Consider the following 72,089-nt stretch of genomic DNA (forward strand, 5'->3'; position numbering starts at 1 on the left):
CGAAAGGGTTGCCTCAACAGCGGCGGCGATCTCAAAGGAGGCGTCAAACCTAGTAGCGCGGAACCCACATCTACACGGAAATATAGACGACGTTTAAGGCTACATTACCGCCGGGTCGGTTCGATATATTACCTCCGTCGGTGCCGATGATCGGCCACATTGTCTCACTCTCTTGAATACAGCGGAAGAGAAGACACACGTACCAGAGTAAGGACAGAGTCCAAGAGAATTTATTAGAACACTCTTCTAAATGAACTACAATGTCCCGATGCAAAATTCCCCCCGCGTCGGCAAGGTAAGAAACCGTCCTTACCTGCCAGACGCAGGGTACCGGAAAGCCAAGACCGGGGAAGCATCGGAGAAGTCACCGACACACGTCCTGTCCCTTTAGCGGTCACCGTACGAGTCCCTTTCCCGAAAGTGAGAAAACAAGAGGCGAAACCTCGTCGCCTGTCAGCAGTGATCCGCATCCGAGCGGGGAACGAAAATCGCCCCCCTCCCCCCCCCCCCCCCCCCCCCCCGCCCCGCCCCCCGAGTCCGCCTCACGAACAGGTCGGAGCTCATGGCGAAGGAGGCCGAGTGTTCCGACCTGCGGCCGTTATCGCAGCCATCGGGGAAGGGAGACCACAGGAATCCCCGCAATTGATTTTCAAAGTGATGCATATTTAGTTATGTGTGAGAAATTATTGTAATTTGTGTGAGCAATTCTTGTAATTTTTGGTGTGAGCAATTCCTGTAATTCTTTCCCGCTAACCAGGATAACAATATGGCATGCACAGGTGAACTATATACAGGGCAACATACTGACAAAGTTTGAAGACCTTAGCTTTTGTATTTACGAAGAAACAAATCTTTAATCCAGAGCGTTATTGCGCAATATGCCGTATTTCTGATTTTGTTCCTCAAAATAACGGAGTCGGTACATATGACGAACTATTTCAAGCGATTGTGGAGAGCTGCGAGGAGTATTAATACCATCTGGACCTTACTGCTATCATAAGCGACTACGAGATCGCCGCCATGAAAGCCACGAAAGAGGTCGCCGGGGAACACGTTACTACCAGAGGCTGCTTCTTCCACCTATGCCAAAGCACTCACAAAAAGCCGAGCTAAATTCAGCAGCGATACTTCTCTGATATTGCAATCAAGATTCGCCTTGTCACTTGAAGACAGCTGTGTGGAATGGTATTGAGCTTCCGAGAAAAGATGCAGCATTTAACGAAAGCAACAAGAGGAGAGCTTGAGGGTACGGTTCTTGATTGCTAATGAATGTGCTCTCGTGGCGTTCAAGGAGTGCATGCTAAAGATATTACGATTGCTTTCGTTTCAATAGAGCCGTTCTTTATTGCGCGTTGTTCCTAATACTTCTCTGGTTCGCGAGCTGAGTCTCTTGGACTAGTACAAGACCGACGGCCAGTTCAGGAACCTGTGCGGGATGCTGGATGGCCTGGCATTCCTCCCAAAACAGCTTTTGCCCAAATGACTCAGCTACATCAGGGGAAAAACTACCAGCGGCATCGGGGACCTGCTTGACTACTTTGATTCGACGTACATCAACGGCCCCTTACGTATTAGTTCTGCCGCGACAAACGCCACGAGGGCTCCCCTAGCCATGACCATGCGCCGACGACGACGGGAGTTTCACCCAGAGCTGTGGAACGTGAACGAGGATACATTTAAGACGACGACCGGACCCACAATATCTGCGAAGGAGGAAAAAACGGTTTCCAGAAGCTTGTTGGGCACGCTCACCCAAGCGTCGTGAGGCTGATTGAATTCCTTGGACAACCCTGGCACTTCTTTGGCGAATTAGGGCAAAATGCACAGAATCTTGTCAAAGGAGGTCTACTTTAGAAAAATATTCTAAGGGCGCTGGCGAGCTGGTGAACACTAACCATGTTGGATTCAACTGAGACTGGGGTAGAGAGGAAACATCAAAGCGTAGAAGAGACAGAAAATAGACAGGACGGCGTGTCAAACTCAGCTAACTCGTCTCTTTAGTCCACATCCTTAGGATGCACACCAAAGATGCACATCTTAAACTTCGTTCTTCAAACCCTACAGTTCTCAACCGGGGCGGCTTTTGGTCTCCAACCTGGCTCCTCGGGCGCCAATCTGTTTGGGCCAAGGGATTCGCTCGACATGGAAGGCTTCCCCTTTATCGGAGCTCCCAGTACAACCAAGTAGAAAGTGGGCCAGGCAACCGAGGCAACCGTCACTGTTATCAACCAGCTTCGCCACTGTCCTTCTGAAACAGCCGCATCGTCATCTGCATTATCACGATGGCCTCGAAAGCTAGTCCCCTCACCGTGGATCGTCAGTGGGCATGGATGCACGAAAAAGATGCACATCTTAAACTTCGTTCTTCTAACCCTACAGGTTGGTAATCAAGGCGATTGTTATTGTTTTAAGTCGAACGATGTCTGTATTGTAGTACTTCCCTGCCCAGAAGCTTTGTTGAATTCGTTTAGAGTGTTTTTACTGTTACTTGGTGGTGATGTCGAGACTAGCCCCGGTCCAACTAATGCCGAAATGGCTAAGCAACTAGATGAAATGACGCGGTTATTGCTAGATACAAATGTGCGTACTCAGAGGGTTGAACAAGGGCAAAACAACATACTTACCTTGATCAACGAACTAAAATGAAGTCATGAACAACTAGAAGTCACGGAAATTAAAAACAGCGCGGAAAGACGAGGACCAGACAAAGAAGTGACACGGACGTAGCGCTGACTTACAACTGAGTTTATTGAACGCAAACTCGCAATATTTATTTGCGGTGCCACGAACAAAAGAACATAAAAAATTCAGCCCATGTGATGTATCACCAATAAAAATAAAACAATGATAAAAAACATTGAAAAAAAACATTGAAAAAAAAATAATAATGAAATGCGCCATGACACAGCCGTACAGAGTATGTGCTAAAAATTGAGCAAGTCACGGAACTAGAAAATTCATCTCTTTGCCTGATAGGGCCACAGAAGGACGGCTTACACATGCTGCACCCAGCCTCGCTATCTCAACAGCCTCTAGAATTTCCCGAGTAAGCTGGTCCCTATAACGCTTAACAACCTCACACCGTTGGAAGTCGGGAAGGCAACCACAGTCGCGGCAATGAATGCCCAAGTGACCAGACACGGTTGTGGAGACACTGTAAGCGTGCTCTCTCAACCTGTCGTTGAGACAGCGGCCCGTCTGGTCAACGTAGCGCCTGCCACACGTCAGAGGGAGAGAATAAACAACCCCCTCCGAACACGGGACGAAGCGATCTCGATGCCTCGTACTGCAAGCCGTGGCCGCCCTCGAAGAAGGGTTAACAGCTCTGCACAACCTGGACAGCTTGTCCGGGGCAGAGAATAAAACGTCGACGTCACACCTGCCAGCAATGCGTTTTAGGTTGTGGGACAGGCCGTGTACGTAGGGAATAACCACAAACTTTCTTCTTTCCCTTCCCTTTCTGTTGTTGGCCTCTTCTTCACTTCTCATGGGGCTGCTCTTGATATCTTTCAGCAAAGACTCGGCGACCGTTGTTAACACGTGAGAGGGAAAACCAGCATCTGCGAGGCGTTCAGTTTGCCTGTCAAAGCTATGTTTAATTTTATGATAACAAGACCTACGCAGCGCATGTGTATAGCAAGTCCTTGCAATCGCCCGCTTGACAGTTTTTGAGTGAGCGGACTCGAATGGCAACAATGGCTTTCCAGCACGGGGTTCATAGCTCCAACAAAGATGACCTGGATATATAGTTAAATTCAAATCCAAAAACCGGATGCATCCTGCCTCAGGCACTAGAAGCCACGGTTGCAAATATCGGTGCGAGGGTTTCTACTATCGAATTGAAGGCAGCTTCAATCGACGAATTTCACCAGGAGTTGGCTGGTGCCCACGAAGCTGTTCAGCGCGTTGAAAATGATAATAACCTTTTTCACCTCATTAGACGAGATTGAAGACCAGTCACGCAGGGATAACCTTGTATTTCATGGTGTGGTTGATTGCGCTGGCGAAACGTGGGCCCAGGCGGAAGGGAAGGTTATAGGGCTACTTTCAGAATATGCTTCGCTTAGTTTATCACAAGAACAGATTGTGGTGTGCCCACCGTTTAGGTTCATTTGTAACTGGAAAACACCATCCCATTTTAGTGAAGTTCCAGTCATTTAAAACTAAAGAAAGTGTTCTGCAGACCGAACCCAGATTAAAAGCCAGCCCTGTTTCTGTCTTTGAAGATTTTAGCGCTTCGACACGCTTGGCTCGGCGTAAACTACTGGAATACGAGAAAGGGCAGGAGGGAGTGTTTAAGCTAAAGTATAAGAAACTGTTTATCAATAACACGTGCTGTGCGAACAGGAAAATCGAAGACTCCGTTTATGAACTAGCCACGCGCCGTCACCAAGTTTCTACTACGACAGTTCCCTCCCATGCTCAGAATGTGACCCCATCCCTTGTGCCCTCTTAACGACCAGTGAGGGGCAGTGATACGCGTATGACTTTGAAAAATGTTTCCGTTTCGTTTACTAACATTCACAGCCTAATTCGTAAACGTGACGAACTGTGCTCAGTTGCCGATTCATGCGATGCAGACGTCATTGCTCTCACTGAGTCGTGGCTATCCAGCAAAGTGACTGATAGTGAGTTATTTCATTGTCAGAAACGGTTCAACACGCTCCGCTGCGATAGACGGGACAGGAGTGGCGGTGGTGTTTTGCTGGTGGTTGCTGACTCATTAATTCCTTGTTCTGTTATGAGAGCCAGTGAACTGGAGATGTTTGGGTCTGCATTAGTTTGAAACACAAGCAAACTATTATAGGTGTATGCTATCGACCTTCAACTAGCCATTCTCCTTTTGTGAGTCTGTTACACGATTCTATTAACCAAATTGTTGTACAGTATCCAGGGGTGCCGATTATATTGATGGGTGATTTCAATTACCCCAACATTTTTTGGTCTACCACTGATCCTGTGTCTAGTCCTTTCTCACCCGAGACTAACGAGCTTATCGACCTTTGTTCAGACTTCAGCCTTTCCCAACTCGTCACAGAACCGACCAGGGTCACAACCCTGTCATCAAATATGCTCGATCTGGTGCTAACTACACACCCGAGCGTTATGTCACCTATAACGCACCTGCCAGGTCTAAGCGACCATTCAGTTATCTACTTTGCACTAAATATTCCACTCGTGGCTCTGAAACCTGGCGTGAAACATATTCTTGATTACAGCAGAGCTAACGTTTCTTCAAATAACTTGGCCCTGTCCAAGTTCCTTGGCGATTATTACCCGGTTTTATAGAGCGCCCCGGCGAGTCCAATTGAATTTTGTTCAAAAACTGTGCTACATTGTTGTCTTAAACATACATACCATCTAGGAAAATTCGATGCAATACTAACGCACTGTGGTTTAACGACCTCAGGCGGCTGCGAAACAGGAGGAAAAGACTGTTTCGCGCTGCCAAGCGACTGTCCTCAGAGGCACGCTGGACAGCGGACCATAATGCAAATAATGAGTACACAGCAACTATTAGCGAAACTAAGTCACTTTTTTGTTAAAGTTATACCCTGCCTATCATGTTAGCGAATAATACTAAACAATTCTGGACTATCGTCATTCCTAACATTTAGTCTAGCATTATTCTGCGTTCTTTTGATGGCGTGGATATACCAGTTTTCGAAAGTGCTACTGTATTAAACGATGCTTTTAGTATGTCCTTCACGACCACCAATATTAATCAATTGCCAGCATTGTCCGCCATACCTTTTCGCCAATGAACCCTGTAACCATAAACGCAATTGGTGTGGCTGGCGTTATTAATATTATGAAACTTTCACCCGGTGCCAGAATCGATGGAATTAACACCAAGTTCTTAAACAATTTGTAACATGTATTTTTCCATAAGTCTCTCAAATATTTGTGTGCAATCTCTTAACAAGGGTACAGTCCCAAGCCACTGCGTAGTTGTGAAGGTGGCTCCTATACATAAATCTGGTGAAAAGCATAGCCCATTCAAATAATCGGCCATTTTCTTTAACGAGTGTGCCATGTAAAATTCTCGAACGCATAATCTACTCGCAGTTGATTAACTTTCTTGAATCTAATTACCTTTTCACATACTCGCCGCATGGCTTCAGAAAACATTTCTCACGCGAAACACAACTAACATCATTCACCGACGATCTTCATCACTATCTCGATGATCCTTACGAAGTTGGTTGTGTTTTTTTTAGATTTCTCCAAAGCCTTTGACAAAGTTTCTCATAAACTTCTACTTCATAAATTACAATCACTTAACATCGATTCGTGCATACTAAATCGGATTCATGCATTTTTGACTATCCATCTACAATTTGTTACTGCTAATAATACCAATTCTAGCTCTGTTCCAGTTAACTTGGGTGTCCCACAGGGCTCCGTACTTGGCCCGCTGCTCTTTCTTATTTACAGTAATGACTTGGTACTAAACATATTCTCTTCCATCTGCCTCTTTGCTGACAATTGCGTAATCTATCGAAAAATTACTGGCATATCTTAGTCTCCTCTTACAATCTGACCTTAATCTGATAACGCTGTGGTGTAACTAGTGGCTAATGGAACTGAACACTGAAAATGTAAATCAATGAGAATATCACGTTCTCAAAATGTGTGTCATACCTACCATCTTAACAGTAAACCTCTCGCTGCAGTGTCCGTTTATAAATATCTTGGAGTTCACATAACGCCTATCCTTTCTTAGAAGATACATCTCGAATACGTAGTTAACAGTGCTAACCGCATGTAAGGTTCTCGAAACGAAATTTCATTCTTGCTCCGTCTTCATTAAAACTAACGATGGACAAAACTCTAACTCGTGAAAAATTGGAATATGCTGCAGCTGTATAGGACCCTGCTCACTCGTCACTAATTACCATACTTGAATCCATTCAACACCGCTCTGCCCGTTTCATTCTGTCAAACTATCGCCGCACGGCCAGCGTCACTATAATGAAAAACACGTTAGGTTTACCATCCCTTATTCATCGCCGTGAAATATTTCGTTTTTGTCGTTTTCATAAAATATTCCACCAAAATGCTGTCCTTCGTCAAAAACTAATTAAGCCACTATCCTACAACTCCACTCGTATTGATCATAGTCATCAGGTCGGCGTTCTAAATTTCAAAATATCGCTATTTCAGCATTCTTTCATGCCTCAAACGTCCTTGGATTGCAACCACCTTCCCGCATCGACTTCCAAGATCACTGATATTGTCGTGTTTAAGAATGTTCTTACCAATATGTGCACATTGTAAATAGTTGTAGCTCGCTCCCCTCTGCAATGTATTTACCTTGAGGGTATTTGAAATAAATAAATAAATAAATAAATATAGTTTTGAGACTATATAAAACGGTAGACTAGAAAAACGAGTTAACTGAGTTTCAGACGTCGTCCTGTGTATTGTATGTTTCTTCTACGTTTAGATGGTTCCTTTCTGCCCCAGTATCGAGTTAATCCAACATGGTCAGGTTCGGATCTATTTTGCCTTTTTTGCGGCTTCTTTAAGTCCCAAAACTCCGAGGCATTTGCCCAAATTTTGGCCCAGAGCTGTGCGCTACCTGGGTGGAGGCTCCTCCCACCAAACACTTACGTTTCAATCTGAGGGGCGTGGGGAATGAGCGCGCACATCAGGGGAGTGAGGCACTGCGACGCTGTATTCCTAATTGCAGTTGAACAAGTGTCCAGCCGCAGATGTGTTATGCTGACATCCTTTTCAGGTGGAAATACTTTTTTTTTTTTTGCATTTAGAAACAATCGAAACACGCATGGCTGTTGGGGGAAAAACGCGATAAAATGAGGGGTCGTAAACACTAGCTGTACTGTGCCTGAACTAAATTGTAAAGGAACAGGAATATGTACGGGTAAAAGGCAAAACCTACGCGCCACGTCAACACAACCGCCGCGCTTCGCGACCCCAAACACTGAATCAAAAGCAATCAACAAGCCCCGGATACGCCCACTGACTGCGCGGAAGCGTTTGCCAGTCTGTTCTCCTGAAAGCGGACGAAGAAGTCGCATACCGCAGGTGAGAGTTCTGGTTCTACAGTGCGAAATTTCTGTCTCAGCTAGAAACCCGGTGTCACTTTGAAAACATACCCGCAATAGGGGTCTGGACCCACATGAGACAAGAGAAATTAATGGGTCGTAAATGGCGTTCGTCCAATGGGCTCGGGTTGGCTCGATGCATTTTAAAAATGACATATTACTACGACATATAAAGGTGGCCGAAGGGCGCTGTAAACAATGTGTAATTTGCAGTGTTCAAGCCAAATGCGATCTTTTGCTCATAACCGTTATTTTATTCGAAGACACATTTAAGAAATTTGTAATGTTAGGTTTTTTATATCATTTAATTTATTTTCTCCTTAAGGGCCCGGTTAGGGCATTATATAATGGGGGGGGGGGGGATAAATACATGTTATACAAGTCAAGGAAAGCGAGAAAGAAGAAAAACAGACTAATTAATACATCCAAGTAAAGCTCATTAATCATACATAATGAAACAAAATACTTATGATAAGAAAAACTGAATCTGCACGCTTTATAGAAATATATTTACGTCTACGGTAGTGAGGATGGAGGATGGTAGGCTATCCACTCGCAGATGACTTGAGAAAGGAACGACTGACTGAATGCGTTTGTAGAACTGGAATTACGTTTGATTGTGCAGGTTAAGGCGAGACGATGTTCATTCAGGAGGTGATAACAAACAGTTCTTGAAGTCCGGGCAGTGATAGTGGACTTTATGAAGAAGACAGAGGCGAGAAAGCTTTTTACGGAGCTGCAAAGACAGGGTTAGTTGACTTTTTAACGCGGATACACTGAAAGAAAAATCATTGGACAAGATGAAACGAGTGGCCGGTTTTGTTCTACCGCCAGGTGGTTGGTGAGGTACGCCTCATGGGGACTCTAGACAGAAGCTGCAAATTCGAATTTTCGTTTGATGAACGTGTCGTACGCCATTTGGTGGACGACTGAAAAAGCACTGCGCTGGTGACGTCGGACGAAGCCTAGAGTTCTCGATGAGTCATCATGTATGGTTTCAAAGTGGTTACTCCATGAGAAGTCTGACGTTAGTCTTACACTAAGATATTTATTCGTTAAAATGGTTTCGATTAGTTCAGAGTCGAGAAAGTACTGATGATATAGGATGCATTTCTTTCCGGTGAAGCGAATTAATTTGCATTTGGATTTGTTTAGTGACATCAACCAGGTGTTGCTTCATTGGGTAATTTTTACGTGGTCGTCTTGTAGCTGGTTGGGATCATGCACAGATGTTACTTTGTTACAGACGACGCAGTCGTCTGTAAAGAGGCGTATTTACAGGAAATGGTGGAAGGAAGGTCATTGGTAAATATTTTAAAAAGTAGAGGCCCGTGAACGAACCCTTCCTGAACACCGGTGGAGACGTTTGTTAAGGTGTATTTGCGATCAATTGATGACCGTGAATGGTACGCGGCAGGAAAGGAAGTTGCGTGTCCATGCAAACACTAAAAGATCAAGGTGGAGAGAGGACAGCTTCGAAAGGAGGCCTTGGTGGGGGACACAGTCGAAATCTTTGGAAAAAGCGAGAAAGACTGCGTTGGTGTAATCATGACACTGGAGGTTGGTGTGTAGGTCACGATTAAAGTCACAGAGCTTCATCTCATAGTATAGTCTTATTTTGAAATCCATGTTGATGCATAAAGAAAAATCTGTTAGTTTTAAGTGAGTCATGATGTGAGAGTAAAGTATGTGCTCAAGCCGTTTGCATGAGGCAGGTGTTAAGGATATCGGCGATAGCTAAAGACAGTAGAGCGAATTTCCTGTTTAAAAGCCGGGACAACCTTGCAAATGTTCTATTCTGAAGGAAGGCGGGTTTCAGATAGGGTCTGATTATAAAGGAATGACAAAAATTCACTAGAAATAATGCTGGTATATTTTTTTTTTTTTACAATTTTACAAATAATATTGTCAGAACCAGCGCACGATGTGAGTTTTAATTTGTCTATTGGGTTTACGATACCGGCAGTGTCTATACTGATTGGGGGCATTCGCTCGTAGAGCTCTTCGGTGAGACTAGGGCCACTGGCTAAGCACTCTACAATGAAAATTGGGGAGAAGTAGTCATTTAGTACTTCATGGTACACGGTCTTGGAAATGACGTCGCCATTTTCATTTGCATGATGTACGATATGGATATTAGTTTCTAGTGATACTGAGTTCCAGAACTTCCTTAGGTTAGTCCGCAGGATGGTTGGTAAGTCATAGACAAATAATTTATTTTTGGACTGCTTCAGGCTCTTGGTGTACTCTCTGAGGCAAGAATTGTAAGCCTCCCGAACTTCGATCGTGACGACACGCTTGCCTTCGCAAAGAGCTTCTTTTTTCTTCTTTTTCGTAAGGAAAGCAAAGTTCTTTTAGACCATGGGTTTGTCAAATCCGTAGGAATACGGACTGTAGGAACAAATACTTTCACAAGTTCATTCATTTTTGTTTTGAATGGCATTTAGTTCTCCTCCACCGAACAAGGTTAAAAATTATCAACGTAAAAGTAAAAAAAAAAAAAGTCAGCTTGCGGTTTATTGATTGGTAAGCTTCCTCATTATAACCATGAATGATCTAATAAATAGGATGATTTACGATAACGCGCAGTGATAAGGTAACATGCAGTATCTTGTGATCGATTAGCCCTTCACAGTAGCTAAGATATTTGACGTTGTCTGGTGACGTGGTCAGTATCAAGTCTAGGATATTATCAGCACGGGTTGGTTGATCAACTATGTGCACGATGTCGTGCGTATAGCTTCATTTTTATTGCAAAGCGAAGTTCGAGCTGCTTTTACCCTTATCGATCTAGTTCGTCACAAGATTGCGGTCAACATTTTGTAGTCGCCGAACGTCTGATTGTTTTAAAATGTTTTGGGCGGACAGAATGAAAAGCATGTACACCAATGTTTCTTAAATACCCGTTGTAAAAAGGGGCATCTAAAATAACCAAAAAATGTTGAAAAATTTTACTCCAGGAGGCGAGCGAAAATAATATAAATAAAACGAAGTTCCAAAAAAGAGTTTAAGATTTGATGTATGTTACTCTTGGGCGTATGACATAAAGCATTTAGGCTCTCCCTGCCTCTTCGTCAATACATGTAATAAAATAATTACATGTGCCTGAAGTTGCATGCACATTTATTTAATAAATTCAAGTCGTCGGCCTTCGACACTAAGCTCATTTTACGTACCGAGCTACCGCAGAATGCAGGTGTCCGGAACACAACCCTGATAGCGAGGGAAATATTCAACTATGAGTATCTTCAGTTTCTCATAAATTAAAACTATGCTAAAGAGGATTCGTTCGTGAGGGAATAAGAAAATTTATCTGGATTGGTATGACGACAAAAAAGCTGTGCCGTGGTGTCTTCAATACCTGTCAGACTGCTGCTTTTACCGCGTAATTCTGCTTCTTTGATATACACCTGATTATGTCACAGAAGTGGCGCGCGGTTGCCGGTGTAATCCTAGCGGTGGAACAGAAGCGGAGGTAAACTCGGCAGATCTATGCTTTTTCTGAAATATATACATCACGCTCAAACTGTACAGCTTACGGAATATTCAGCGGCCATGAGTTGGAAACACAGTGATACTTGCGTTCGCTCATACGCAAGAAAAGCCGCAAATTTCGCGAAAAAAGCGAGAACGCGCGAAATAACAAAAGGAATCTAAGCTCGGCGGATGGATTGCGATGAATGGTGACGGTCTGGGGTGCTCCGGGCAGAGGTCCCAGCAGAGGAAACCACCGCAACGGTCGGCCATGGGCACCTGTTTATCGCTGCTTTGTCAAGATGGTGCTTCCACGAACGGCGCCAGAAGGAGCCCGATACAAGGGCGCTAATATCATTACGGAGTTTTCGTAGACCGTGTTTCCCCTCCGTTAAGCAATTCTCAACGAAGGAGCCGCTACTGCGCCCGCGCACCGATGACCATGATAGAAGAGTTCCGGGTATCTTAGTGGGTTGAGGTGAGGGTTGCGGGAGAGCAGAAACGATCTACGGAAACTCCCTATTAGGGAGTTTTCGAAGACGGTTTTCGCCGTCCGGCAACGCTCGTCACAACCCGCTATGTTACCCGGAACTCTACAGTCAAGGCCATTGACGCGCAGGCGCAGTAGCGGATTCTTCGTTGCGGATGGCTTAGCAGAGGGGGAAATGCGGTCTACCAAAAATCCTTATTAGAGAGTTTTCGCACACCGCGTTTACCCCCCCACCCCCCTCCGCAAAGTCTTTTGCATCGGAGGAGCCGTTACTGCGCCTGCGCGCCGATGGCGTTGACTTCAGAGTTCCGGGTATCGCAGCAGGTTGAGGAGAGCGTTGCGGGATGGCGAAAACAATCTATGAAAAGTCCCTATTACCTCGAGCGGCTAAGTCCCGTATGACGGCGCAAGGGATGCGCCCAGGAACTGACGGAGAGGAGTAGACGAGAGGGCGCTGGGACGTCAGGACCACTGACCTCTATTGTAATATGGTGGATCGCGGATCGAGGCTTGTTTTGCTGGGGTCGAGCGGCACTAGCGGCAATCATCACTGGACACCAGCTAATTGGAATGGGACCCCATGTAAAAAACGGGGAAAAGTGCATTTTCATAGCTTAGTATGTTGTTCTCGAAGGTGAAACATCTATGGCGTTTTCCGGGAATGACAGTTAATGTTCTGGGCGCAAAGACCGAATGCGTTAAAATGCCAATCTTTTTTTGTTTGTTTCTAATAAACATTTTGTTGTTGAGGGTGGAGGGCTGCGACTTTGTTGGGCGTAAACTGTGATGCGCTACAATGAGACAAGGGATGCCGAGACTCAATGTGGAGTCGTTCGTGATCTCGAAGTCACCAGAGCTTAGCAGACAATAAGTTAGAAAGCCTTTACAGGGGACATTCGCATAGTTTCAAGCACTCATACCGAGTACTTTCTGGTGCGAGCTTTTGCTAGAACTTCAGTGAGAGCTTCTGTGACAATCTAAAACTCGGAGCATGTCGTTCATTTATTTAACTTGCCATTTATTTAGCGACTGAAGCAAACGACACCGGCACGGTCGATAATACTCCAGACCCCTTTTTTTAATCGGCGTTTGAACGACTCACAATTACCGGATCGACCTCCAAACAACCTATGCCATGATCCCAGCAGATAATCAAATAGTTGATCACGAGCGCCGCGTACGAGCTTCAATATTCTGACTTTTGTTTGTTTCTAAAATAGACTCGCGTGTAGCGCCTGGTGTCAAGCAATGGCCGCCGGTGGTGCCATCGACAGGTTTCCGGTCCGCGATCCAGCCTACTTCGATGCGGCGAGAAAGTGAGGGAGAGGAGAGCGCGAGGGGACGTCAGAACGCCGAGCTCTGGTTGGAAGGATTAGTGGATAGACCTAAAGATAGCAGCCTTTGTCTCCGCTGCACTCGTCGAACTTGTTAGAGCGCGGATCACCGGCGTCCGGCGTTTGGCTTTTGCAATGAAACGCGTTCGACGACTGCTCTGGAGACAAAGGCTTTAGGTCTACCCACCAATCATACGAATCAGAGCGCGACGTTCTGACGTCTCAGTGCGCTTTACTCCCTTCCTCTTCCTCTCGCCGCATAGTGTAGCAGTTATCTGAAAACTGATATTATCGCAGGGTAGTTTTGCTGGTTGTTTGGTCCCGCGCACGAGCAGCTCTCTGTTTTTGATCGCCTGTGTGTGATTCAGTTTCAGGTGCTTGCAATAAAACTAATATAATTTAATTATTTTTTTGAGTTTATTTCTAAGTTCTTTTGATACTTCTGTTCAAATATTTCAAATATTTTGGTCGTTGCATTATTTTTTTTTGTTCCAGCATGTGTTCTGGTTATCGGTTTCCTGTCACTCCTTGACGGAAGTGATGAACTTTGTGCTTTTCCTCCAGTTTACCGACTGGGAGTGGTTCCATGAGTCGAATAGCGGTAAATATGGGTGTAATTATTATTGTCGATGATCACACTACGCATTTTTCATTTACGAGTCGATCAATTACGGCTGGCGTCTGTTGAGTGGTTTTTAAATGACAATTTCGATGCATTGTCGTTAAGCATTGCTATGAGTGTTGAAACTAACCTGGCGTCTTTAGCGTGCGCAACGCTGTAGTGTCACACGACCGCACGTCGGTGCGATGCTCACCCAGATTGAAACGGGCAGGAGTGGGGATCGAATCCATGATGCTTACCTTGCGCAGCGCGAAAGTTCGCTCCACGCGCTCTCAGCTGCGTTGCGCTAACACACTCGGCCTCGGAGAAGTAGGAAATAACTTTATTCTAAGAAAAAAGACGGGTTCTAGGTGGGGCCCTTGGTCTGGGGCTCCAGTGCTTTCCGCCGCCTGTTTCGGCCGCTCAACTAGCTTCCGCTGGCTTTGAACGGAGGGACGGAGTAGCAAAGCCTCCCAGGTCTCGTAGGTAGGAGTCCTCCTTTATAAGGAAATATGAACAGCAGTTTAAGCAACTAAATAATTTGCACTTATGAGTAAGTGACCAAGGGGCTTGTAACACTTGATTGCCCGTTTGGCCTCGGCTCAGCTATCGTTCTGCTGCTTATTCTTCGTTGTCTGTCTTGCTTAGTTATGTTTCCTGTTGTTGTTTTTTTTCGCCCGTCATTTCTACATTCGAAATCCTTCATTCCTAATGTCACCGTCACCTGCTTTAAAGTTCGTTTAAGCGGTGGTCAAAATACGTACTTTTTTATTTCGATATATTTACCTAGTTAAAGAGATTTAACAAGCGGAATAACACGATCTCACGCTCCAAAGATCAATATTCTAGCGGCAATATGACTGTTTGCCAGTGAAATACAACCAAGGTAGTGCGTTTTAGAAAAGAAAAAATATTAAAGTCCAAACTACAGCCACAGGTAGAAATATATCAAATTCTGATTTATTCGGTTCGAATATAGGGATTGCTTGTTTCATAAGACAGATCTCTTTTTTATACTTTTCTTACGCCCTAAAACAGCTGTAAGGAAGTATTCATTTTTTGTCCACACATTGGTTTAAAGGGACACATAGGAACATTTTGTGACACCTTGTCAGAAAAAGGAGGCAACCTTTCACCGTCTATATTGAAACACGTGTCGTATTTCCTGTAGTGTCAATTAGCGCCTATACACAAGATACGTCTGTTTCTGGTACGTTTGCTTCAACCGGCCTTCTTTCTGTAGAGACTGAACGTATCGTATGCATTGACGTCGAGGGCCCAAGAGATGAACTGAGACTTTCCTGTTCGTCCGCGCAATAGCGAGAGAGTACATGCTATGGGCAGTTCGCACGGATGTAGCTTGCCAGAGAAATGAGTATGTTGGGCCAAGCCTCGTAATGCTAGGGCACTAATTTTGGCCTAACACAGTTTTGTTTCAAGGTTTTTTTCTTTTTTTTCTTTTGCGTTTCTACGGCGTTTCTTTGTCACTCGACACGATTGCCGAAGTTCTAAATTTGAACCAAAGATGCCATGAGCAGATCGAAGAACCAGCAGTGAAGCCCAAATCGGGCACTTCTTTGGGAAGTTAGGCTGAAATTTGTAACATAAAAACCAAACAAAGTTGCGAAGTCCAACTTTGGCTATTTAGGCCAGAAGATGCCACATCACATCTAAGCTACCATTAGTAAAGCAAAACTTTGGAATTTTTTGGACGAATTGGGAACAAGATACCCAGACGCTTACCCAAAAAGGTCAAGTTCGTCTCTACATTGATTTCTTCGGGATTTTTAAGACCCTAAGTTAATAACAAAATCCATGTTTTTGCCGAAAAAGAATTGCTCTACTTGGACGCGGTTCATAAAAAGGGGCCCCTTCACACTGCCGAAAGCTAAAATTCAGATGAACAATTCTATCTGAAGAGAGCTGGGCTGGGACGGATTTGTGTAATTAGGCAACTGTAGGCTTATTTCTCGCCAAATTAGATTGTATGGTGAAAGGCTTGTTTCGTTGTTTTTGAAAACCATTCTTACTTAACTCGGGAACAATTGCTCTCTACTTAGGTTAATAAAGCCAAACATGCGAAAAAAAAGTTGAATGCTATGAGCAATAAACGAAAGTTTCGAAAAACTTTGTATTATTTCGAATGAAATTTAGAAAACACTATCTGACGTTGTTAAAAAGTATATTCTGAAAACGCGTTAGGCTAAATATGACCTAGCACGCACGTGCCGCCCACCACTTAATTTAGTGCACGGCAAAGTAATGTCGTTGTGTTAGGAATAGTACTGAACAAAGAGTTTTGACATTAGAGAGTTTTAGCATGTCGTTTTTTAGAACACGGTCCCAAAATCACCAAGTTTGCAACTGCTCCGTTTCGTGAAACTGTGTGAAAACGTTAACGCGTTTTACCGGATAGTAACAATCGCGCAACCGTGGAAACGGTGATGATGATCACGTTGGACCGGCTGCCCCATCTCGTAGTAAATATGTCAAACGTTCTGCAGCCTGGCGCACACTGTTGTAAACAAGGCGACTGAGGTAACAGCTACCAATTTGAATTTAAAGAGCTGCTGAAGCTAGATAAAGCAAAATGTGTCCGAATAACCACTAAAGTAGGTAATGGCTCTCTCTTTTCTTAACTTGAATAATCATTCAAGTCATGAGCCGAAAACTAACTCATTTCGTGTTTTCTCTGTCACCACGGCAGCCCGTCAGCCCGGGCCCCGAAAATTTCTTCACAAGCGTATTTTACAGCAATTACGATCGCTTCTCATTGCGAGTAGTCTTCGATGTTATTCGGTTAGACTTCTCAGATGAGGTAAAAAGTTGCAGGATGACAGATACCGCCTCCGGTTATGGTAAGTCTAACGCTCGCCAGGGCCGGCAGAGTCGAGTGGCACCTTGCATTTTTCTCGAGCGGTGTTGGCTGTGTTTCGGTGACGACTCCAGCGGCCGGAGCGGGAGAAACGGACAAGAACCGCATCCCGAAGTACCCAAAGATTCGCCCGGGCATGCGCAGTGACGTCGGTGTTCCGACTGAAAACAAACCGTTCGTGTGGAAACGACTCCCTAAAACCCCTATTTTGACCCTGTGTCTGTTTTCGCACGGTTTCAAAAACACTGAACAAAAGTGCGTACGCACGATATAAACTCAACCATATATCGAGTATTGCCTTACTCAGTTGTTTTCTTTCTTAACTCCTGCGGATTATCCCTGACTTGTTGTTTCCTGCTTGCAGACCGTGACTTCCTGCACCTCCAAATGCTTGAGGCGATAGCTCTAGACATTTTGGTGAGTTGTTTCAATTTTATATTTCCCCATTCATGACTTGTCAACGTTCGGAAGAGAGCTTTATCAAAGTAATCTCGTGCATCACGGTGCAAGTTCATAGCAAGCATAAAAATGTTCTTCTTGAGGAGTGGGATACTGCTTGCATAAAAGAGCAAGCGCATCAAGCTTCTTTGACAGTGTCGGACACGGAGGGATTGTGAGAATATTTGAGCCCTTTTAATCACGCCGCAATCTTCACTACTGGGATTGTATTTGGCTCCAGGGTGGAGCCGTCAGGCACCTCCCAGGATACCTGGTCACTCTCTGCCTGACGACGTGCCTGTTCCTGTGCATCCGCTCGTGTTGGCAATGGGAGCGTAAGGAAGCAGGCCGGACGATGCCTCCAGGACCGAGGGGTATTCCGTTGCTGGGGAACTTGCCTATACTGAGGAGTGATTTTTATTGCAACAAGAGCATCGAATGGGGCAAGAAGTACGGACCCGTGTTCAGGTGAGCGAGGGCCACGTCATTAACTTGACCCTGTCATCGAGCAGTCTGACTCGCGTTGTATGAGGTCACTGACATCTTATGAATCGTAGGATGTGGCTTATCGTGTTCATTCCTCTTGCATTGTGATTAGTTCTTCTGAATTCGTATCGGCTGATGCCGCAACCTCATTGCCTGCAGAGCGATAACAAGGTGGTCTTGACTCGGCACACCCTGCAGTCTTGAGTTGTCTGAGACCATAGGCACCACCATATATGTTCTACAATTCAAAGCTCGAAACGAAGAAAAATTCCCGGTATACTCATTTTTTGTTCCCTTGCGTCTCTAGGTGCATAGTTTACACGTACGGTATAGGCGACGAAAAAAAAAACAACCTAAATACATTACAACTAGGCCTGGGCGGTTTATCGATTAACGTTGCGATTAATCGTTGAATGTATTAGTCGGGCTGAATTCATTTATTCGGTTGGATGGGTGTTACAAGCACTCGCGGGGAAAGAAACATGTGTTTTATTTGTTTGCGCGCATATCTCTATTTTGTCATTCCGTATGACTTTCCTACAGAATGGTTTTAAGGCTAAAATAACACTAAACAGATTTTATAAAAATTGCTCTGCAGGAAACAAAAATTGAGTTTTGACAATCTGGGATATTACGCCTCGGAGTCAACACAAATGATTAATCAATTAATTTTTCGATTAAAAGTACCGATTGATTTGGTTAAAATATTTAATCAACGTCCAGCCCTATATTTAGAGCCTCAAACAAGTAAAAAGACACAGAAGAGGCAAACAAGAGGTGTCTTGAACCGCAATAAAGGGTGAACATCTCTGAGTTGCGTTGCAAGGGCAAAACTATGTTTTCCCCCATCCAGGAAGTTCCGTGATTCGATATGGCGATGAATACATGGAAAAGTTATATTGCAAATGAACTACGGCGACAGACGAGACGCTGCACACTACTGCCGCACACTGCTGCACTCAGTTGCACTGAAGTTTTGTAAATATAGCGGATTTACTTCTCGTTAACTTTAGCGGACGGTGATTGCGTGACGTTGTGGCGTCACGTGACATTGTAACGTCACGCGTTTTCATGACGTCGTGGGACACTAAATATAGCAATTTTTTTTTGTTTCGGTAACTTTAGCTACAAATACCTTTTTCGCTAATTTTAGCCGAAGCAATTCTTCACCGAACGTAGCGACAAAATTCTGACGTAATGGTACACAATGTGACCTGATACTGTGACGTCCCGTTGTCACGCCACTGTGATTCGGGACTCTTCGTAGACCGCGCTTCCCCCTCCGCTAAGCCTTCCGCAACGATGAAGCCGCTGCAGCGCCTGCGCGCCGATGGCTCTGACTGCAGAGTTCCGGATATCCTAGCTTGTTGCGGAGAGCGTTGCGGGACGGCAAAAACTATGTACGAAAACTCCCTATTGGCCGCTACACTTAGGAAATAAATTTTCACGCTATAATGTAAGTACACAAAACACACTTGGCATCAACTAGAAGACCTTACCAGTAACGGTTGTCATCGAAAAACCAGGCTGAAAACTAGTGCCATGCAAGGAAAACCTGGACCGAGAAGTAGAGTGATTGCGATGATACCTCACAGGCAAGCAAATCTTTCACGTGAACTGCACGTTAGATCAACAAACAACCGAGTACTTATCGTTTTTTATTTAACCTCGTGAACATTTAAAGGGCGCTCAGCAATGTTCAATGCTTCAAATATATATCACATCCTACATGACAACGAGAATGTCCCGTGCCTTTATGCGTAAGATATGAATGAACTTTTTTTAATAATAATTTAGCCAGAAAGTGTGACGAACTAGTTCGTCACCTGCGCGTGGAAAGCTGTGTCCCAAGGTCGGTGAGAAAGGCTAAAAACTAAAACATTTCGTACATTTTTTTCTATGCAAATGGCACCTATGACATATTTATGGAGAAATGTAAATGCATGTACATATATGGATATATATATAAAAAAAAACTTGTTAATGGTCTAGGGATATCAAGGGTAAATTGTAGTCGCTTATTTCTTTCTTATGCTTGGGAATAACGTTTCGGGAATTTCCGAACAAGGGAAGATCGCGCGAGCACAGCTGTGATCGGCGCTCAATAGTAAGATGTAAAAGAGAGAGAGATAGATAGAACACGGTAATAAACGCTCATTCACTCGTTAAAAATGTGTTATTCGGGCAAATAAAACTGACCATTGAATTTTTAATTCAGCTGGCTTTTCATGGATGGCAAATGAAATGAGAATATTGATTAGGCTTAATCTTTAAATTTGGGGGTCACCTTTTATAATTAAACCGTGTTTTTAGGAATTACCTTTTTGGTGTTTGGAAGTTTCGTTTACAATAATTTTTGTTTTATGTCATAAGGTGGTGAGAACTTCGAACACATAAGTTGGTCAATCTGACCGATTGGAGTATAAGTGTAGATAAATGCAGCAGGTTGTTTTTCCGGAGAGTTAGGTGTTCATCAGATTAAACACTTTTTGTGCTAATGTCCATACTTCGCCCCGGACGAGCTGACGTTGATCTACGCCACCATGACCCAACACCCACTGCTAGTTGCCCGCCAGTATGCGGCACCTTCTTGACGCGACACGCCTGTAGCCCAGCACTCTCGACGCCAGGAGGAACGACCCCAGTACATCCGCGAAGAAGAGTCGGCGCCATGAAAGACAGACTTCTGGAAAACGGCTGACTGATGCCCACTACACTACCACTGCGGTGAAGCTGATCACATCTACCGCCGATGCCCCTAGCGGCAGTTGGGATACGAGGGTTCCAACCGAACGACCCGCACCCACTAGAAATCGAAGTGTATCCTCGCCGTCCACCGCCTCCTGCGCCCGCTTCGCCCGGAGGAGCTCTCTCTCCCATACCGCCGACGCCCTGCATCCCATCTTCGTAACCCCCCCCCCCCCCCCCCCCCCCGCCCCACTTTCCCCCGGGAAAGACTCTCTTTCCTGCCACGCGGGGAAAACGAAGTGCGGCAATACCGGGAGGTGGCATTACCCCCGAGGACGAACTACGCAAATATTTTACACAAATGTCGAAGGGCTCCATCACGATAACGACGAGACGGATCGGAACGACGCTTCTGCGACGGTGTGAAATAACCTCGGCGTCACCATCGACGGCCACGACGCGACAGCACTCATCGACACCGGAGCAGACGATTCTGTGTTGAGTGGGATGCTCTCTTGCCCTTTTGAAGGAGTGATGACGCCGCGGGATCGCCCTATAAGGGTATTCGCCGTTTTGGGTGCCCGGAGTACAAGGTGCTCCCCGACGGAACCAGTCCATCACTACGCTGCCAGCCGCGAGCCGAGGTGGTGCAGGTCATGTGTCTCATGCCCTAGTATGCTCAATAAGACTTATAAGTATATATGGTTTACAAAACCCCGCCCTATTAAAAAAGACAGCAACGAAATCTTGCTGGTCTCGATAAAAATTAGGCTGGTCAATCTGGTCAAGCTGGTAATACAGCTGATTAAGCTGGTAGTTTAGCTGGTCAAGTTGGCAATTTAGCTGGCCATACTGGTCTAGCTGTGAGTGGGCTGGTGAAGCTGGGAGTCATGATGGTGAAGCTGTAAGTCAGCTGGAAGTAAATTTGGCGAGGCTGGGAGACAAGCTGATGAAGCTGGAGTCGAACTGGTCAAACTCCTAATCGTGCTGGTCAAGCTGTTCTTGCTGGGAGCGCGCACGCCAAGGTCGGCCTTAGTTGGTCAAACTGGCCTTGCTGGGGAGCGCGCGCACCAGGGTCGGCTGGGGCTGGGGCGAGGCACATTCACTCCGAGAAGCCTAGTACAGTAAATAAGGAGCTGACTGATTTTGCCGACTCACTCAGATTCTTCAGATGACGAGGCAATTCACTGTCACGCTAGCAAGCTGTCACGCCGACGCATCTTCGTTCACTGCTGCCGCCGCGATATTTGCTTCTTTCTCAAAGTTTGTTATTTTGTTTTCGTTTCTGTCACAAGTTCGCCAATTAAGCCTCCTTATCGCATAGACGCGGAAGAAAAGTAAATTCAAATCTTCTAGATTTACGGAGAAGCGTTCCTTCTCGGTCATGCACACCCACATTTGGGGAAGGTGTGGTGGTAGTTGTGAAAGCCCTCGCCGTGGGCGCCCACAATGGTCACCAGCTTCTGGAGAAGCTGATGTACTCGTCGTACGGAAGGTTGCCCCAAGTGTGGGCGGCACCGTTCACCAATCAGGTCATGTTGAGGGTGACTCAGTACCGCGTCAGAGATCACACCAGGGACGAGTAGCACATAGACTCGCCCCAGGGGGGGTGTCTCAAACCGCTATCCAAAATCGTCGGGGGGTCCGAGATCACACAGAACCCCCTGACTTTGAGCACTGACTCTTAGTTAACACGTCGTCGGTCTGTTCTTGCTTGCATCGCTTTAATCACAGAATTGCCTTCTGGTCACACAGAGAGCAACAGGAGGCTCAAAATTCGAGCCCAATGAACCGCGTCTCCGTACCGTTCGAGCGGGGTCCACTCCTCGTTCCGAAAAAGATCGCACCAGACGGAAGTTAAAGAAGCATCAGGTTGGGCATGTGATATCGTATCTCACAAAGACCTGAAACCACCTAAGTTGGCGCTGCCAGAATGCCGTATACAATCCACAAGAGCACTCATTTTGAGACCCGTTGTTGGCTAATAATTTCTGTAGTAGAAGTGGTAGATTAAAGGAACCTATTATCGACACTTTTTTAAAATATACCTATTGAAATCTTCAAAGGTTGTCTTACCTGTGGCTCTAGAAGTAAAGAAAAGGTCTATTAAACTGATTCGCCGAAGGTCTTTAACCCAATTTTTGTTTTTTTGGAACTTTTTGAGTCAGGGGAGTGACTGTTTATTGTTCCATGCAAAAGCACTTTTATAGAACTCTACAATTTTCGGCGGGTCGTAATAGATATCTAAAAATATACCGCGGCTGTTTCTGGGAAGGCATTCAAACCTCCATAAAAATAGGGTGTTCGAGAAAAAATAAACTTCTCGGGAAGTTTAATTTTGCGTTAAAGATGCTAAAGGTGACGCCTGGGATTGTAAAATATGCTTATTAGAAGAATAATTTCCTAAAAACTACAAATTACATTTCAATTCGTAAAAATAAACACGATTTCAATTAGAAACGTGCAAGGTGGAATTAAGAAGCCCCCAGTAAGTCAAACTCAGGACGATTTCAAGCAGTGGCAGGATAGACGCGCCGAAGGGCAGGGACAAAGTGAAAAAGAACGACCACACAGAGCGCACTTGCAACTAAAAGATGATTTGAAACACACTTAAATGCCTAAATAAAACCACGTCAACTACAGCACACTGATACACTTATCGGCGCCCCGTATTGATGACAAATAATTCGTCAATTTCCTTAAGTGTTTTTCCGTTGTGACGTCCCAGGATGGTTGCGTTTGACGCAACCATCCTGCATCTTTTGCAATGCACTTCCAAATGCCCAGGCAGCGTCTGTTTGATAGCCGGTGTGTGTTTTACCGCACTGTCGTTTACGAAGCGACCTGTTTTCCCCACGTATGTGCGCCCTCAGGATAGTCGAATGTCGTAGACGACAGAGGTTGTACATTCCAAAAATTGGTTTTGGTGTCTCTTTTTGCGTTTGTTACTATCCCTCTCTAGAACACAATACCGAAAGATTATTCACACAATACCGAAAGATTATTCCGAGAAGAAAAAACAACCGGAATGTCTAACGCCCCGCAAATTTTTTCAAGTTTTGGGAGATAGCGGAAGGTAAGATATGATGCCGGTCTTATTTTACGCTATTGATGAACTTTTTGTCGAACACATCTATATTTCCTTTACTAACCATCCGCTGCATCAGTCAGGGATTTCTGCGGAAAACCCACACTTAATAGGCGAGCGACCTGTAACAGGAAGCTCGTGCGCATTTCATGCTGACATGGTCGTTTCCACGGGGCTCCGTGGCAGGAAGTAGCGATATCTATTTTTACTAGCTTTGAATGAGCTGAGTCGACATGTAGTACATATTGTTTTGAGCGGGGCTCATATGCCCAACAGATGTGATCGTCTAACAAGCAGCGCTTTTTTTTTTTTGCTTTGTTTATAATTTTAGAAACTGCAGAATACTTCCCGCACTTCTCCCATGCTTAAACCTCAAACCATGGGAGTAGGCCGCAAAAAACACTCATAAGTTCAACTACATCGTTATCAGTGAGTTATTTGGGTAGAAGGGCAATATTCAGATAATCGTCAACGTATCTAAACATCCTAAGAAGTCTTCATTTCGGAGTCTTTCAAGAGTAGTTTGGTTACAATGCGCTAAAAGTATCACACAGTACAGGGGCTATTCTCGAATTAATACAAATGCCCTGTTTTTGTGCGTACACCTCACCATCAACAGACACAAATGTACGTTCACAATAAAAAGGCGGGAGTTCAATAAATCGTTCCTCCTTCACACAGCAGGCGCTCCGGAAGGCCGTTTTCATTGTTCTCAATAAATTTTGTTATTGCACTATACGAGTAGCTTGATCTGGAACAGAGTAAATATGATCTTCAACATCAATTGAGAAGGCATCACACCTCTCTCTAGTCTCACTGTTCAAAACCTTTCACGTCCTCGAAGCTACAAACCCAAAACACATCATGCAATTCCAATGACGACACGTGGGTCCTAATAATGGTAGACACCTGGAATTGTCACGAACCTCTTTCCAGTCGCTATCGCCCTACATACACGCCCGTTTTAGGTGTTTTCGCGACATAGAGACAATGTTTTTTTGTTTTCAAATCAAGCATGTGAGGAGCACTGGAGTGCGTTAAATTTATCGCTCGCGCAGCTGTCGCAAGGCCTCGGCGGTGCCAAAACACGGATATTGTTCTTACCGGCCAATTTTTCGCATCGCCGGTCTTGCATCTGCTGCATGAGTGGTAACTTCAATGCTCTCCCACGCTCCCCACATGCTTCAGGAAGTTTGAAAATTCGTTGATAGTTAATGTGCTGCTTGATTTCTTAGATCGACCAGAGCGTATGCTAGTTTTGGACTTAAAAGTCAGGGGGAGTAGAGCGCGGCGACAGCTGGCTCCTTGGTCGCCATCAGCTGTTTTCGGCGTACTTTGAAAATCACCACGTGCGTCCTCTTTATTTGAGACTACAGAAATTGACCAAACAACAGATTTGTATACATCGATAATTTGCTTATATTTCTGTTTTTTTTTATGATCAGTTGAACACTATTGTTCGTTTGATTTCAGTGAACAAATGTTTCAAAAAGCATGTCAATTCGGAGCCAGTTTTTATATGCTTCAGGTTTCATTAGTGGCAATTTATGAGTATGGTTTATAAAAAAAAAAATATAAGCAGAAAATATAATATTTTGCTTGCATAACCCTAATTAAAGTTTGGAACTTGTCAGTTGTTGGGTCTGGCTGCGTCTTCGATAGGTGCTATTCTGGTAAACATTATGGCGTGGTATATTTAATCACGTAATACTATTACTTTGATTAACATGTACACTTAGAAATGAGTGAAATTGATCGTAAGGCGAAGTAAAATGTAATTTTCTGCCGCAAAAAAAGTTCGTACTTCCTCAACTCGCGTATTTTTATATTTTTATTTATTTAAAGAATACTGCGGCTCACATCAATGAGCCATAGCAGGGGTGGGACAAATTGCATTGGTGTGATATGCTTACGAGCACTTTCTCGTGGCAGAAGCGACTGCCTCAACAAAAACATCAAGTGACGGAAGGGTTACAATTCCGTTAGACTAAAAATTCCACTCGTTTATTGCCCGAGAGAGAAAAAAAAAGAATATTTGAAGACGTCGCACTTTTATATTGTTTAATAGTTCTAGTATGATTTAGTGTAGCCGAACATCTCGAAAATTCGATGTATCTATCCCTATTGACAATAAAAATTCTATAACTAAAAAATACAATTTCTCAATATGTTTACTTTCGGTAAAACCTCCAATGGCTAGATATTGGCTTGCCCCAGTAAACTTGACGCAGACAAACTATATCAGATATGATTAGGTATGAATCTCCTAGGCAGTTTTTGCAGGCGTTCAAGTTTATTAATCCCATCTGTTGTAAGCGGGTGCCAAACAGTGTGAGCGTATTCCACTATAGGGCGCACCAGTGATTGGTAAGCAGACTTCTTTGTTTCGTTATCTGCAAATTCTAAGGTGCGTCGAAGTGTATACAATTTTCCCCTGGCCTTATTTGCTTCCTCATCTATTTGCTGGTTCCAAAATAGTTCACTAGTTATTTTCACTCCAAGCTACTCGTAGTGATCAACAAATTTTTGGGATTCGCGTTTATTGATGAGTTATATTTCAAATAATTATTTTTCCAGGTTATTCGCATCGCAATCGTTTTAATGTGGTTGTAGTACAACCGGAACATGAATGTCCGCAACGATATCACTGATATTCCTGCACGCGCAGCTGGCCAAGTAGGCACCGCGGCCGTGGCCTAACAGTAATAGTGCTTGCCTCCCTTGCGAACAGTAAGGGTTCGATTCGTGGGAGCGACGCGTCTTCTATTTATTGCTGTAATTTGGTGTTTTGGTAAATTCGAGAATCCTGTTGCTTGTTCGAAGTCTGAATGTTCTACGCGCCGAACCTTCTACGCCGATTGTTCCAGAAGCTAACGCGTGTATGTAAGAACTCCGCGTGGCAAGCCACGGTTAGTCTCGCCCCAGCGTTCGACTCTGCTGTTACGCCGACTTCGACGACCGCGAAGCTCTGGTGTTATGTCATGTTTCCTTTTTGTTTTGGGAACAAGTTCGCCCCATTAAACGTTTCAGTTTCCCCAGTTATTTTTTGGTTCCTCACATCTTGATTCGTGACAATTTTCTTTTTGTGGAGGTGCGGGGTAACGCATGTCCCTGCAGCGTACCTCTCCAAGCGCCCGTAGTGATAGTCCGGCACCAAGCCCACGAAGACCCAACGAAGACACTAACAGGACACGATCAAGTCACCGCAACCAAGGGCTACCCCCGGAATCAGGTGCCCTACCTGCTAAAGCCAAACAGTCAACGACCCGGACGATGAACAGTCAGTCCCGTCATCTACCTGCCCGCAACCCAACGAACGCCGGCGACCTTCAATGGTGAGGCCCACGAGGATGTGGACGACTGGCTTCGACACTATGAACGCGTAGCCCACCATAATGGATGGACCACGGAGTAGCGCCTTCAAAACCTGTACTCCTCTTTGAGGGTCACCACAAGGCAGTGGTTTGCTTCCCCGCAATGGAAGCACAGAGGGTGTCGGTCGGGCGTTCGCCACACTTCGGTCTTCCGGGGTGCGCAGGGCTCCCAAGAGGGGTACTTGACCTGGTCGTCGTGGCGTCGGTCGTGGTGCGGCGCAGGAGACTGACGTCGGGGCGGGGCGACATAGGTGCGAGGAGGAGGCGGTGGCCGTCGGGCCACTGCGGCGTAAGTCAACGTGGGTTCCTCGGAGGTTGCCACGGCGACAAGCGCCTCTGATTTGGTGGCTCTCTGAACTTCTTCCCGCACGGCCTCGGCGATGGAGAGCGAAGCTGGTCGGTCAGCGGCTGGTCGCAGCTTTCGAAGCTGCTTCGCTTCGAAAGCTTCGAAAGCTGCCTTATAGTTCGGAAAATACGGTACATCTATTTCAAGAATGGGACAAAATAACTCTAGTGCTTTATTTTAAGAAGTGACAAAATATCGAGCGGTCAAAAAAGCGATCCCGATAGACGGGAGAAGCGCTCGTTTTCGCCTCGGCTACTTCAATGTTTCGTACCTTTAAAAGAATAAAAGAAAAATCCTCCAAGGTTGCCGTTTTATCCCTCTTTCTTCTCAAGAATGCATCCAAAGCAGAATCTCTTTTCGTCGAAATTAAAAGTTTGACTCGAGATTTGTGTCTGAATCTAGATGAAAGAAGCCACACAAATGAAGATAATCGAGGTAAGCTAGCGTACCAACAAAGAATCGATATGAGACAGTAAGTATATCGAGCGACTAACTGGTATGCTAAATGTAGAAACTCATCGCAAGAGTGCCTCTTAAGAATCTTTTTTTTTTTCTGTTGACTAGAGCATCGTGTTGAGATTGAAAGAATATTTCACTGTGGCTGGTTTGTTTATGACTGACTAGGAGCACCAAATGACAGGAACAAAGTGAAGGAGGTAACGGCATTACGAAGCGCACTCACAACTGAAAGCTTATAACGCCGCATTGAAAAAGATCTTTTACCGGAAAGCTATTTCCAGTAAAAGATCGATTTTACAGCATCATGGGACTCTTTTCAATTCGAGTATAGCCACCGGAATTTATCAGAAATCGCTTGAATTTACGAGAAGTCTCTGGATTTTCCTCAATTCACCAGAAATTACCGGTAGTCACCGAATTTTCCAGGATTCTCGAAAATTCACCGGAACTTAGAGGTTGTTTTTTTTTCGGACGTCACCGGAAGGCATTGAGGAAGGAGCTTGTGAACCGTGGGTGGTGGCTGTTGAAAAGGCACTGGAGGATTCGGTGAACGATAAATAAGTTAGTCTATACAGACGTGTGCAGTTTTATGTCTTTATTTCACAAGGTTGCTAACAGTGAGACAATTTGAACAACCAAAACTATAACATCTATGCATATGATATCAAGAACAGATACCCCCGAACGGCAGTTACCTAAACAATTTGAGCGACTGAAAGTATGAAAAAGGAAAAAACTGGGCAGTTAATTAAACAAAAGTTGTAGTTCCAGGAAAATGAAATGCATAAGGACAAAAGGATTGCAGGTGGTTGTTTTAAAAAGGATACAAGCCACTTCACAATGTTAAAAGAAGGTATTCCATATAGGCTTGTATTTACCAGTGATCTTTAAAGAAATTATATCCCCCAACAACACTGGCCCAGGAACCAAAAACATAAAAACACATATACATAAAAACACATGCACATAAAAAGTGCGGCCATTGGCTGTCGAAAGTAGGCATTACATAAGGAATATATCATAAAATAAAAACATTTGCCAGGACAACTGACCCACACACAGAGAATGACATTACGCGATAAAATGACTGCCACAAGCTTTCTGAGGTAGGCATGTTATAAAAATAATATAAAGGTGGCACCTTCCCGCACAACTTGCTCTCAGACACTGAAACATATTGCACATTAAAATTGACTGCCACTGTCTATCTGGGGTAGGCATGACATAATAAATATATACGAAAAGGGCATCCACCAGTACAACCGGCGAACAAACACAGAAAGGAATTGCATATTAAACTTTAATGACTGATATTGGCTTTCTGAGGTAGGCATGACATAATAAATAGTAGATATAAAATAATGGCATCCACCAACACAAGTGGCTTACAAGCACTAAAGAGAAAATGACTGCCACTTTCATTCTGAGTTAGGCGCCGCCCGAGAGGTCTCGTACCTGCTTTGGCCCAGACACTGTTGCCTATCGTAAATAGCACGCTGCAGGCGATCGCTGCCCACCTTTCTGGATCTTCAAAACAGTTCGCTGCGCGCACTTGCAGGATTGCAACGTTGTCACAGTCGCTCTCTCTAGAGTGGTTAACCCTTTTACGGTTTGCCCGCCGGCCTTCTACAACGACTGCGAGAACCATAATATTTGTTAAGGCAGGTCAGCCCGTGCGGTTTGAGCGTGTTCCCAGGTCGGGGTGAACGCAATAAGCTGATTCGGACGCACATCGTTTCAAACAAAGAATATTCTTATTTACCCGGAAAAAAATCGAGGTTAGGCGAATAAAGGCCCGTTCACACTCTTGCGACTGCTTGCGACCTCTTAAACCTGGGTTCCTTAAAACTTCTTAAACCAGAGAACACACTGGCGCCATCTATTGGGAAGCAGTGTAAACTCGGCGGTCCGGCATATTTTGTTTTATTTTTCGCGCAATATCCTTTCTTTTTTGGCTCGAAAAACTTTTGTCAATGTTATAAACGAGCCTTTCTATGGGTATTACGCACATTTGACCTCGGAAATCCCGCAAAACCTTCGCTTTTGTGAAATGCAGTTCTAGGGTCACCGCATAGATGGCGCCACAATGTCAGTGTGTTCCCTCATTCTAGAAACATTTAAGAAGTTGTAAGAGATCTCGTCTCTCTCAGTCGTACTCGGTCGCAAGAGTGTGAACGGGCCTTAAGCAACGACTACGAAATAAGGACAAAGTTCCAACCCGAACATATGGCACCCCACATTATTACTGAGGTTCTAAACAGAACATTGGACAATCCAAGAAAATAACAAAACAAAGAACGGGAGTACGAAAGTCCGAAATGTTCAAAGGGCAGCCGTCACTCTAAATAAAGTAGAAGGGGCATAGTCGGGCCCTCCGCGGTGGTAGCCCAGCAGGGAGACGACAGCTGCGAGTCCGACGGTGAAGAAGCCTGAAATTGGTCGTTGCGCGGATCACCCCGCAACGACCTACGTCATGGTCATTTCCCGACCTAGAAACTCTGTTGATTGCACGTCCTCCGAAAACTGTCCCTCTCTCCCGCGTCGCATTCCCCGTGTTGCCGGTGCCAAACACACTCCCTTCACCGGAAAAAGGAAAACAAAAAAAAAAAAAACGGGATTCGTTTTCTTGCGCGAGGTCGCATTACGTTGGGGACTCACGCAGGACAACAATTGGTGGAGCGGCATCGGGGAGCAGAAAAAAATATACAAAGGAAAAATTAAAGACGTTTCCAATGCCCTGTAACGCCCAATTAAAGCGCAGCTCTTGAGGAGGAGGAGGGGAGGGTACGGAGAGGAGGGTGTGCCCCTCCTCCTCATCCGCAATTCTCCCCTCCTCTCCCGCTCCCCTCCCATTTGAGCGGGGAATTTTTGTTAAATACCCTGCTAAATATGGCGGGAAAAATTCCCCGCTAATTTTAGCGGGGCATTTTTCCGAAAAAAAGTTAACGTGAAAATTTTTGGGCCAAATATAGTGGGGCAATTTCTTTCGCTAAATTTAGCGGGAAAATTTTGTCACTAAATCCAATCTGTAAAATTTTTCGCTAAATTTAGTGGAGATTTTTTTGTGAAATTTTCCGCTAAACTTAGCGGGGCATTTTTTCCGCTAAATATAGCGGTGACTTTTTTCCGCTGAAATTAGTGGGGAATTTTTTCCGCTAAATTTTGCGGGTGCCGTCGCGAGTGACACTCGTGACGTCACTCGTGACCCTCGTGACGTCACACTTGACATTACGCGTGATGTCAATATGGAAAACGTCTCATAATGCAACACGCGGTTACGCCGAAGCGACGCCGCTCAAGCCGGAAACGGGCGCATAAGTGCTGCGTTCTAAAAATCTGTGGGAGCGTCCGTCGTGGCCACAGTTTATGACAAACGTCGTCCTGAGCTAAAACACGTGCGTTGGCAGCCGCTATTACGCACTCAGTCCCAGGTCCGAGGCTGCTGCGCACAAGCGGTCCGGTACCTCTACTGTCCCAGACACTTTTGCCTGTCGCAAATAGCTGGCTGCCGGCGTTCGCTGCCCGCCGTTCTGGATCTTAGAAGCAGTTCGCTGTGCGCAATTCTTGCAAGATTGCAACGCCGCCCTGGCCTGAATCATTCATGACAATGCCGCTGCGTTGACGGCCGCCATTACACACTCAGTCTCCGGCTCGTCTTGGCTTTTTTTGGCTTTACCCGTTCCCCTCGCGTCGACTTCCAGTGAAGTCCGGTAAATTAGTGTGGCTGCCGGTGAAACTTCCAACAATGCCTGGTACGTTTGGTAACGAGAGTAGCTGCTGGTAAAACTTCCAGTTAAGGCTGGTAAACTAGGCTGTTTCGGGTGAAACGGGTAAAAACTTACCCGTTTTCACCGCATGTGACTGAAAGATTTCGCCGGATTTTTCAATAGGGTGACTGGAACACCTTTAAAAAACCACGTTACTTCCGATCTTTTGACACTCTCTCTCAAAATAACATTTCCTTATCTAACAGGACCACAGACTCACTGATAGTGTTGTTGAATTGTTCTGATGACAAGAGCTTCGTGAATTTACCTCTGCCTCGTCTGTTCAAGACGACAGAAAGGAGGAACGGTAAAGAAGAGCTGGGATTCCCCCATTCCTTCTTCTTGACCAGGTCGGGATACACTCTCTCCCCTGTAACTTTGTCTGCACTGCGCGGCTTTAGTGAGACGTAGTTTAGATGTTTTTACGCTGTCCCGTCCCATGATGGTTATGTTTGAATACAAGGACGCATCATCTATAAAACGTTTGTTTTATAGATGATGCGTCTCTTTCCCACACGGTCCTTCATAAAAAAGTTTGTTTGCCCTACATTGGTGCGCCCACAGAATAGGGGAATGTCGTAGACTACAGTTCTTGTAAATTCAAAAATACTTCTTTGGTGTTTCTTTTTGAACTCGTCACTATCCATCTGTGAAGCATTAGTTATTTTGCACATTGTCCAAAGATAATTTTGGGCTGAAATTAACATCTCGAACGTTGTAACGCACCACAACTTTCTCAAGCTGCGGGAGATAGCATGAAGGTGAGGAATGATGGCCGCCCTGCCGAAAAATCTAGAATAATTTTTTGCTATCTTAATTATGGGACTGGAAATCTATCTGGATTCTACCTCGACTTTAGGTTTTAAGAAATTCTTTCTTTGTTTGCAATCTGCACTTCAGGTTTCTAGAAACAGATTTCCAGTTTCATATACCACATAGTGAAAAGTTATCTGGGTTTTCGTTACGGCGGTGTCATTGTTTCCGGCTCATGAACATTTTGTGGAAAACATTTATATTTTATTTTCAGATGATCAGACATATCAGTCAGGGAGTTTTGTGGAATACTCGTGATTAATAGGCGGTCGATCTGTAACAGAAAGGTGCGGTCGATTTCATTGTGGCATTATTTCTTTTAACGTAGTATGTACCGATACCATTATTTTACTGTAAATATATAAATAAATAAAGGGCAAACGCTAACCAATCCCTAAAAGATCGTAGTGTCCAAACGTTTCGGTGCCGGCTCGGCACCTTCTACAGTGGGGCTATTTAAAATAGAAGCAGCTCTTTTTTTTTTTCTGCGGTGAATGTAGGGCAGTATCTTCGTTTTTTACGGTGGTTAGTTTTCGAACCAGGTGCGGTACCTTCGTTTTCTCCAAAGTTGGTTATTTACAAACAAGGATCAGCATCTTCGTTTTCCTCCATGGTAGGGGCCTGTTTTTTGGTGTCTCCTCTAAGTGTCGTAGCCCACTGACGTATGCTGAGGAAAAGGTGCCGGAGGACAGATTAATATTTCCTGGTGTAAACTGTATGCGCCACGACTCAATAAAGGGCCGTTGCCGCCAGTTGGTTTCTACATCCAGGATTCGGGTATTTTCAAAGTCGATGCGGTGGTCATTGTCGTCGCAGCGTTCCGCAACAGCGCTACACTCTCGCTAGTTTTCAATGAGCGCAGTGGTCAGGTAGCACATTTATTTGGAGCAGGGCTCATAAGCCCAATGTTTGTGATTCACTTGAAACGTGACTTTTAAATCTTCATTTTTCAAAATATCTGCCGAGGTTCTCTCACGCGTAAACCTTAAACCATGGAAGCATGCAGCAAGAACACCCATCAATTCAACTACATCGTTTTCCGTGAACACCTTAGGTGGGAGAGCAATGACCAGATAATGATCGAAATATCTAAAGATAAAAGACGCCTTTATTTGTGAGTTTTTCAAGTATGGCATGGTCATAATGCGTTAAAACAAATCACAAAGTACAGTGGCTACTTTAGAACCAATACAATTACCCTGCTTTTGTATGTACAGTAGTACATACAAATACAGAGTTCAATAAAGCTTTTCATACTCATACCACTGGCGCTTGCTCCGGAAGGCTGCTTTTCTGCCGCACTTGATACAAATCGATACTGCAGTAAAAAGCGCCTGATGTAGAACAAAATAAAAAAGATCTTCAACATCTCTTGAGAAGGCATCATACTTTTCTGTAATCCCATTCTTTAAAAATAACATCACCTCCTCTGAGCTATGGACAGAAACCTCATTATGCAATTTCAGTGACGGTGGGCTCTGAGAAAGGATAAAATACATAACTGCTGCGAATATTTTTCCCTCACTATCTCCCTAAAGAAACGTCCGTTCTACTCATTATAAGCACAAAAAAAAAAAAAACGTGAAAGATTTCTACTAGTGTTCACGTTCTTTGTCAGAACAGGAAGGTCTAAATCACTGCCCATTTCTTTTGCCCTCGACTTCGCCGTGTTCAGAGATCCAGGCTCCACCGGCTTAATGTTTTGGTGACCGATTCTCTTGCTTCGGCTGCGTATGAATCACGAGGCTGGACGACAAACCCCCTTCTGTGTCGGACGATAATAGCTTAAGGTTATAGCGACTGAAGTGATCAACGGCTCTGATCGTTAAGCTTTCTGTACGTTGGCCGGCGGTACGGCAAAGCACATTGACTCCATCCGAGATGCCACTTTCCCTATCCTGGAGCAGCACCGCATCTGCTATGCCTCTGACCATTGAAAGCTTTTCCTGGGGCGACTGTTTTGGGTCAACGGCGAACTTGGGTCGCTTTCCCAGGGTCGCCTTGATGTCTTCAGAAGACGTTGCTTCTTTCTTCATCTTGTTGCTGTGTCTTTTCTTCGGCAGCCCGGCTCACTGCCACCGCCACAGGGATTCCGTCATCTTACGAAAATACTATGTCCGAGCTTATAAGAAAATATCTAGATATATTTGTAAAAGGAGTTAGTCAAATAAGGTGGACGTTATAGCCATATATATCCTTATTTGCCCAATTCCTTATAATTGACATCCTTATATGGACCTAGTACACATATGTGCCATATCTCAACTTATATAGAAATATCCATATAACGTTTGAAAGATATTGAGCAAAAGTGTCCTATCTGAACGGTATATTCATATTTGGCCTTATTTGCTTATTTCCTTATCTCGGGTGGATATTCTAATGTGGCCTTAATATACACGTATAAAGACAGTGTAGGAAAGAATTTGGCAAAATAACAGCAGATGAAATTTACTGAAAGCAGAACGCAAAACTAAAAAAAAACCACGCAATTTCGAGAAGTTGATTTGAGACGCGGCACATCGCACGGGTCGTCTTTACGCAACCCGCGAACGAAAGTGATACGTGAACGAAACCTGGCGGGGTAGATACAATAAAAACAGCGAACTCCAGACGCCAGGCACTATCTAGGGTGACCATATTTCTCAAGGTTCAAAACGGGACATCCCAGCCCGGGGGGGGGGGGGGGGGTACTAAGGATTGAGATTGATAAAAAAGATGTTAATGAAATAACTGCTCCTGTTTTGAAAGGTTGCCATTTTGCGCTAAGCCCTTGCGTAGGGAACAGTCACACTCACAGTTCAATTGCGTGCACCCATTTGGAATGTGTTTGTGGGCAAGAGCAGTTCTAAATTTTACTCTCTGGGTAAATATCTGAAAGTACCTACGTTAAGTTTTGTAACATATACTTGTAATGAGTAGGCATAGTTTCAGTTTGCTTCAACTCGCTTGGTGCCAGCTCCTGCGAAAACGGGACAGGTTTCTTTATTGGAACAAAAAGACGGGACGGCAGAAGCGGACCCGAAAAACGGGACTGTCCCGGCCAAAACGGGGCGTCTGGTCACCCTAGCACTATCACAAGTCAACGGTTTGGATCAGACTTGAAGATGCTTGAGACGAGGCATGGTAGTGGTGACACCGACACACATGGCCTATTCTTCTAATCCCGAATCTGGAACTGGACGTTCGCCAAGGTGTCCCTCAACCGAGAGCCAAAAGGCTGCAGTCATTCATTGTCCGTAGGCAGCTGGCCCCGCGACCACCTCCGACCCAACACACGCGCTTCGGGTAAGGCGGATTGCTGCTTCCTCGTCCTCGTGTTACGCCTCTTTCCCAAGCCAAGCTCAAACACTGCTTCTTCAATTCCGCGCGGGGTGCCTACGCCCCTGTAATCAGGTGCCTCGGTGTTGGATATCCGCTTGAACCCCGTATATAACCACTGCGGAAGAGGCGGCAGCTTGAAGCGCCCGTGCTTTGAGTTCGCTGCCACTTACGGAGCCGCGGAATGGCCTACACTCTTAGAAAAAAAGGTATGGGTAGTCTACCTTTAGGGGGAGGAGCGGTCTTGTAACCTATGTTCCTTTAGAAAGGGAGAAACTTTCGTCCCTGAAGCTGGGGAGCAAAGTTCCTCCGTCGCTTGCATCTCAAAATGGCGGCCCTGAATCGAGGAAATCGAGCCCAATAAGGCTTGACGAGGACGCTACATCTCTTGTACGGGACGAGAGAAGCAGCAAATAAAAGCGTAACACGAGCTTTCTGCGAACTGTGTTTATTTCCGAAGCCAGATTCCCACCACAGGTACAGAAACTTACGTTTCGAAAGCATTTACTCAGTATTCTCGTCGACAGCACTAAGATGTTAAACGGAGACAATCGATACTCAGTTACTTCGCGCACTTTGCGTCTTACCTTTGGTGTTCCTCGAAACGCAATTCCTTCGGCAACTCCACATCACGGGGAATCGCAAACTCAATCCGTGAAACCAAAAGCCGCTCTCAAAAGAACAAACTCGAAGCCGCTGTTTATCGCGTAGCGTGAAAGAAGGTTAAATCGCTTGCCACCAGATGGCACGGTCAAGCAGAGTAATTGTAAGTAGCTAGGCTAGGTGGCGCTAGGTAACGCCCAATTCATGTTCTACAACAAATAATTTGATTTCCTCAGACACTATTGCGCTTGGGGATCCTGTACTATACACACACTACCTTATTAGAAGCATCAGGTGAACATACATTGAGCGCATACATGGCACACACAAATATCAATACAACAGAACACCACACTAACCCGAACACTACACCCGTGCTCTGCGTTTCCGTCTTTTACACTGGTGGTTTTGAACGGACGGAATTACTCGGTGACTGAATAAGCAATAAACAATATTCCCAGCATGTTGGATTTTTTCCAGCAATGTCATACCTCTGAGGGTGTTTTGAATGGCTCAGGGGGTGAATCTCTTATTAAAAAGCAAACACTCGATCATGCCCTAATTATTTGAACGCCAATAAATCAAGCCGCTCCAATGCGGTTTGAAGCCATGAGTTTGTTTCCCCGCACGGCACGTCGTAGCATGTATTTCATTTGTAGTTTTTGTTTTTCTATTTGTGCTGTTCGCGCGAAGCTGCAATTGCCGTCTTTTATTAATCTCTATAGAGCGGATATTCACTCAGTTGGAAGTGATGCTTCACGGGCTGAGAAATCGATTTTCGATCAACTTGAATGCAGCCAAAGCCGCGACTTGCGGCAGGTGTTAAGTGTACGGAGCTTCGTCGTGGGGAGCCCGAAAACTTCAAGCGCTCATCCCAGCGCACCACTTGGAGGGCCGTTTCTCTAGGAACCGTAGTATATTTAAACAGCAAAATAAGGGTAGCTATTTTTAATTTTACCTATTGTTTTTTAATGCTAAAATTCCACACTGTAAATATACGTATTTTCCGTCACGATTTCGTACTGTTGACCTTGTCCCAGAGCGCAATCGCTCTCGGGGACCGACAGTCACATTGGCCACTGTACGATCGGAGCTTACTGTTGAGACCAGCGTTCCAACATGACTATCCGCACGTAGATCGATTGCACCTAAACACTCAACTGGTATTAAACTTATAATGTAAAGCGGAATGACAACCTGCGACACCAGGCCCCCTCCGATCACGGCCCGACCAGCGGCATCAATGCTCGACCAGTTTACGACCTCATCTTGTTGTTACACCACTGATACGCGAACACACGGTCACATCGGCGATAATTCCAGCCTTCTGTTCACAACCCACAACACTGCCACCACGATGTTGCTGCTATGTTGCTGACACGCACAAATACAGAACCACGATGAACGCCGCTTGCACTCGGCATCGGAAAACAGAACCGAACTCAGCGCGTAAGGCACACAGGCAGCCGGCAGCAAAACCTGCCTGTCTTGGACGTAGTTCCTGCGATTTCCATGACGTCGAAAACGTCGGCACAGTTCCGCGTGGTTTCGCTACTGTAGTTCCGCGTGAGTCCCGCAATCCGGAGCCGGCCATCCTACCCAGTGTACGTGGCGCTGCTGGCACTGCTCCGGAACTTCGCTGTTTCTAGCGGCTTCGTTTGCTCGTTTGATAAAATTAGTGATAAAAACGTCAATGCAACCGAAATTTTCTGCACGTTTAGACTAGAAGACGGAATTACAGGCGGCCTTCGCTGCCGCTGAAGCTCTATCAACTCACAGCTATTTATTAAACAACGTGCGTGACCTGCTCGAAAAACCAAACCGAAAGAAGATGAGTCGGGAGGGCGAAAGCTTTCTCCCGTCTGCCTGGAGAAGGAGAAAAACATTTCGTTCTTCCCCTTTTCTCGTGTCCGCTTGGGGGCGCGTCAGTAGAAGGGAGGAAGACGCGCCATTGCTACTTTTTTCCTCCATTTTTTCTTAGAGTTTAGCGGCCCAGCAGCTAGATCAGCTAGGCCCGGCTTGGCCCGGCTCATAGGAGCGAGACCTCTTACGTCGGAGTCACACTGTTTATACTTCGTACAAAAAACAGTCTGCATACAGATTCAAACGCGAATCACCGTAAGATCCGTGCTTAGAATGGCCCCATGGCAATGAGTTCAAGATGAAAACTTAGCACGCGGCATTCAAACCACTGATAATGGGGTGACTCGTGTTTGCGGACTGTCTTTTAGAAAATGTATGAGTAGTGTGGGCCCTGGCTTTAACGTCCAATCCGGCGCGGTCGCTGAGAAGAATTTCGCAACCCTCGCTGACTTCGTCGGACACACGGGACTCTCAGTCAAGCTGTAATCACAAGCATCCCATTAAAATCACGATTATCAAAAACGTAAACGCGAACATATACTCACCCGATTTTCCAGGCAGCTCCGGCACACAGTGTCTCCCTCAACGAAATGGCAAACGTATCCAAATTGAGTTCCAAGTTCCCTCCAGAACTAGGCGCCAAGGAGCCATGGTCAAAACCATTGGAGCGTGAAAGGTGAAACGCGGCATAAACATGGCCCACTCTCTTTTCGCTGTTCGATCTGAAGATTGATCTCGAAGGAGGATGAGGGTGAGCCGACGTTTCGGCCACCAATCAGACCGCGCGTCATCGACGTTGCCCGCGCCCCATTGTGGTTTCTTGGGGAAGTAGGAATTTTCCGCCGGGCGCGGACGCCCGATGGCAGGACGGCCGCGCGTCGGCGCACGTGTGCACGCAAGAAGCGGTTGCTGGTTCGCGCAGCGGAAACTGAGCAAAAAAGATTGAAGGGAAGAGAACAACCGCGGTTGTCGTAAAGTCGGATGGGCACGATCCGCTACGACGAGTCTATCGAAAGCCCAACGCAGAGCCAGGTGTTTTGCCCAGCGACGAATAGCGCCTCCATGAAAAAGTTAAAACATTCATCAGAAAGTTCTCAGATATATTCTGTTCAACAAGTGAGCGTACAATACTATAAAGCTCTTTATACTGTCGTATATGCGTATTTGGGGCCGTATGTACAACATGTCTGGTCCAGATGTGGCCTGTCTGTGAGGGGAGGCAAAACTTCGTTCAGCGGCTGGTTGCTGTCGAGCTTTCTCAAAGCACAGCATCTTGAGCTAGGCTCGGTATCTTTCCACTTGTTTCTAAGTCTCTGACCTTATGATCTTGCACAGGCGTTTGCAATGCCGGCAGGCGGAAGGCAGTTCCGAAAGAGTCTCAACACTCCTGGTGGTAGGTATACAGCGCGGTTGCCATAGGCGTACATTCTATCACGGCACCATCAAATGACCATTAAGTTTATAAGAGTAAGAGTTGACTGGAAATTGTTTGGAGAGCAGAGAAAAAGGCCAGTTGTACAAGGTATAACTTCCAACAAAAAGTTCATTTGAAATAGTAATTCGTTCATGAGAGAATAGAAGCGCTGAACGACAGGGACACAGTGAAGAAGGTACACTCTCAAGAAAAAAGGGTGTCAAAAGGTGTATTCTTACACCCTTTTGTCCCATATAACACACCCCACAATTTCAATTCGACGTACAGTGCCCTACAGTCGAACAGAGGGCCCGAAATTTTAAGAAGGGCTTGATAGCCGTGTGGTACAACATTTTAAATAGCTAAAGTACCTATCAAAGACCACATAGAGAAAACACCGAGTTTTTACAGTAGGGCCAAGAAAACCCGAATTATTTTTTTCGTGTTCAGTAAAACGTACATTAGCTATTTTAATAAGTTGTACCACACGGCTATCAAGCCCCTCGTAATATTTCTGGCCGTCTGTTCGACTGTAGAGCGCTGTATGTCGAATTGAAGTTTGGGGGTGTATTATATGGGACAAAGGGTGTAAGAATACACCTTTTGACACCCTTTTTTCTTGAGAGTGTAACGACAACAGGAGCCTCACTCGACACTGAAAGTTTATTATAAAACACACTGATTTAAGGCGGATTGTCCCGCGATTTATTTATAGCATTTTTCTGATAGATTGCGCTGAGTTTTTTTCCATAACAAACGAGTTGCTCACAGCTGCGCTTGCAGCTCGAGCTGTCGGGGTTGGCTTGGGCCACGTGCTGTTTGCGCCGACCTCGGCGAGCTATTGGCGACGTGAGCGATCGAAAGTATCGCTGTGGTCGGCGTGCCACGACTGGCCGAATGCTGACTATAACGTCAGTGAAGGATTTCTCATCGACGAAAGTATGTGTAATATAAGAACTTCAATACCGACGGTGTTGGCAGTGTTGCTTTAAGAGTGCCGTGATTACAAGCTTCCACCATGCTAATTAGAAACACCATCGTACTTGTTGTTCACAAAGTAATGACGTCACGAAAAGGAACCATAGGAGGGCGCCACCAAAACATCTCGCCGCTAATAGACGCTTTACAGATGCGCCAAATTACAGCCGCCATTGCTGACCTTCTCTGGTTTTTCCTTGACGCCGAGCCACAAAAACTGGCGTTGAGAAGCCTCTGCAGAGGCCAATGCTGTGGAGAAGGACACAGTAGAACCTAAAATAGCGATAACGTGCCCTGCTGGGGTAATCATTAAGTGAAGTAAATGCAATAAGAGGAAGCAAAAACTGAATGCCCGTTATGGTAGCGCCCATGCACAGTTGTTGCAATGCGTCTATACTCCGTTTCTTACTTAATATAGGAAGCTGTCAAAAGCTGCTGACGCGAGCATGGGACTTGATATTGTTGATCACTTGCACGCGTTTTCGAACACACTGAACCATAGATAAAGCCACGCGCTCGCGCTCGCGCCAAAGGATTATAAACCTTTCCAAAAAAGGGCTCTCTGACCGGTTCCACCTTCAGTGTTCGTGCGCATGGCGCGTAATTTGCTAGCGTTTTGATCGGACGACCATGAGCGGGGTGGGCTGAGGAGATGGCACGCTGGGCTGGGAACTTGTAAATATTTGAATGGTGCATAGGTTTTGTTCGCCGGGCGTCTACCGCTACGGGCAATTCTTTGGCTGGCTTTGACTTCCAAATGGCTCTGAATTAGGAACCACGTTCGAACCATACAAACGTATCTATAAAACCCTATTTGCTGATGGTGCTATGCGTCGGTATTGCACTCGGGTTTTCAGCCTTTGCAAGTGGGTCATTTGGTCTAGATGGGGTCACTCACACTACTTATGCCTTGTCACCGTGTATGAGCCTGGGCGGCGTTCATCTTTCGGAATTAAAAACAGCGCGGAAAGACGAGAACCAGACAAAGAAGTGACGCGGACGCAGCGCTACGTCCGTGTCGCTTCTTTGTCTGGTCCTCGTCTTTCCGCGCTGTTTTTAATTCCGAAATATGTACCAACTCGCCCAAGCCTCAACTTTAGCGGCGTTCATCGCTTGTTTGTTCCATGAAGTTTGGTGCCGACGAATACGCTGCGGCGTGTTCTCATAAATTTGTTCAGACCGAATGTCATGGTCAGGTCGAAAGGGGCCTCTGAACGAGGTGTAATTTTCAGCGCCTGCGCGTATGGCGGGTGATTTGCTCGCTTTCCGAAGCGAAGAACAAGCGCGTGTTTGCCTCAAAAGATAGCGCCCTGGGCTGTAATTTTGCAAACATTGAATGGGTTAATAAGTGGTATAGCATCTGTCAGTACCTGCTCACCGCTATTCTTGTTTTCTTTCCAACGTCTCTTTTTTAGTGTACAACATAGAAAACGGGCGAGCCGGCCTTGTCGCGGCAATCGACCATTGTTCGCCGCCACTTAGCGGTAGCCGGCGCAGAATCATTAGGAAACAATGGCGAGGAACAGCACAGCGGATGGTGTCTACGTCTGTTGAGATTACGACGGGCTCTAAGGTGGCTACGATTCTGAATATTTTCGTCCGTGATGCCAATATGACGAAGGGAAAATTTCACAAATGTGGTCACGTGCACGACGCGAAGGAGTTCCCTTTCGACGGATATGTGCAGGTCACGTCACGCTCTACTCCGGAACGAAACTGAGCGCGCTCGCAAAAAATTCGAGCTTCGCGTAATTACATATAGGAGTTTTCTTAGCTGGCGTTGAGGGGACTGCGCTAATGATGTACGTTTATTGCTTTCTGAATGAGATTTACAATAACCGGGTGGTTGTTTTAGCGCCGTTCCGGGATTCCCAACACTAATCTCTTCCTGTAGGCTGATGACAAGATCCAAGGGAGGGGGGGGGGGGGGGGGGGGGAGGAGGAGTTACCTTCGGCGGGCCACCTTGTTCCGCTTTTCATTCCGGCGAAAAGTTTCCTGCATATTTTAGAGTGTGCTGTATCTTTGCATGTTGTTCTATCGTCACAAGAAAAAAAAGTTAATTATATTATTCTTCAGCTGCTTAAAGCCAAACGCGAACTGCAAGGTGAAAGCCGCCATTTACTTGCATGGACGCACAAGTCCCACCCAAATAGCGCGGCGCTTCGCCTGGTACGGCTTTGAAGGGAAGCCGTGAACTTCGTGCCGTGCGCGTTCTTGTGCGTGTTGTGGCAGCCGACCGTACAGCAATTGTTGTGGATTTTTTGTAGCAGAATAGCCATCTCAGAAATTACAGCGCTAACCAGCTACTGAAGCTGCCGCCGCCACAACGCACAACCAACGCAGCGATTGCACAAGCTTCCCAATCAAACCGACCGGTTGGTCGCTGGGGGCGGTCTGGTCGGGGTTTGAATTACGTCCTCCCGCTTCCTACGAGCAACCGTGCTGGGGCGCGAGATAATTCTGAAAGAGTGAAGAGCGCACGTGCACAGCTTCCAGCCGCAAGAAAGCTGGCCGATTGCCCTGGCGCCGGTAGCCTTGACTTCATGACCATGGAAAGCTGTGCCTAGCAAATGGCATGCGCATGCTCAGCTGTGGATGAGAAATTTAGCCAGTGCAGTACAAACCGCTAGCCTGGGTCTTTAATGTGCACCACGCATTACTGATACACGACCGCACGCCGGTACGATGCTCATCCAGATTGAAACAGACAGGGTTGGGGACTGAACCCTTGATTCCTGGATTCTGCTGTGCGAACTTCCGTTTCACGTGCTCCGAGCCGCGGTGCGATATCTCACTTGGACACCAATCCCCCTCCCCCTCCTCCTCTGGCGGCAGAGATCGGTTTTGCGGGTGAACTGCATGATTTTACTGCCGTTTAGAAAAAGGGGTTGAACAACTCCACCTCTAATGATAAAACTTGTATATCACAATATTGGAGTCATCGCATTCAGATCGAGCGCGGAAACAGATTGTGCTAAAGTCCCTCGATGTGTTTCTGTTTGTTGCAAGTAGCGACAAATGCGCCAGTGCACGATGCACAAGTGTCGAGCGGCCCTTGGAAGCAAATGGTGGCGCAGCACTATCAGCACTGAAGTGAGCGACCCTTACAAGCGAATGGCGGCGGAGTACCGGGACGTGGCACGCGCCTTCCGCGTTTCCACCACAATGGTTGGTGGTAGTTGTAAAAAAACGCCTTTATCAAGGAGCTTTAGATTGAACACGAGGCTGACTGGAAATCATGTCTAGTCAACGCGTCGAAAGACGTTCAGTGTCTGGCTCATTGCCCAGTTATTGAGTTGACGTCATTCGAATCTCATGACGCACCGTCGAGGAGGACGAGGTCGTCCATAGGCTTCTCCGAAACGATGCTAGAGTGAACTAGTAATGATTGAGTGGGGCCACCGGAGTGCAATTTGTGAAGCTCCAAACGTGAAAAAAGTATTAGCGTGCGCTACGACCGAAGTGACTAGGATTTCCATAAACAAGGAGTAAACGAGCGCTGCAATATAAGCCCTTGACCAAGCGCGCAGAAAATTTTTAACACATAATGCATTTCATTAGCCACTTTTTATGAAAAAAGCGTTACGTTCTGACGCCACTCTCGACAGAAACACAGGTCTATGCCATAGAAACAATAAAGCCCCGGACAATATTTGTATACAACCTAGAGTTCAGGCGCCAATGCATTACGTCACCGCGACCTGACGCGTCGTCGCAACGCCGTGCGACATCACGACGACGCCTTGACGTCAACGTCGTCGATGATGTTGGCAACGCGCGTTACACCATATCAAGACTGCGTTCTGACGTCATATCGCGGTGACAACGACGTCGATGTCAATGTTGACAACGAACACGACGACGTTACACGACGTCAAGATGACGGCGTCTTGTCAACGCGACGTCATAAAAACGTTTAGCGTAATGTCGTCGACGTCGTTGTCGACAGGACGCAACTCGACGTCACGACGACGTCACGACAACTTCAAGACGTCGACATCATCGCCGACGACGACGACGTTACACGACGTCAAGACTTCGTAGTGACGACGCGTCGACGTTGATGCTGGTGAATGCGACGACGTTTCTCGACGTCAATACTTTGCCATGAGGTCGTTGTGACGACACGTTGATGTCGACGTTGGCGTTTACGACGACGTCACGCGACGTTAGGACGACGTTAACGTGACGACAGCATCACGCACGTCAGAACGATGTTAACGTGACGTCATAGCGACGTCTGCCGCGTTTGAAAACCGGCCGAAGTGCCCGCAATCTGACAGAGGAGGCCACTCTGAAATTTCGGTTGCACATCAAAAAATCTCCAGTTAATAAAAAAAAAATGTGTTTTTTTTGTTTTTTTTTTATGGGGCGTGTTATATGATTTTCGTTTCTTTGGCTTATCAAACCCTAAGATCTCTATATTTGCTTCGATTCACCTTAGTTCAGAGCGCAGCCAGCGCTAAGGGCTGATCATGTCAACGAAGCAGCGCCATGCACGCGAGGTCATGCAGTTCGTTCTCTTTTCGTGCCTGTGTGGTCGGGGTAAACATTGTAGGGTCGGGAATCGGTGGCCTAAAGTCACTGGATCCCGGAAAAGTAGCGCCATTGCCTTCCCTACATGCTAGCCGGACACAAAAGGATACTAACATCCAGATGACCAAAATCTCACAAGGTGATTGACTAATATCTCTACGTTGCCATAAAAATCGCTACCTCGGTCCATTCAAATCTTCGAAGTTTCCAGAGGGTCGTTCTAAACCAGTCGTGCCAAGATCGCCATGGAGCATCATCGTACTGGAAGCGTTCGTCGTCATTATAAGCGTTTTTGGAACTGTGTATGCAATCAACTTATCAATCAGGCCCATCTCCACAGATATTTTACAATTATATTGTTCTCATTACGTATATCAAAACAGTAAAATTATTTTTCAATGCCTCCAAGCACCGACACACCATGTTGTGGCGGTTACGAAGATGTGCGCTTGTTTCGCCCCAATAAAGCTACCCGTCCGAAGCGAATTTACATCGGCACACCAAGAACGGAGGGGTCAAAGAGAAATTGCTCATTTCACGGAACAAGATGGCGACTATACGGAGAGCTTGGCGCTACTTTTCCAGGGTGCAGTAACTTTACGGTGACCGAGTGTGTTGGCGCACCGTAGTGCTACCGAAGCTCGGACCGCGTGGAGAAATGCTCGACCGCCAGCCCCATTCAAAGCTCGGAGCTCACTCTGCAGAATCTGCGGGAACCCTGGGTTTAATCGGCCATCCGCATCGCTCCGGCGTTCGGTCAATTATATCACTACTGCGTGATGCAGGTTAAAGACCCCGAGCTAGCAGTTGCACTGCACTCGTCAAAGTTATAATCTACAATGGGTAACAATGTGGCCGTACGAAACTCCTGCTGCCTAAAAAACTAACGACTAATTTTGAATTCGCCGCGACATTGCAAGCGTCTCCGCATCCTTGTTTTGTCTACACCCTTGATTTCGCGGTTATAGTCGTCGGACTTTTGGGAGAATATTATGTAACTAAGAAACTGGCACGTTAACGCAAAATTAAAAAAAAAAAAAAAAAAACTGCATATGTCGAAAATAGATTACAGTTGTCATTAAATTGCGATTACAGTCCGCGCCTAAATCAACGCTCTACAGCGAACCTGCGCGTGTTCACTGAAAGAATTGTGCAAAAGAGCCATGCGCGAGCTTTTACATTCGACTTCGCACGCACATATGGTGAAACCAAATACTTTAGTGGCAAAGTATTTAGTAAAACAAAGCTTACGTTCTCCAAATGTGCAATGCCCTCAGTTTTTCTGTGAGAACACGCTTGTTTATTGTTATTGTTTTTGTTTATAGTCCCACTGCGATTACGCTCGCGCTCTTTTGTGTGCGACGTGCTTTAAAGACCAAGTAACCCAAGAGCAAGCTATTTCGCGGATTAAACAAAAACTTATGCTACTGGTCACGTGTGGCGAAATGAACACACAATATTCGAAGCTTCACATGCAGTTGCTTGCGTAGGTAAACATTGCTTTTGTCAAGAACAACTGAGATTGTGTGAAACCCCTTGTAAACAAATCGCTATCAGCACGCGACCCTTGCCGTGCAGTGAATACTCATAATAGGCGCCGAGATGATTGGTAGATGTCAGCAGGTTAAGTTTTTCGAACGACCCAGAGTTAGAATATTTCCTTCTTTCTGTTGTAAGTAACCAGGAGACAGCTTACATCAAATCCAAAGGTATTGAGGTACTATGAACGATCAAACATTAACAGCTGAGCAGTGTTTGTACAAACTTTAGCCTTCGATGCACACTTAACTTTTTATACTGCCAAGGCTAGTGAAAAATTTAGGATTGTTTGAGTGTTAATCAGCGTGCATTCGGTGTACTAACACGATCTTCTATACAACGTCACACTGCACCCTTTGTATATTTTCAAATTTTTCACACCACTGTTTGCCCGCACAAATCACCATATTAAGACTGATACGCTGCTTAAACTCTGCAAAGAACAATCCGCGCACCCAGAATATTTGACTAGCCAGTCATTCCATTTGTCACTTGACTCGTATTCCATGAATACTGATAATTTAAAGCTGTGAGTGAATTTTTAAACTTGGCATTACTTTTGCTATGCATAAGGCGTAATACTCCCGTACCAGTCGTAATATTTGGATTACCAAACTCAAGATATACACCTGAGTGTAATTTTTGTTCTTTCCAATCTCATGTTTTTGGTCAAAAGGAAAACCCAGTAACCTAACTGAAACACCTGACAAAATTGTTTTTATTTGTTTTAATTACTGAGTTTTTTAATTCCCCAAGAAATGAATTTGGAAACCGACGTCTCTAACGTCATCACGTTTTTCTGGAAATCCATAAAGAGCCAAACGCCTGCGCAATAAAAGTCCCGGCCCGTCATATAAATCCGACCACATTGAAATATGGGGAATTGGCTTCCGAAATTCCCGCTGTGCTTAATCGAACAGGTAATTTTATAATTTTCAACGCTTAGGTTGTTTTCTTGTAATGTGTCTTTCTTTCAGCTCTGGGTGATGAGCGCGTTTTGGTCTGACTACACTTGCTGAATATCTGAGTTCATATTGTAGGCAACTGACCTCCTTGCACCGGAGCTGGTGCATCCGTGCGCGTTACACACAAATATCCCGCAGTGAAAAACAAGCGAACGACAAGGGTTGTCAATTTCAGATATAAAAATATACCATACCGTATCGAAGCGCCGTCGCAAACGATATATTGCATTGATGGTCATGTCTGGAAGGAGATGCCATCGCCATTCTTTGTTCAGAATCACACAAACCAAGAGTGGGGTTGCACCTTCAGTGCGGGTTTTCAACCAAAGTCTCTGACTGATGCGGCGGACGGTTTGCAAAGAAACTATAGAATTGTTCTACAAAAAGTTCCATGAACAGCAAAAAAATAAGACCGGACAGCATTGCTTATCTTTGTGCTATCTACCACAACTTGAGAAATGTTGCGAGGCATTACGACGTTCCAGTTTTTCGCGGCTCCCAATACGTTTTCGGCAATATGCAAAGTAATCAACGCTCCATAGAAGAATAGTTACGAGTCCAAAAAACGCACAAAACAAAACAAATCATTTTTGGGAATGTACAGTCTCTGACGCCTACGACATTCCGCTATCCTGCGGGCGTAACTACGTAGGCCAAACAAGCCGCTGCGTAAATGACCGTGCTAGAAAACACAAAGCATCTATTAACCAGACGCCTTCTCGGAATCCGGCCGGGCATTGCGATCGGCATCAGTGCACCCACTTGCTGTCGAACACAACTATCCTAGGATGGCACAGCCGGAAAAAGACCACCCTAGTAAAAAAAATCATTTGTATGAGAAATTTCTTGTGTCCAATAAACACATATGAATCATACAATATATATAAGAACATACAAGAACATATAAGAACCATATAAGAATTATATGAGAACTATATAAGAATTATATAAGATATATAAGAACCCTCTAAGAAACTTATAAGAAAGTTCCCACTAGTTTCTTATATGGTGCTTTTATGTCCTCGTATATCTTATATAGTTCTTATATAGTTCTTATATGGTTCTTATACGGTTCTTACTTGTTCTTATATGTTCTTATATATCTTGTATGATTCATATGTGTTTATTGGACACAAGAAATTTCTCATACAAATGAGAATTTTCAGTAGGGCAGTTAAATTCACGAAGTGCCTGTCATCAAAACAAAGGGCGCCAATAAGTGTACCAGTGAGCTCTATTTGGCACTCTTAGATAAGGAAATGATATTTCCCGAGAGAGAGAGAGAGAGCGGGGTGGCTGGAAGTAAAGTGGTTTTGTGAAGGTATTTAGGTCAGCTTGTTTTCTAATTAACTTTCAGTTTCTTGTGCAGACCGTGTTGTCGTTACCTTTCCTTTCTTCTTGTCCTTCTGCGCTTAAATCCAGTCGTGCTGAAAATAGCCCTGTAAGGGTTTGTAGAATGTCTACACATTATTAAGTCTTTATCCTGATTTCATCGAGAATTAATAAACATATTTTGAAAAATATAGCCTTTTCTGAAGCTCCTCTTAAAAAACAAAACAAGAAAATGTTCGCTATATTACGTGGAACCTTTTTCGAAGACGAAAAAATATATTAAAAAAAAAGTGTTATGAGAAACAAGAAACGTTTTACCTGCAATCACCTATACCTAGTGGAAACTGTTTGCTGCAAAAATACAAGTTAAGTTGTTTTTCGAAAGCTATTATCAAAGAAATCTGGGTCAAAAACAAAAATTATGCGGCAGTAAACTTCCAGTCAGGTGGTGTTCTAAAAGAGCTACACAACTTTTTTATTGCGTGCTTTGCAGGATTATATTTCAAATAGCATTGTTTTCAGACGCATCCTAAATTGAGTCGTGCGGTTGCGAGGTGAAGGTTAAAAAAAAGTTTATCAACGGCACACTTTCACTTCTGGCTAGTGTAATTACGCTGGATCTCGAAAGCACCGCTACTAGCCAAATGTTTGTTTTTCCACACAGAAACTGAAAACACGAATCATACAAAAAAAAAAAAGGAAATACTTCAATTATACTTATATTTCCCGCCGTAACAGATGCACACTGTATTGAGTGACCACTACTCATTCTTACTTTTTACGGTACCCGGTGTTTTCTACTTTAAATGAAGTGCATCCACCCACTCTCTTTCTCTCATCATAGTCTGCCTGTTGAAACTCAGGCTTTTCGGGACATTATGAACACAGCAAAAAAGCGCACACGTTGAATAAACTTTTGCTTCTTGGCTTCTTGATGGGAAAGTATTAACTGTCTTATAGAGCGATGCCGGCGTTGTGACGTCGTCTGTAGCGGCGAAAAACGGCCGTGTAGTTCTGTGTTTGTCCCTTGTCCGTATCCCCAGTCTCGGGTTTACAACTATGCTCGACCTAAGTTCTCATTGGCTAAGCGAAACGGCAACAAAATTTACATTACCTGCGACGCGTCATGTGGCTCCATTACAACTGCATCATCGCCGCTAAGGAGCCAGGCAAACTGCTGTCGGCGCAGTGGGAGGGGTGGGACGCGGGTATGCGCTGGCCTGACGTTAAACCTAACGTTAAGCCTATTGTAACGCCAACCAGTACGCGCCGCTGTTTGACGTGAGGGGGTGACGCGGGTTTGCGCTGGTCTGAACGTTTCGCTTTGAGGTCTAACTTTTTCAACCGGCACCCGCAGCTAGGGCAAACCGCCGGACTCCCTGTCGGCGCTGCGGCCGCTTCTGCTCCTCTAGGCACCCAGGAACATATCGGAGCCTGAATTATCTCTTTCGGCGGCGGCCGCAATCGCGACAGAAGCGAAATGTGGCCGTCCACGCCAGTACACCGCAGACGAACCATAAGGGAACGGAAGAACGAGATTAAGTAATTCGCATTCTAACTCATAAGAAGTGCTTAGGCGTCCTCGGAATTCATTTTCGTCTTATGTCTGCTACGTTTTTCAGTGCAAAAACTCCGTTTCTTTTTTTTTTTCCGCTATTTTGAGTTTTCTTGCTTTGTCCTCGATTAAACCGACTAATTTTGTTGATAACATAAAGGATCATCGGCTAGTACTTGATGTTTAAACTCTATTTGTGCTTCAGGCAAGCCGGCGCTTGAGAAACTAACTCGTCGATGGGAAAAATTGTACCGGCCGACGCCGTGGCGGGTAAACGTCCGTGGCCACTTCATCCGCCGACCCAACCTAAGTGGTGATTGGGAACGTATTTAGAACCATAAACCCGATCATACGATGTCTTTTTCCCTATAAGAGAAAATGCAAAGTAAGCTTGTTTTTAAGGTTCGATATGCTTCCCCAATTGACCTTTTCTGAGAAGCGTTCTGCACATGCGCAAGCGCCCGATGCCAAGCGGCGGAAGTCCGCACGAAAAATCGAGGAAATTCGGAAGGAGGCTGTGGATCAGCGAGTTGAAAACATATTTGCAGCATATATATAATTGTGTTACACAAAAAAGAACGTGGACGGAAAGAAAAACACGACGTTTGGGTGGACGCCACGGATGCCCCCTTTTAAAGGCGCGTTGGGCACGCGCCGCAGCTCAGAGAGTGAAGAAACTGGTAGCGTAGCTCCCGTTATTGATTGGTAGCGCAGGTAGGTCGCTTCCTCGATTTTTAGTTCGTGCAGTCACCGCCTGGTGCCGTCGGTATGTGGAAAAGGTCCATTAGACTCCCTGACTTCAGTCGTCGAGTGAGCGTCGAGCTTCCTTCTTTGCTTTATCAACGCCACAAAAGAAGCTAACAAATAATCGCTGACGTGCATACGAATAGGGGAAAGAACGCAAGCTATCACAGGCAGGGCCACAGGCGGCGTATTGACGTTGGATTTTGTAGTTTTTTAACACGCTGGGTTTTAGCGTGTTCGGAGGTGACATCAGGCGCAAGAAGAGCCTTATATTGCAGTAAAACATCTGCTTACAGCGCGTGGACAGCGTTTTCAATAACAAATGAGTGCCTCGTGAGCAGTTACAGTGAAGGTAGGACTCAAGGCTGCCAGCACATGCTCGAATGGGAGCTTCGACTCCACTCTTCGTATTTTCACTAAACATTGAGATCACAACAAATACGGTACCTTCATATCGTACTCTGTCAGACCAACAATAATAATGCGGATATTCACCAACACGCGGCATTGATGTCCCGTCCCCTTGGCGCTGCTATCGGCAGGGCGCTGGCGCACAAACGCTTCATTTGAAGCGAATCTGGTTCCCGCGCACGCGCAGTGCCCACACCTCGTGTAGGAACTGTGGGTTTGCCCACGTCTCGCGCGGGTTTGTTTGCAAACAGCGCATTGGACTACATGTGAACCTTTGAACGTGATATTAGGCAAATGCATTCACTGGAGACATCCACTTGTAAGATACTGCCGCGCGCGTAGATAGCCAAGTAGGCAGCGCGCCCGTAGTCGAATGGGTCCACTTCCGGCTGCCGAGCAGAGCGTGCGTGCGATGGATCGCTCGTCAGGAACGGCGATAACAAGCGGCCTTGGCCGGGGTGATTCGGATAACGGCAATACCGCCGGAATGACTCTGTTGTTTTGCCGACGCTGTCAACAGGAGAAATAATGAAGAACAGCGGAGGTGGTGCATTGTGACACCAATGGACGGCCTTACAAGCAGAAGATTTCTTGCTTCCTTTAAACCCGGTGGGGGTGCTGCAAGACCTGGCCGGTCTGGTGGCCTACCAGATGGGTCATGACTGGCTCGCCAAGATTAAGAACTCGGAGGCCAAGAGCAAGCTGCTTCACGCAGGTGAAGTTCAGGTAAAGGGTTCGGCACTGCCTAGTGATTGACCCATACCGGTGGGATATCAAGGTGAAACTTGACTGGGTTACCTTCGACGTGCCCATCGACAGCGTCCGTCTCTCCTTCTGGCCTTCGAGCCGTACCGCAAGGTGATGGACGTCGCTGTGATGATCGCTACCGGAGGTAGCGGTTACACCACCCTTGGGGTCCCTTTTGGGGTAGAGAGGAGAAGAAATGCCACGAGACTCGGATTTAAATTAGGACGTTTATTGTCCGACTGGGGACGTAAGGTGACCGCTCACCCGCTTGGGCCGGCGCTTGGAACCTGGCAGGTTGCACGTCATTCTCTCGTGTCGTGGCCTCTTGTCACACGGCACGGGCTGGTGAGGTCGGGCTGTGGCTGCTTGTCACCCGGCACGGGCTGGTGAGGTCTGGCTGTGGCTCCTTGTCAGCAGGCACGGGCTGGTGAGGTCTGGCTGTGGCTGCTTGTCAGCAGGCACGGGCCGGTGAGGTCTGACTGTGGCTGCTTGTCAGCAGGTCGCTCGCCGACGTCCGTCCCGGGACAAGCTTCAGTCGCCGAGCCCTGACGGCCGATGCCTTTCAGTCCTTCATTTCGTTCCCTCCCTGGCAATCGGGGCAGGCCTCGATAGGGACGCTCTTGATCTCCTCCTCGTTCTCGAGCCTTTTTCCCCTTCCGGAACCTCCGTGACGCTCCTCATCTCCTCCTCGTTCTCGAGCCTTTTCCCCCTTCCGGAACCCTGACGGACGCCAACCTCTAAACCCGTCAGGGTCACCAACTTTTACAGTCCCCGGAGACGCCACCCGTCGAAGATTATCTCGTCTCCTTGGAACGGAGGGCGCGCTGAGGATTAAGATTAGCCACGGTGTCCCCACGTCCGGTCACGGATAATCCACCAAAGTTGTTCTCGGGGAAGGTCCCCAGTTTGTGGCACTTCACAATCGCCACCACTTTTTTTTTTTTTTTTTTAACAGTGTAGTTAAGCTTTTGTTCAGGTGACAACAACAACAACAACAACAAAAAAACAACACATCACTGCACGTCGCTTCGCTGGTTTTTCCCCTTCTTTTGTAAGAGCGGAGACACACAAAGTCCCCAGTCTGACTCAGAATCCAAAGAAAAGGAACACGTTTGGTCAGGTGCATTAAAAGAAAGAAATACGCTCTAAACATACAAACATGCTCTATAAAACTATCATGCCTGCATCCGAGTAATGAATCTTGAAGAATATGCACAAACGGGCATAGACACCCTCCATGTACTTCTCTATTGTGGAGTATAACTCAGTTCCCAAACATTCGGATCGATCGCGACTGCGTGACCCTGTGGCTGCTCCAAAGACTCTGAAGCTCCTTCCGTCTGATTCGCCGTCGGACTTCCCTGCTCCTGAGACAAATGCGCTCGCCGCAGCTCATGCTCGAACTCCTCGACGGCCTCAAAAAACTCCCGGTCTGATGAACGCGGAGGGCTCTCGTCGGGTAATGTTGGCTGTTCCCGCTGAAAATCTAGCTGCCTTGTTCTTGGCCGGTCGGCCGCGGGCGCTTCTCCGTCGGCCTGAGGGTACGGGCCCTCATACATCATTCTCTTTAACCTGTTGGCGTGAACGGTGAATGTACCCCTTCCCCCGTTACTACACTTCAAACGGTAGACAACTGAGCTCAACTGTTCCACCACCCGATAAGGACCTTTCCACTTTGGGGCAAGTTTTCGGGACAGGCCCTGACCGGTTTGCTCCACGCGAAGGTAAACTCTTTCTCCAACCTCGAAATCGGCATCTGCCGAGCGCTTGTCATACTGCCCCTTCCGACTCTCTGCTGCCATGGAGGAGACCTCGCGAGCCAGCTCATGAGACACCCGCAGACAAAGTTCAAGCTCCTCCCTGTAGTTCTCGAGTGTGCCGTAGTAAGGAAGCTGAGGGCGCGTCAAGAGCTCCTGCGGGAGATCCGGGTCTCTGCCATACACAAGGTAGAATGGAGTCTCGTTGGTACTCTCGTGTGTAGCGGTATTGTACGCAAACATTACATAGGGAAGCCAAACGTCCCAGTCTTTTTGGTCCTTTGCGACCAGATGTGAAAGCAACCCCTTTACGGTCTGGTTCAGCCTCTCGACTGCTCCGTTAGCTTCGGGATGGTAGGGGGTTGTCCGAAGCCTCTCTACCCCAAGAAGCTTGCAGACCTCTGTCATTAATCCCGACACGAAGTTACTGCCTTGATCAGTCAGAAGCTGGTGCGGTACCCCATGCTTTAGCACGATCTTTTCAACAAAAGCCCTCGCCACCGTCTCCGCTTTCTGATCAAACAAAGGGAGGGCCTCGGCGAATCTCGTGAGGTGGTCGACGAACATGAGGATGTATCGGTGACCATCGGCCGTACAGGGCAACGGTCCCACAATATCCATTGCCGTTCTCTCAAACGGCCGAGTCACCTCACCGAACACCTGCAGAGGCGCCCTCTTTCTCTGTTTCGCGGTCTTCCGGAGTTGGCAGGATTCGCAGCATGCGCAATAGTGCTTAATTTCCTTCCTCATGTCACTCCAGAAGAATGACTTTTCGATCTTTTGTCGTGTTTTCTTTTCTCCAAAGTGACCTGCGTACGGGGCATTGTGAAATGCCTTCAATACGTCAGGCACCATACATGCTGGCACAACGAATCTCTCCGAGAGGCACCCTCGGCGACTGCCCTCTCGCTCTTGGGAAATCTTGCAAAGCAAGCCCTGGTCATTCATTTTGTACTCCGATTGGAGTGCTGGCTCCGAGGGAAGTCGCCTGAGCAAGGCCTCAAGAGAGGGATCATTTTGTTGTTCCTCCCTTAGCCTCTCTTCGCTTATGGTTGGGACGTAAGATGTTACCAACTTAACGTGGGCCGGAGGGTCACGCTCGGGAGTTCTACGGCTCAGGGCTTCTGCATTAGTGTGCGCTTTTCCCGCTTCGTGCTCTACCTCGAAGTTGTATTCCTAAAGCTGCAGGTTCCACCTCGCCAGCCGAGAACTCGGGTCTCGCATGTTCATTAGCCATTTTAGAGGGCGGCAATCCGTGGTGATCTTAAAATCGCGACCATACAAGTAGCATCGAAAATGCCGGACCGCCCATACCAATGCTAAACATTCTTTTTCAGTCGCGCTGTACGACTGCTCGGCCTTGTTCAGCTGGCGACTTGCGAATGCCACCGGGTGCTCGTGCCCATTGTGTCTCTGGGACAGAACCGCCCCAAGGGCGTACTGTGACGCGTCTGTGGCGAGAACAAACGGAATACGGAAGTCGGGGTACCTCAGGATCGGAGCCTCGACCAGTCTCTGCTTTAAACTTTGAAAGGCGCCCTCGGCATCGTCAGTCCACTCGAACTTTACATTTTTGGCCGTCAGGCGTGTGAGTGGTTTCGCTTCCCTAGAGAACTGGTTGATGTGTCGGCGGTAGTACCCGATAAGGCCCAAGAACTCCCGGACCTCTTGCAGGTTCGTCGGGCGAGGAAAGCTCTGCACGGAGCTTACCTTCTCTGGGTCCGGTCGAACTCCCGCCGCGGACACCATGTGTCCGAGGTATTTCACCTCCGCCTTCAGGAACTGACATTTTTTTGGCTTTAGTTTTAAACCCGCGCCCCTAAGACGCCGAAGCACACTTTCGACATCTTTCATGTGCTGATCAAAGATCTCGCTGTATATGACAATGTCGTCCATGTACACGTGGCAGACCTGACCCACCAGCCCTTCTAGCACCACGTCCGCAGTACGCTGCCACACCGCGGGGCTATTTACGAGCCCCATAGGCATCCTGGTCCACTGGTAGTGCCCGTTAGTCGTGTTGAACGCTGTCTTTTCTTTGTCAGTGGGATCCATTTCAATCTGCCAAAAACCAGAGGCCATGTCTACCACAGAGAAATATCTGGCCGACCCCAACTGAGACAGCGTCTCCTGGATATTTGGCAGAGGGTATGGGTCCACACGTGTCACGCTGTTCAACTTCCGGTAGTCGACGACAAATCGAAACGATCCGTCCGCCTTCTCGACCAAGAGCGCCGGCGACCCCCAGGGCGACTTGGAATGCTCCACTATGCCCGCCTTCATCATGGCTCCCACCTGGCGATCCATCTCCTCCCTCTGTGAATACGGAATACGGTACGCCCGCTGATACACAGGCGTGGCGTCACCGGTGTTAATCCGGTGCTTGATCTCCCCGCACTGCCCTAGGTCTAGATTGGTCCTGGCAAAGACGCCCGCATATCGTCTTATCACCTGCCGGAGCTCGACCAACTCCTCTCCGGTCACATGAGCAATGTCGAAAAGGGAATCAATCTCCGCGTCTGAGAATGCCTCGGCGGTCTTCTGAACTGCACGAACGCATTCCACCTCAGCACTGAGCTCCGCGCCATGAAACAGTGCTACATTCTTGTTCCGAGGCAGTGTCAACTCTTCCAACGTGAAATTGGCTATCCGCACAGGTACCCGGAGGTTTTCAGTTACGTGGACCAGCGCCGATGCTCCCGCGAGTCCGTGTACCAATAGCGGGCCGGTCTCCACAACGCCCAGCTCTCCCGCAGCGATTGGTTTGGCCAGTTTGGCCCAACACACGACTTCAGACATCGCAGGTATAGTGCAAGGACTGGCAAGGCGCACCGAAACGCCCGCTGGAGTAACCCGCCCCGCACCAACACTGTCGCCATGCCCAGTCGCAGGAGCAGTCCGCCAATTCCAGATGGGAATCTCGTTTTCACCGACCCTCAAAACTTTTCGCGTTGTGAGAAGGTCGATGCGCTGACTGGAAAGGACGTCCTGACCCAAAATCCCGTCAACGGGAACGGCCGGGCCGTCCGTAACCACGTAGCATGCGTGATCAAATCGGTGCTCCCCCAAAGCGAACTGCATCAAGAAACACCCTCTGATGTCAATTTCCTCCCCGGTTATTCCTACTAATGGCCCGTGGCTCATGTTCGCAACGGCCGGAGATTTTTCATTTGCCTCAGTTACCTTCTGCAGCACGCTCTCACGAATCAAAGTCACCCGTGATCCAGTGTCAACGAGCAAGTTAACGCCGAAACCATTAACACTGCACGCGATCACGGGGCTCGTCTCCCTTGAATACCGGATGACAGCTACCGGCTTCGCGACCACCTTGGGCGCCGGTTCCCCGCGCCCTCCTGCCCTGTCTTTCGCCCTTTTTGCGCCTTTCCCTTTCCGACTACTAACGACTGCCGCCCCCTCTTCCTCCCTAGCAGAGGGGACGTCTATACGTTTTTTGGATACGTTTGCGAACGATCCTCTGCGGGTCGCTCTCCACAGCTGCGAGCCATGTGCCCGACCCTGCCGCACGCATAACAGGTTGGAGGGCCGGTCGACCTGCCTGGGCGTCTGTTGAACGACGGCAATCGCGTTTGTTCCATCAACATCTTCTCGATGTTACTTAGCCTTTCTTTGAGTTCCTGCAACTCGGTTTTCTCCTTTCCGTCACCCTCACTCACTAGCCGGATTCCCGCGATGCCGTTGCTCAACGACTCGTTCGCCTCCTCCCTAGCAGCAAAGTCTACCGCGTCGTCGAAACTCTTAGGGTCACGTGACATGACAAACCTCCGAACGGGATCCCGGAGCCCAGCCAAAAACTGAGAGCGCACCTGCTCGAGCAACAATTCTTGTCTCATTTTCGACTTCGCGTCCGGAGAGCCGTCCGAATCCATCACCGTAGCCTGAGCGAGTATCTGAACGCGAGTCGCGAACGTTCGCACGTCTTCACTCGGGAGCTGCCTCGCCCCCATAAACCTCTGCACGCGAATCGTTAGCGGTTCGGTGTCGAAACGGCTCAGGAGAACCTGTTTGAGCTCCGTGAACGTCTTAGCCGACCTGGCCTTCGCGTCATTCCATACGAATTCTTTCGCAGCCCCCAACATCTTACATTTACATAAGCACAGCGTGGTGGCGTCATTCCACAGCCCCATAGTAGCCACTTGCTCCACAACAGTCAAAAACTCTTTAACTGAGCCGTCACCCCCAAAACCTGGGATTAGGTTGCTTAATGCAAGCAGACTAGGAGCCATTGCACTACTGCTTGCGGCAGAATTCCCGGAAAGAGCCATGCCGGCCAACACACAGACCAAACGTGCTCGAAATCCCGTGGCACTCCTCCAGCTCTCTCTGGCAAAGGGGATCCAGACAAGTCGGGTCAATGCCAACCGCCAAAAGTTAAATGGATCCCACCGCTGCCACCAATGTGATGATCGCTACCGGAGGTAGCGGTTACACCACCCTTGGGGTCCCTTTTGGGGTAGAGAGGAGAAGAAATGCCACGAGACTCGGATTTAAATTAGGACGTTTATTGTCCGACTGTGGACGTAAGGTGTCCGCTCACCCGCTTGGGCCGGCGCTTGGAACCTGGCAGGTTGCACGTCATTCTCTCGTGTCGTGGCCTCTTGTCACACGGCACGGGCTGGTGAGGTCGGGCTGTGGCTGCTTGTCACCCGGCACGGGCTGGTGAGGTCTGGCTGTGGCTCCTTGTCAGCAGGCACGGGCTGGTGAGGTCTGGCTGTGGCTGCTTGTCAGCAGGCACGGGCCGGTGAGGTCTGACTGTGGCTGCTTGTCAGCAGGTCGCTCGCCGACGTCCGTCCCGGGACAAGCTTCAGTCGCCGAGCCCTGACGGCCGATGCCTTTCAGTCCTTCGTTTCGTTTCCTCCCTGGCAATCGGGGCAGGCCTCGATTGGGACGCTCTTGATCTCCTCCTCGTTCTCGAGCCTTTTTCCCCTTCCGGAACCTCCGTGACGCTCCTCATCTCCTCCTCGTTCTCGAGCCTTTTCCCCCTTCCGGAACCCTGACGGACGCCAACCTCTAAACCCGTCAGGGTCACCAATTTTTACAGTCCCCGGAGACGCCACCCGTCGAAGATGATCTCGTCTCCTTGGAACGGAGGGCGCGCTGAGGATTAAGATTAGCCACGGTGTCCCCACGTCCGGTCACGGATAATCCACCAAAGTTGTTCTCGGGGAAGGTCCCCAGTTTGTGGCACTTCACATCGCCCAGGAGGTTTGAAAGCTAAACGGGCTCGTCGGCGTTGGATCTACGACGCTGACTGCTGCCTTGACTCTCCGCCAAGATGTATCGCTGGAAAAGTTGCCTCACCAGCTCAGTTTCTTTGGCGGCTTGGTACTTGTGGTGGTCCTCGGGCGCTCGCCCATCTGCCTCCGTTGCTGGCGCACGGGTCACATTCGGCACGACTTTAGGGAGCCCTGGTGCTCTGAGTGCAGAGGTTTCGGGCACAAAAAAGGGACTGTGTCAAAATGTACGCTCGCGTCATTGGCAGTGACACCGGGCCGGAAACGTCCGAGTTGATAATGGACGAAGGCGAGACCGAGCGGGCCACAGCACCGGTAACACCGCCAGTGCAGCTAGAGCCCAGCCAGGCAGCTACTGACAACGGGATTTTAAGCAAGGCGCGACCAGAAACGCCTCCTGCTCAACCGTTCCCGAAGACAACTACCGAGCGGATCCAGGACGCCATTCCCAAGACAGTAAAGGGTACCCCAAGCGACCCCAAAGAAACGGTTAAGATCTGAGATCCTGCAGTCTCCAAGCAAGACGAGGTCCTTAATTCCGTGGAGGTCGACATTACGGGACAAAGCGTCACCTGGACGACAAAGTTTTGGTCAGCGGGGAATATCTGTCGAGGCGCTTCAAACGAGAATGGCACAGTGAAAAATGGAAAATAGGAGGGTACAAGTTTCAGTCTGTCTCGCCGACTTGAAAACACGAGCCGACGAAGTGAGTTTTTTCGTCACAACTTCCTACACTCTCTTTTAAGCCCAGTAGCCTTCAACTGGCCTCCCTGTAATTTATTATGATCCTCGAAAGGTCCTTGCGTGTGGGCGTTCTGAACGTACAAGGTTTAACCGCAAGGCGCCAGCAATTTCAGCTGAACCGCCTTTTAGTTGAAAAAGATCTCGATATTGTCGCGGTGCAAGAGTCAAAAATCGAAAGCGAGGCCCAGACGGAGAGCATTGTCCGCCTATTCGAGTTGAGGTACAACGCGTGTGTCAGTGACGCTGCTGGAACTTCGGGGGGCTGCCTTTTGTTTCTCCGAAACTCTATTGAAACCGTAGAACAAGTAATCAGCTGCGACGCCGGACGATTGATACCGTGTGATTTCTTGTTTACAAGTTACAATTTTCGCGTAGTGTGCATTTATGCTCCGAATAAGGTAGAAGATAGATAGTATTTTTCAAAAACATTAGCCAGTATGTTATGACGGACCGCCTTGTCATTTTGCTGGGCGATTTCAATTGCGTTGGCGCTCCAGGCGACCGGTCAAACAGCGCAAGGTACAGGGCTGCTAGCTCGGTTTTCTTGAGACAATTGGTCTAGCTAGGCAAAGTAGAAGACGTCGCCCACTGTGTTTTAAGTGCGATCCGTTTAAAGTTCACATATTTCTAAGGAACGAGTCACGCGCGCTTGGACAGAGCATACGTCTCTCTGGAAATCATCGGCGCCTGCAAGTTTTATTATGTAGATCATGTTCCTTTCAGTGACCACTGCCTTTTTTCTTTTATGCTCTGCTCATCTAGAGAATCTCCTCAAATGTTTAATTGGGGTTTACGAATATGCACTACAAAGCTTCTAAAAGATTACCATTTTTTAATGGGGGTTCGTAAATACCTCGACGATTTCGTTAGCAGAAAAGTGGGAGGCTTCGTAGAAAAATGGAAATTATTTAAACAGAACTTAAAAATGAGAGCACTTGAACGGTCCAGTATATTGAAACACGAAAAAGAAAAAAAAGAAACAAGAAATTTACGCCAACTGCTACAAAGGTTGCTGCAAGAAGAATGTCGTAAGCCCGGCATTTCCGCTGATAACATTGACAGTTTGAAAAATAAACTTGAGGCTCTCGATGCGGAACGGTACAAAGGTGTCATGGTGCGCGCGCGACTAAAACGGTTATTACATGGAGAGATTTAAACAAAACGAGCCCTAGGAGTAGAAAAGACGTCCGCCAGCAAGAATGAGATCAACGAAAATTTATACCTCGGTGCTGTAACCAGCGATAAGGAAATAATCGAGTGCGCGTTCGAAGACTGCTGTACAGAGGTTTTTAGTTTTCATGCCGCCAATAAAGACGGGTAGACGCAAGTTTTCGCCGTCAATGCCTAAACTAGAGGAAGGCGCAAGGGAAAGGTTAGAAAAGCCGATAATGTTAAGCAAAATTGAAAGCGCAATCGAAAATTAAAAAAAAAAAAAAAAAAAATCGTCAGTCCGGATGGTTTAGGAGGGGAGTTCTACAAGGCCTTAAAAAACCAAATTGTAACTTTTTGTATGAAGTGTTCAGGGAGGCGTACGATTTGAATAGTTTGCCTCCACTTTTTTTTTGTATGCGCACAAATCTTTTTTTATTTTGAAAAGTGATGATCGCGAAGAACTTAGTCTCGTTGGTTCTTAAAGTCCAATAACTTTGACGAATGTTGATTATAATATTTTCATACAAATTCTCGCCTACAGGTTAAAAGCTGTAATAGATGTTGTCAGCTCACACCAGACGTCTGCCATCAAGGGAAGAAGTATTGTTACAAAGATTCATGTTGCACGTTGTATTTAAAAATGCTGGGATAGTTTGGTCCCTTCGGAGGCAGTGTTGCAGCTCGATCTAGAGAAAGCTTTTGACCGGATATCTCACGAAATTCCTTTTGCTATCTTCAAGAATGTAAATCTGGGTTCCGCCTTATGCGATGGTGTGCGGATGGCGTATCAAAACTGTGCCACAAGCGTTGTTGTTAACAAGCGTGTCAGCAGGGTTGTAAAAGTTACTTCAAAAATGTACCTAAGGTACAGTTACAGTTACTCATACGAAAATGTACCTAGGTGCGTATCTAGCTACTCGCTTAAAAATGTACCTACGTACAGGTACAGTTACTTCAAATGTACTTTTATTTTCACGTCAAGTATTTTTCTCAAATTTGTCACATTATTACTGGAAGTAAATCCTTTGTATACCGGGATGTACACAAAAACAAGTTTGAAAAACGTGCTTTTTTGGTGTCAATGGGAGAAATAAGGCAAAACGCTCTCACCAGAGCATTCGAAGACTTTGTCTTTTTCACTTCAGTGCTCGATTTGACCTCAGAATTAGGACTTCTTCGAAATGTTCATTCGACATCTTCGATCGCAGTTTGGTAGCAATTGTTCCTCCTATGCTAAAAACGCGCTCCACCGCCGCACTGCTTGGAGGCCCTGTGTTGAATTTTAAGAACACTCTTTTCAGCAGCGGCATGTGCTTGAGACAGTCCAGACTTCTTGTCGGAGCAAGTTCGGTGTACTGTACAAACTCCTGCTCCCATGAAGCAGATGAGGACGATGTTTCGAAGAAGTGCTCACAGTCTTCTTCATCCTCACCACTTTGCTCGCCTGACGACGCTTTTTCTATAGTTGATGTTCGCATAATTATGTTCGTTCTTTAGATAATCCCAGGCCCGCTTCCTTTCCACTTCGTTGTCTATCCATGCAACCTTAAATTTTGGATGGCATACGGCAGATATTATCAAATGTTTTTCTTCCTCCATACCTGCAAACCTCTTATTGATCGCCGCGATTAAGCTCTCGACCACCGGGCGGCAGTACCTCAAGTTCTCCGTCAGCAACGCGGACATTTTTTTTCGAAGTGAAGCCACTGTAGGCAGGAGATGTGCCATGAACATGCTGTTTTCGCGCTGGAGAAGAGTTATAGCTTGTGCGAGAGGTGTAAACACCTGAACATACTCATCAATAAAGTCAATGTCTGACTTCGTGAATCGCGGAATTTTAAAATTCTCGCAAACTTCCTTCAACTTTCCGTCACCGTGAACAAGCATTCCGTGAAGCGATTTGAGGCAATCGTATGTAGAGTTCCACCGCGTGAGGACAGGCGTGGGAAAATATCCTTCACAGCTTGAAGAGATGGCGTCAGCAACCACATTAGACCTCGCTTGCTTCTTTCATAATGCCGAGCACTTGCTGAAAGTCTGCCTTATTTGCTTCTTCAGCTGCGGCGACGATTCTTCAGCGTTCTCCACGTCCTGCAGAATTAAAAGTAACATCAACCGATTGCCGCTGTAAGAGTTTGCCTATTTACCTTCGTTTCGATCAGATTCAGCATATGGCACACACAGCGCTGGTGGTGAGGAAGTGAGTAGACCCTATCAGATTGGTCACGAGCTTCGAGGACGTTATAGATTGGAACAGGTGCACAGATTTCTTCTTCTATCTCACTCTCCGATCATGTGTCTGTGTAGTCTTCATACTGCCGCCCAAAATGGCTGTATAAAATAAAAATAAACATCTATTTTGGCGAAATTGTTCGAATTTTCTAGTAATAAATATCAAAGATTTCATTTTCACCTGAAAGCCTTTATGAAATTAGAGCCGCTGTCCGTTGTGGTACAGGTTATTTTGTCGAGGATATCCTACTCTGTGTATATCACTTCCTTCGTCTCAGCCGCATCCTTACTGATTTCGCTTATCAAATTGGGTCGACTCATCACGTGACGGCCGGGGAAGCCGTACTGCATCAGATGCCTGAAACTCCTCTGTTCCGCGAAGGAGAACGGCAGGTTGGCATTTACAATCAGTTCCTGAACCATTTTGTCTAATGCATCTGAAAGCCAAGTATCAGTTCCTTCAATAAATGCGGGGCCGCTCTTCGGTAGCAGTACGAATCTATCTTAGAACGCATTGTAGACAACTTTCCGTCTGTCAACACTCAATTCTGTTAAAGAACTCCGGCACGTAGCAAGGCTCGTGTTGCGGGCGGGAGGCGGGCGGGGTAGGGGGGGGGGGGGGGGGGGGGCGACTATGACAAGATGCTATAGATGGGGAAGGGAGAAAGGAGGTTCCAGCAAAACAAGATTTGAGCGGGGGGGGGGGGGGGGGGGGGGAGCAACCCCATGGCTACGCCTGAAGAAACTCCCTCCTGGTTTCTAAAACACACCCTGCAAATACTACTTCCAGAGTCACAGTTATAATTACGTGCGGAAAATAGTATTGGGAGACCTTAGATATGTAAATGTTCATTTCACATAATTAAGCACAACAAAACTGGCAGGCTTCGTTGTCAAAACTTAATGCAGCAGTAGAAGGATACAAACATAAAGGGCAGATAATCTAAGTACTCGTACTCTGGCCGAACGGGGACTTCGAGCTCCTGATGCAGTCTGCCACTGATGGCTGGACTGCTGCTATTCTATGTTGTGAAGGCCCTGTGCTACATTCGGGTCTTTCCTTGGGTGCCGCGGGTTTCCGTTTTACCCTGGCGACATTCTTCTTGCTCTTGTTGACACTCTTTAGTGCTTCCTTGTGAGACCACTGGAATAAGCAAAGCATGACTAGTTAATACTTATTGCACCGTATTAGAACAGCTCAGCGGCGCAGGACACTAGTCCAACTAAATTTCAGCATTAGCACTTGAGACGAAAACGATATTTCTGCCAGACGCCAAAGATGGTCAACGGCGGCGGAAAATTCCGGACGTGCGGGCATTAAAAAGGAAAAAAGTGGGTGCTTTCAGTAAAACTAAAATGAAGACGATATCTAATTGGCCAATGACAAGGCAGCTTACAAAGAATTGTTGTGGGTCGGGCTACAGGCTAAAACAACCTATTCGCTAAAGCGTCATTCGCGAAAACGTCCATTCGCTCAAGTGACTACTATTCGCTAAAGTGTCATTCGCTAAAACGTCATTCGCTCATATAATATGGACCACTTACCATCAGATGCTTTTTGACATTAGACGTGCAAGTGACGGACGCCGAGATGATCTTGATTTTCAAAGCGCACTTCAGACACCTAACATCAATGTTCCCATTCTCTTTCGTTTTCATGAGTTTAAAATAATCCCTATAAAAGGGCCATGGTACGTATGATTCGCCTTCTTTTACGCTACTGATGATGGCCGTCTCATTGATGATCGAAGACATGACGATGAAGGCAAGTTGCGTCCGCAAGTTAACCAGGCAACCAAAGACAATGGGGCTGACTCAACCGACTCAACACTTGACCAGAGAAGGCAGCACGTAACGTAGCCACGTGGTCACGTAGCCTTCGTTGTTGTTGTTTCCGAGAGACCTCTGTTTTTCTTTTTCCTTCTGCTCTTCTTCGCCACAGCGGCAGGCTTAGCATAGAGCCCGAGTTGCCCGGGCGCCCGGGCCCGGATAGTGGCGGCGCCCGAGAGTCCCGACACGCCGGAGCCAGTCGGCGAGAAACAGCCACCGGAGGAGCCTCCAACTCGGTAGAAGTTGGCAAATGGCAAAACAGAAGAGCCCGGGGAGCCAGTAAGGTCACTGGAGCGAGGCACGTGACGGCACTGCACAGATGTCCACATCGCAGTTGAGTCCTCACGTGCCTTACTCTCACGCTCCAATTGGCTCACCGAGGACACATCTTCCACTGTTTACGACGTCCCGCTCAAACTCGCTTGTTTACGTGGCTTGCCCTTCAGCGCCAGAGCTGGCATCGAAGCCATCGGCGCGCCCAGAAGACGTCGGCCGCATGCAGAAACGAAAAGTCGAGTGAACACGAACCTAACCTTCGCAACGCAATGACGAGCGAAAGTCTTCACGATTTCACGTTTTTTCTTTCGTTTTTAGGAAGGAAGAGAATATTTTAACGCGAGCGCGTTTAGGAGCTCGTGTCACAGAAAATCCGTCGGATGTCGGTGGCGTCGGTGGCGTCGGTGGCATGACGGGAAATTCTTGAATGGTCGATGGAGTCGTGACGTCACAGCCACATGATTTCGCGCGGGAATTTCAAACAACCCACAACGCTCATGTGAAACGTGACGTTACGCGTGGAATGAAGGTGGTTAAAGACATACGAATTAATGGTCGCCGCATGTTTCAAATCATCCCACTTGATAAACTAATTCATTTGCCTTAAAGAAAATTTGAAGAATTTACGCAGGATCGCACCCACGACCCTTCGGTTGCGAGCCAGACATGCTACCGACTAAGCAACGGAGGGGTTGGGAATGGCACTGCGATCATGCCGTCATTAGAGTGCCTCGATGTCTGTCTGTGTCAGGGTAAAGCCATTGTCGCATCGAGTGTTGTTAGCGCGTGCCGAGCAAACACATAAATAAACCTTGCGGAGTAAAATGGCATCAAAGCACTGGCAAAAGCTCCTCGATCGCGCCGGGAGTGTTGTATCATAAGAACTAGGTCGTTGTGTGACTCAAGAGCATGAGAAGCGATTGAGAAGGCCATGCGAACGGGGCCCGATAACTCTTATCGCGTTCAACTCTTGAAGGCGAGGCTTAAGAGACCTCCAAGTTTTGTTTCTTCACAAACATTTTCAGTTTAGTAAAGTGCAAAATTTGAGTTGGATTTATTGCGTGGAAACACTACGTGGTCTTAAATTGATTTACAACTGTAATTATAATTTATTTTCAGTTATATGTTGTATTTTCTACGATTTCGACGAAGTGAATAGAAAAGTACCTGTAAAAAGTAACTTCACATAGTTACAAGTTACTGGAAAATGTACCTAAGATACAGATACAGATACTGAAAAATGAAAGTACCTAGGTTTGTACCTCAGGTACAACAAAAGTATCTAGATACCGATTTACAATTACTTGTACCTAGGTACTTTACAACCCTGCGTGTCAGTGAGCGTATTAGGCTTTTTTCGTCAGTGAAACAGGGTCGTCCACTTTCGCCGTTACTTCTTTGTAATTTTCTTGAGCCTTTTGTTACACAATATTAGTTACCGTCATCTACGTGGGTTTAGGCTGCAAGCTACCGCAGTTCGTATTCTGTCTTACGTAGATGACGTAGCTGTTTTCTTTTTTGACGAAGAAAGTGTTCGAAGAGAAAATGAGGGAACCAAACGTTTTTTGTGAGCACACGTGTAGCGCGGTAAACTGGCACAAGTGTACATGTTTTTGCCACGGTGATTTGCCTCTGTGCCGACTATGTTTGAGGGCATTGTGTGGTCCTCCACGCCGGAGCGTTATCTCGGAGTGCCTTTGGAACTTTATCGCACCAGCGACCAGTACTGGGGTGATGAAACTGAATCTCTCCGTGCAAAGACTCTGAAATGGGAAGGGAAGTGCTTGTCCATTTTTTCGCGTGCAACTGTGGGCAACATTTTTTTCGCTGCCCAGTTGCGGTATGTCATGCAAGTTTTGCATTGTTCACGAATCAATATTCAGCACATCCATCGGATATTTATTGTTTTTATTTGGTGTTCGGCGTGGGAAAGGTCAAGTCAATCAAATCTCTTTCGTGGGAACAAGTCAGGTGGTCTCGGACTTTCGCATTTGTCTATTAGACAGCTGGTCAACAAGTTTATTTTTCTTCGAAACCAGAGATACCCTTTCTTACGCACAGTAATTCAGGTAAGGCTTTGCAATCTGCTGCCCAAGTTTATAGTAGCGGCGAACGATGAAATCAGCTTTGGTGTCCAGGGTTATTTGAAGGAAGTTATTGAAGCCTATCGATTTTTTGGCAACGCGTTTTTCATTAGAGTATTTGTCTGGCGTTTCACGCAAGCGGTTGTCGAAGGGCCTGATCGAGTTGCTTTTTCTCAAACCCTTGTATTGGTCGCTGTACAGCGCAGGCACAGGGCAGAATGTTCTGAAACGAGTCAAGAAAACGTTAATTCCCGCGTACACGAAAATATTTTTCTTCAGGTATTATAGCGAATCGCTTGCTGTAAAAGATTAGTTAGTTGAAAAGGGTATACCAGTAGCATGGTCAGAAAACTGCTTATTGTGCAAAAAGCCAGTGACCATTGAACATGTGTTCCAGGACTGCTGGGACGCAGTGTTTGTTTTTGTGACGTCCTTCAAAGGACTATAAAGAAGACCTCCCTCTAACGTCCTACGGCATTCGGTTATCTGTAGAAGAATGTACTGTACCTTATGATCATGCTCATGGAACTGCACAGTATATGGCGATGCCCTACGGAGGTTCGTCATGCTGATATCGATGTGCGGCCGGCGTATGTTGTAGAACACATGTGTTTCCTTAAAGAGCTACGCAGGGCGCAGCAGCCTCAACCTGAGTGGCTGTCAGTTCTGGATGCCTTGTAATCCATCAAAGACTTTTAGCTCTGACATTAACCAGAAAGGCTGATGGTTTTACCTTTTTAGACCATCTTGATAACCACGTATGCCACCAGTGAAAAACAAGCAATATAAAAAATGGCCATGGTTGAATGGTTATTTTACTTGGCTCCCACGGAAAGGGCCGAAATTCGATGCCTGGGAGCGGACGCGGCTTTTTGATATTTCTGTAGAATTCTGCGTTTTGGTCTATTCGGGAATTATGTTGTTTATTCGAGGTCCGAAAGGTTCTACGCGCGTAATCGTCTACGCCGATTGTTCTGAACGCACGTGCGCGTACATGAGGAGCTCCGCGGTGCGGACCGGCGTCCCTCTTTCGCCTGCGCTCGATCCTGCTGTTATGCTGCCATCGACGCCTGCGACGCTAGCCTGTTACTGCTTTGTCTTGGGCACAATTTCTTCCCATTAAATGTTTATTTTCTTTTGGCTGTTTGCCGCCTCATCAATTGTCATTTCTGACATATTGATGGAGGTGTGGGGTATCGCATGTTATGCCCGTGAAGCGTACACGTCCGAAGACACCCCGGTCAAGTGAGGTGATCAGCCCCGGAACGATACCCTTCTCAGAAGACGCCGAAGCCCGAGCAAACCGCCGTACCAAAGGTCAACCCCCGAGATTCGGTACCCTGCCTCAGAAGCCGAAGAGAAGACCGCGACGATGACTACTACACTCTAAGAAAAAAGGAAGCGCGACTTAGTTTCCGGGGGACCAAATGCGCGGCCACCACCATTAGTCCCCTAGGGGAGCAACTGTAACGGGAGCAACTGTTGCGCCCCGTTAGTTAGTCCCTCGCACTAGCACCGTTGGGACTAACTGTTACACCCTTTAAGTTACACCTCGAGGACTATCTTTTAGGCCCTTACACTTGGTCCTTTGGGACCAACTGTTAAACCGTTTCAATTGAACCTCGAAGGCGAACTGTTAGACCCTTGCGCTTGGACCCCTGGGACTAACTGTTACACCGTTTCAATCGAACCCCGAGGACTAACTGTTAGGCCCTTGCACTTTGACCCCTGGGTCTAAATGTTGCGCTCTTGGATTTAGGCTTCTGGGACTAAAGGTTTATCCTTTACATTTGGTTCCGGGCCACAAATCTCCGAAACCAAATTGTGGAGTTCAGGTTAAACGTAGCTTTATTGCCTCGTAGATACACATCGTATTCAAGGATGACTGAAGTCGAAGTGCCTGGGTGGTAGAATATACGATAAGGCCAAATTCCGAAGAGTGCACTTGCGTCGACGATGGCTTGGACACTGGGACGTCTGCCCAAGCCGGCCGTGGTCCCAGCACCGTTTATTGGGGTACCGGCGGCTTGTTGCCTGTTTGCGAGGAATTTGGATTATTAGTAAAAGGGCAGCGTAAATACCCAATCGCTTGACAAATATATGAGATATAAATTATAACACACGCCTAATAAAATAACAAATAGGCTGCATAAGTGCTACAATGGTTCACATCCAACATGCGATCTGTTGACAGCAGACCAGCGCAATATTAGATTTTTAGTAGACCGTTCGCTGCGAATTACAGAACCAGCGCGTGCGTGCTCAAACTATGCTTCAAAGTGACGGCACGATCTCCCGTCATCAACGCGAAAGCCTAGTGTGCAATCGAATAAATGTCTCAATTAATTCCGGTTCTCACACGCAGCGAAGCGCTGATGTAGCGCTGCTCACGTGTCATGAGCTACTTTTCGTCTGCCATGAGCAAGAGTTTTGTCGGTGCGATACAAAGCTGGTGACCGATCCCGTCAGCACGCGCTTAGCGCAAGATCAGCGCTATGCCTGTAGCGCTCCGCTGCATGTGTGGACAGGCGTTTATGGGCAAGCGATCCTGCCAGGGTCTGCGAAACACACACACAAAAAAAAATAAGCCATAGGTAGAACTGGCGTTTCGCTCGATATGATTGAATATGAGGTCTCTGTGCTGCATAACAAAATCAGAAACAACGGTGCCAAAAAGAATAGAGCACGGCGCGCGCTTTGAAAGCTAGAGAACACGCTCAAATTGAAACACTTTCTGAAGCCGCAGTTAATAAATACACCATAAACAGGAGCACTTCGACGTACCTTAATCGAGTTCCCTTGACTTGTGACTTCAGAACAGATCAAGTGCAGTGTTTCAGCCCCCCGAATCCAAACCGGATCCCGCCATGATCGGAGACGACACAAGGCGACCAGCCTCCGACAAAGGCTGTATTTCGACTTTCAACTTACTAAAAACAGGTTCTTTTCAAATAAAGACACTTTCCATTTTCCCGACGGACCCCATCTGCCCAAACAACGCCTAACCCCCCGCGTGAACAAGGAGCAAAGAATGCAGGGTAGGGGATTGGTGGGAGGGGGCAGTGCGCGCAGAAGATAATCTCTTTTCCCGCTCCCACTACACACGACATACGGACACCGAAGAGCTCCAAGGACGGGAGAAGGTCGCCACTTTCAACACGCCGGTCGAGTGACGTACAAGCAAACACTTTTTTTTTTCTTTTCTCTCTCCCTCTCTCTCTCTCTTAAGCATTTTCAGCTTTCTCGGGTGGCTTTTGTTTTGTTTGTTTTTTAGTTCGCATTTGTTTTGTATTAGTAGGGTGCTGCCAGGTGTGACGTTCTGGGCGTGGTTTGTTCTTCGTTGTTCATCTGGATTGTTATCGGGAACAGCGACGACGATGGCATGAAGGCGTCTGGATACTGCCCCTGAATGTGCTCTTTAAGTGGAATGTGCCGTGCATCAAATGTGTCATGTGTCGTGGCGGATTTTGAGTTCGACATTGGACTACCCAGAATGGTTTGTCACGGGGAGACGCAGAGACGGAGGCGCGTTCCCACCGGCGATTCGATCTAGACGCGCGATAACTTTCATCGCAAAAGCGACCATCGCGGGCAAAAAGCGACGCGATTTGAGCAGTCGCTTCTCGACTCGACTTTTTTGCGATGCGATCTAGTCGCGGAGCGGCTGAGCCAATCAACGGCGTTCGGAGCGAGAGTTTCCGAGAAACGACTCGCCAACGAAGGCGTTGGACTCGCGCATCGTACACGGCGGTGTGACCATCTATTTTTTTTTGCGATGCTATCCAGTCGCATCGCGCGACTGCCTACATCGCCGGTGGAATGCTCAGTTTTAGCGATTGAAGTGACCATTTATTCTTACTGCGAGACTCCCGTGTTAAAAGCGTGGCTTCTACAAACTGTTAAGTTTCATTTAAAAAAAAGTGTTAGTATTTTGAGGTGTTCCGTTTGGATAAATGACTAAGGGCAAATTACGTAAATGGGACTTGTGGAATGTCAACAGATCATTTTTGACGAGACAGTTGGGTGAACTAGATTCAACACATTTGTTAACTCGCATTCGCACAACGCGCGAAGCTCTACAATGTATTGTCTGAACGTTCGTGGCAGATTAAACAACTTCGCCGGTCTCGTCCGAGTTTTGTCAACACTTTCAGCCGTGCTGGGCTGAGACTCGCCGATCCTGAAGACAAGCGAAATATCATCTGTCCTCCTGGCGAACATTCCGTTTGCCTTCGGGGACTAAATCACCCAGATGCACCCTGTCTGAAGGGGACTAATGGATGTTTTTGCTTGCGCACGCCTATCGGTTGGTCCCAGTCGAGCGCAGTTAGTCCCCAGCTTTTGTGAACAGTACCTAGCTTGAGCCAGATAGTCCTTTCGGGGAGCAACTGGGAGTTCAGAGGATCAAATGCTGCCATTAGTCCCTTGAGGCCAACTTTTTTCTTAGA

This window comes from Ixodes scapularis, unplaced genomic scaffold (genome assembly GCF_016920785.2).
Source record: "Ixodes scapularis isolate PalLabHiFi unplaced genomic scaffold, ASM1692078v2 PGA_scaffold1__304_contigs__length_218370807, whole genome shotgun sequence".
Classification (NCBI taxonomy): domain Eukaryota; kingdom Metazoa; phylum Arthropoda; class Arachnida; order Ixodida; family Ixodidae; genus Ixodes; species Ixodes scapularis.